The sequence below is a fragment of the Palaemon carinicauda genome, unplaced genomic scaffold (assembly GCF_036898095.1).
Source record: "Palaemon carinicauda isolate YSFRI2023 unplaced genomic scaffold, ASM3689809v2 scaffold493, whole genome shotgun sequence".
Taxonomy (NCBI): Eukaryota; Metazoa; Arthropoda; class Malacostraca; order Decapoda; family Palaemonidae; genus Palaemon; species Palaemon carinicauda.
In genome coordinates this window covers 59515-131603 of record NW_027171754.1, presented here as the reverse complement: position 1 = coordinate 131603, position 72089 = coordinate 59515, and the positions used below count along the sequence as shown (strand labels likewise).

The 72089-nt window shown below is 37.7% G+C and overlaps 2 protein-coding genes and 1 long non-coding RNA gene across 3 annotated transcripts; 1 reads left to right on the top strand and 2 right to left on the bottom strand.

Annotated features, from left to right (window-relative positions):
- Positions 1 to 26360: 26360 nt before the first annotated feature.
- LOC137637017 (otolin-1-like) lies at positions 26361 to 26783 on the bottom strand. Its single transcript, XM_068369331.1, has one exon. The coding sequence runs from the start codon at positions 26781 to 26783 to the stop codon at positions 26361 to 26363; it is 423 nt and encodes a 140-aa protein (XP_068225432.1).
- A 2932-nt stretch (positions 26784 to 29715) lies between these two features.
- LOC137637016 (uncharacterized) lies at positions 29716 to 31585 on the bottom strand. Its single transcript, XM_068369330.1, has 4 exons — positions 31389 to 31585; positions 30564 to 30691; positions 30180 to 30479; positions 29716 to 30089 (listed from the first exon to the last, which is right to left on the bottom strand). Exons 1-4 carry the CDS (start codon positions 31583 to 31585, stop codon positions 29716 to 29718), a joined length of 999 nt encoding a protein of 332 aa, XP_068225431.1.
- Positions 31586 to 32563: 978 nt separating this feature from the next.
- LOC137637018 (uncharacterized) lies at positions 32564 to 40268 on the top strand. The gene is made up of 3 exons (XR_011043354.1): positions 32564 to 32696; positions 36688 to 36770; positions 37482 to 40268. It is a non-coding gene; the product is annotated as an uncharacterized lncRNA (long non-coding RNA).
- Positions 40269 to 72089: the final 31821 nt, after the last annotated feature.

Below are 72089 nucleotides of genomic sequence, written 5' to 3'. Positions count from 1 at the left end.
ATCTATCAATATATAAGGTTATCAAACTTAATTGAATACACACCTATCTATCTATCTATCTATCTATCAATATATAAGGTTATCAAACTTAATTGAATACACACCAATCTATTTATCTATCTATCTATCTATCTATAAGGTTATCAAAATGAATTCAATACACACCTATCTATCTATCTATCTATCTATCAATATATAATATTATCAAACTTGATTAAATACACACTTATCTGTCTATCTATCTATCTATCTATCTATCTATCAACATATAAGATTATCAAATTTGATTAAATACACACTTATCTATCTATCTATCTATATATTTATCAATATATAAGGTTATCAAACTTAATTCAATACACACCAATCTATCTATCTGTCTGTCTATCTATCTATCTATCTATCTATAAGATTATTAAACTTGATTAAATACACACTTATCTATCTATCTATCTATCTATCAACATATAAGATTATCAAATTTGATTAAATACACACTTATCTATCTATCTATCTATATATTTATCAATATATAAGGTTATCAAACTTAATTCAATACACACCAATCTATCTATCTATCTATCTATCTATATATCTATCAATATATAAGGTTATCAAAATAAATTCAATACACACCTATCTATCTATCTGTCTGTCTATCTATCTATCTATCTATCTATCAATATATAAGATTATCAAACTTGATTAAATACACACTTATCTATCTATCTATGTATCTATCTATCTATCAATATATAAGGTTATCAAAATAAATTCAATACACACCTTCTCTTCTATGATAAGAATATTGAATTAATAGCTAAGAACTAACAGTAGTAGAAAACATAGTATAAATTCTAATATTACCATAGCTAAGGGGACATCTCTCTCTCTGTTCCTCCCAGCCTGACAAGGGACTCAACCGATTTCGGCTGGTACTGCTAGGGTGGCAGAGCCCACCCTCCCACATTATCCACGACCGATGAAGCTTCATAATGCTGACTCCCCTACTGCTGCTACCTCCGCGGTCATCCAAGGCACCGGAGGAAGCAATTGGGCCTATCGGAACTGCGTCACAATCACTCGCCATTCATTCCTATTTCTAGCACGCTCTCTTGCCTTTCTCACATCTATCCTCCTATCACCCAGAGCTTCCTTCACCCCATCCATCCACCCAAACCTTGGCCTTCCTCTTGTACTTCTCTCATCAACTCTTGCATTCATCACCTTCTTTAGCAGACAGCCATTTTCCATTCTCTCAACATGGCCAAACCACCTCAACACATTCATATCCACTCTAGCCGCTAACTCATTTCTTACACCCGTTCTCACTCTCACCACTTCATTCCTAACCCTATCTACTCGAGATACACCAGCCATACTCCTTAGACACTTCATCTCAAACACATTCAATTTCTGTCTCTCCGTCACTTTCATTCCCCACAACTCCGATCCATACATCACAGTTGGTACAATCACTTTCTCATACAGAACTCTCTTTACATTCATGCCCAACCCTCTATTTTTTACTACTCCCTTAACTGCCCCCAACACTTTGCATCCTTCATTCACTCTCTGACGTACATCTGCTTCCACTCCACCATTTGGTGCAACAACAGACCCCAAGTACTTAACCCTGGAACACTGATCCACCTTTTCAAGTAACTCCCCATTCAACATGACATTCAACCTCGCACCACCCTCCCTTCTCGTACATCTCATATCCTTACTCTTACCCACATTAACTCTCAACTTCCTTCTCTCACACACTCTTCCAAATTCTGTCACTAATCGTCCAAGCTTCTCTTCCGCGTCTGCATCCAGTACAGTATCATCCGCAAACAACAACTGATTTACCTCCCATTCATGGTCATTCTCGTCTACCAGTTTCAATCCTCGTCCAAGCACTCGAGCATTCATCTCTCTCACCACTCCATCAACATACAAGTTAAACAACCACGGCGACATCACACATCCCTGTCTCAGCCCCACTCTCACCGGAAACCAATCACTCACTTCATTTCCTATCCTAACACATGCTTTACTACCTTTGTAGAAACTTTTCACTGCTTGCAACAACCTTCCACCAACTCCATATAACCTCATCACACTCCACATTGCTTTCCTATCAACTCTATCATACGCTTTCTCCAGATCCATAAACGCAACATACACCTCCTTACCTTTTGCTAACTATTTCTTGCATATCTGCCTAACTGTAAAAATCTGATTCATACAACCCCTACCTCTTCTAAAACCACCCTGTACTTCTAAGATTGCATTCTCTGCTTTATCCTTAATCCTATTAATCAGTACTCTACCATACTCTTTAACAACTACACTCAACAAACTAATACCCCTTGAATTACAACACTCATGCACATCTCCTTTACCCTTGTATAGTGGTGCAATACACGCACAAACCCAATCCACTGGTACCATTGACAACACAAAACACATATTAAACAATCTCACCAACCATTCAAGTACAGTCACAACCCCTTCCTTCAACATCTCAGCTCTCACACCATCTAACACCATCCATACCTGATGCTTTTCCTACTCTCGTTTCATCTAGTGCTCTCCTCACTTCCTCTCTTGTAATCTCTCTCTCTCTCTCTCTCTCTCTCTCTCTCTCTCATCACCGGCACCTCAACACCTGCAACAGCAATTATATCTGCCTCCCTATTATCCTCAACATTCAGTAAACTTTCAAAATACTCCGCCCACCTTTTCCTTTCTATATATATATATATATATATATATATAGATAGATAGATAGATAGATAGATAGATAGATAATGATATACTGTATATGGATAGATATATAGATAAATAAATATATAAATAAAGAGAGAGAGAGAGAGAGAGAGAGAGATGCCATCCATTCTAAATCCAATTTTCGTTTTCTCAAGAAGTTTGTCGTCAGTCATGTGATTATCTCTCTCTCTCTCTCTCTCTCTCTCTCTCTCTCTCTCTCAAAAGGCCTCTTAAATTTTTTCTTTACGATTCTTCTTTTATTAAACTTATCTCCCATTGTCTTAAGAGAGACAGTTTCTCTCTCTCTCTCTCTCTCTCTCTCTCTCTCTCTCTCTCTCTGGCTAATATTTAGAACATGTTTTATTCCCTTCATTTTCCAACATTAATATAAACCCCTCTCTCTCTCTCTCTCTCTCTCTCTCTCTCTCTGGCTAATATTTATTTACAACATGTTTTATTCCCTTCATATTCCAATCTTATTATAATCTCTCTCTCTCTCTCTCTCTCTCTCTCTCTCTCTCTGGCTAATATTTATTTACAACATGTTTTATTCCCTTCATATTCCAATCTTATTATAATCTCTCTCTCTCTCTCTCTCTCTCTCTCTCTCTCTCTGGCTAATATTTATTTACAACATGTTTTATTCCCTTCATATTCCAATCTTATTATAATCTCTCTCTCTCTCTCTCTCTCTCTCTCTCTCTCTCTGGCTAATATTTATTTACAACATGTTTTATTCCCTTCATATTCCAATCTTATTATAATCTCTCTCTCTCTCTCTCTCTCTCTCTCTCTCTCTCTCTGGCTAATATTTAGAACATGTTTTATTCCCTTCATTCTCTCTCTCTCTCTCTCTCTCTCTCTCTGGCTAATATTTATTTAGAACATGTTTTATTCCCTTATCTCTCTCTCTCTCTCTCTCTCTCTCTCTCTGGCTAATATTTAGAACATGTTTTATTCCCTTATCTCTCTCTCTCTCTCTCTCTCTCTCTCTCTCTCTCTGGCTAATATTTATTTAGAACATGTTTTATTCCCTTATCTCTCTCTCTCTCTCTCTCTCTCTCTCTCTCTCTGGCTAATATTTAGAACATGTTTTATTCCCTTATCTCTCTCTCTCTCTCTCTCTCTCTCTCTCTGGCTAATATTTATTTAGAACATGTTTTATTCCCTTATCTCTCTCTCTCTCTCTCTCTCTCTCTCTCTCTCTCTCTGGCTAATATTTAGAACATGTTTTATTCCCTTATCTCTCTCTCTCTCTCTCTCTCTCTCTCTCTCTCTCACCTGGGGTCCCATTTCTCTCAACGAAAACTATTCCGAAGCGTAAAATGTCTCCTTTTTTATTTGATTAAAATCCCCCTGCACATTTGTCCGCCATATTGGAGAGAGACGCCCCACTCCGGTCAAAATTGAAGTCGTAGATTATACCAGATTTTTATCCCAGATATGGAAATGAAATTCCCTAAATTGAAATCAATATCTTCAACGTATATTTAATTATGTATTTTTTATTTTTATTTTTTTTTCATGTCAACAGAATATTATCCAACTAGAAAAACACTGAGAGTGCAGATCTCCGCCATGGCTGCTTATTTCTCGACCTTTTTGGAGTGATTTTGGACGTTTTGCTCGTACGTGACCTTGACCTTTGACCTTTCAAAATGCAATCCTTTACAGCTCTGTACATGATAGTTTAAAATCTATTACTTTACGATTAAAATTGTGTCCGTATGGTTGATGACCGGCATTTGACCTTTTGCTTGACCTTGACCTTGGACTCAACTTTGACCTTTAACCTTAACATGTATTGGAGTTGATTTTCATACACTCGAATATGAACTAAGTTTGAAGTCTCTGTGACAACTACGTCCAATTTTATGGCTAAATACATGAATTGGACGTTTTGCTCATCCGTGACCTTGACCTCTGACTTTGACCTTCCAAAATTAAATCACTCCCAGCTTTTAGCATAACAGTTAATCCCTGCAAGTTTCATCACTCTACGATCAAAATTGTGGCCAGGAAGCTGTTCACAAACAAACACACACGCATACACACAAACAGGGGATAAAACATAACCTCCTTCCAACTTTGTAGGCGACTCTTTCAAAGGTAGAATAACTAATTCTTGCTATAAATTGTTCTTCCCCATACAGAAAAAAAAAAAATCCCTGTTTTTCTCCCTACACAGTTCTTTTGCTTGAGAGTACTCTCAGGCACACTATTCTATCTGTTTCCATATTTCCTCACTGGGCTGTTTTCCATGTTGGAACCATTGGGCTTATAGCATCCTGCTTTTACAACTAGGTTGTATCTTAACTAGTAGTAGTAGTAGTAGTAGTAGTAGTAGTAGTAGTAGTAGTAGCATCCTTGAAAAACAGGATGCCATAAGCCCAAGGGCTGCAACATGGAAAACAGCCCAGTGAGGAAAGGAAATAAGGAAATAGATAAACTACAAGAGAAGTAATGGACAATTTAGATAAAATATATCAAGAAAAATAACAAAAAGAGAAATATACTTTGTACTTTTATCTTCATACTGAGAGAGAGAGAGAGAGAGAGAGAGAGAGAGAGAGAGAGGGGTCTCTCTCTCTCTCTCTCTCTCTCTCTCTCTCTCTCTCTCTCTTATTCTGATCTACTTTCTCTAACAATTAAAGACGTAAAATACAAAGAACTTAAAAGACTCCTCATTAGGAAAATTAAATTATAACCTTACATTTAGTTATCAATCCTTTTTATCAAAATTAAAATACATAAAAAATCCCCCAAGACTCGATAAACAAGCTATTTTATAAAGTATTTAGTCTGTTTAGGAGAAAGGACTTCCACAAGACGCTTAGACCTACAATAGGATCAAGGATATTAGGTTGTGGAGTGGCAAGATGGCCGGCCGAGTTTATAATAATTACGTGGCTGAAAAGGCAGTCTTTAGGAGCTTATAATTAGTGCTACTGAAGCTCTCTCTCTCTCTCTCTCTCTCTCTCTCTCTCTAGAGGTAGGTCAAGGCTGTACAATATATAGAGTAACTGAAGTCTTGGTAATGAAATAACTTAGAAATATTTTAAAGTTAGAAGGGGATTTTTATTTTAAAAGTCTTAGAAAACCTCGCTAATTAGAAATCTCTCTCTCTCTCTCTCTCTCTCTCTCTCTCTCTCTCTCTCTCTAGAGGTAGGTCAGGGCTGTTCCATATATAGTGTCACTGAAACCTTGGTAATGAAATAACTTGGAAATATTTTAAAGTCAGAAGGGGATTTTTATTTTAAAAGTCTTAGAAAACCTCGCCAATTAGAAAGCCAATATCTCTCTCTCTCTCTCTCTCTCTCTCTCTCTCTCTCTCTCTCTCTCTCTCATATACACCCCCTTGTCAAATTCTTGAAGTGCCCTTCACAACATATTGTTGGAATTTTGGAAATCTAGATTATTGCATTTTTATCCAGTGGAGTCTATGTTTCCTGTTTCAAATAGCTTTTTTTTAATTAAAACAATTTATTTTATTGCTAAGAAATCTTTATTGTATATTTTTGCAAGCGCGTAAGGTCCCTTACACAACTATTTTCTGACCTGGATATGTGTTTATTTGCATTTTCTTCAAAAGACATTTATACATAGTTATTTAGTTTAGGATCCCATATATATCAACATTGCCATTTTCTATAAAGAACTATAGTCCGTTTTCTTTAATGATCGTAAATAAACTTTAGTTGTATCAAATATTATTTCTTTGTCTACTAGCTTATATATTTTAAATTTTAATGTTATTATTATAATGAAAGATGAATAAAGTGTCATAGACGATAATTAAATAGTCTAAAAACGTAGAATTTACACAGAAAATACATAGACAAGAATATATTATGCTAGCCATGTCTTGCTTAACTTTACCGTTAAAAGTCCAAATTTAATTATTATTATTAATTGCTAAGCTACAACCCTATTTGGAAAAGCAGGATGCTATAAGCCCAGGGGCCTGAACAGGTAAAATATCCCAGTAAGGAAAGGAAACAACGTAAAATGAAATATTTTAAGAATAGCAACATACTAAAGTTTATTTAATCAAACTTTGAAGCCCGTTTTCTATAAACTCGAAACTTTTTGGTGAAAATGTCTATTTTTTCAATTTAAACACGAACAGATATAGGATTTCATTACTCATAATCTGGCTAGTCAAATTTTTGGAAAACTTAAAAACAATAAGAAAAATTTTCATTATTAAGTGTTTTCTATATATTGATAAAACAATACGTATGAAAAGAAATAGGAATTATATGCAAATTTTCCTTTCAAAATGTTATGTAGATAAAACGGTATTTTAAATACTTTATAAATTAAATAATTCGATCGAGAAAGAAAACAGAGAGAGAGGAGAGAGAGAGAGAGAGAGAGAGAGAGAGAGAGAGAGAGAGAGAGAGAGAGAGAGAGAGAGAGTGTTTGTGAAATCAAAAAGTTATAAAGCTTTGTAGTATAGTAATTTCCATTTTGGTATTTGAAACTACCACATTCTCTCTCTCTCTCTCTCTCTCTCTCTCTCTCTCTCTCTCTCTCTCTCTCTCTCTCTCTCTCTCAAGTAGCCATTTGAAGAGAGCACGCACTAAATACTGTACTTTGAATTATTCAATGTGTATTGATATTGTTGGAGCCCTTGGGCTTACAGCATCCTGCTTTTCAAACTTTGGCTGTAGCTTAGCAAGTAATAATAATAATAATAATAATAATAATAATAATAATAATAATAATAATAATAATAATAATGGTGACCAGACTTTGAAAATTGAATTAAGGAACACCTACTGTAAATTTGAAAGGGTGTTGAACAATATATTATTGTTATTATCACTTGCTAAGCTACAACCCTAGTTGGAAAAGCAGGATGTTATAGGCCTAGGGGCTCCAATAGGGAAAATAGCCCAGTGAGGAAAGGAAAAATAAGATAGAATAGTGTGCCCGAGTGTACCCTCAAGCTAGAGAACTCTAACCCAAGACAGTGGAAAGACCATGGTACAGAGGCTATGGCACTATCCAAGACTAGAGAACAATGGTTTGATTTTGGAGTGTCCTTCTCCTAGAAGAGCTGCAGACATACATACACACACACACACACACTATATATATATATATATATATATATATATATATATATATATATATATATATATATATATATATATATATATATATATATATGTGAAATTTATTATTAGATATTGCGCAAAATGCCAATGCAAAAAAAAATTACAAACAATGTTTTTCAGCTTTTTACGTTTGTAAATATATTTGAAAAATTAACGTTTTTTCAGCTTTTTATATTAATAAATATATTTGAGAAGATATTAAGGTTTCTCTAATTCAAATTATAGTTGGCTTAACTATCCTATAGCCATAGTTAAAAGCCGTTAACCACCTCTTTATGTGTGACGTAATTCACTGGTAAAGTTACCGTGACAGAGTTGCCATGTTTTCTAAAAGGCCAATTTATAATCAACCGCCTCTTGAAAAAGTCCAACTTATCATTAGTAAAAGGCTAAATATATACTATTTTTCATATTACTTAAGGCCTAATTTTTTTAAATGCCCAATTTGAGGTTTTTTGGCTTAAAAAAATGGAAAACTGGCAAGACTTGCCTTTTGTTTTCCAACCTTATGGGCAGGTGACTTCTACACAGTGTTGCCAGATATGGTAATTCATCCCTAGATTTAGGGATTTATACCTATATCTTGGGGTTTTGGTTATCAGATGGGGATATTTTTTACAAATTTCCATGAAGAAACAAAGACGAGTAAAGCTTTATATTGTTGCAATTAGTTTGCTTGATCTTAAATGAAGTATATCGAGTAATTTCTATATTAGTAAAGCCTACGTGATGAAGACAAGAGATTATATTGGTGGAAATTGGGATTTTTGTGTTGGTTTTGGGGATTTTTTAATCATGAGTTTTGAGGATTTTTACACTAACAGATCTGGCAACACTGCAGTTCGACAGCTCATTTGCCCGATGGTAAGAAGCCGGTTAACTTGATACTTCGTGGCTGGAAGAAAACTTTATTTAAAGCCTTATTTAGTGTTAATTTCTACATTAATCGTTTTGTTAAAAAGGTGAGAGTAAATAGTGTTTTTGCGTGAATTAATCTGTAATGTGCGAGTGATTTTAAGTCGATTTAGGTGTGAATCAAGACCAAAAAATGGCGTTTTAGTGGAGTGAATTTGGGTCAAAGTGATTGTGAGTACTTAAAGTTATTTAGAAGTGACCGTTGTTAATACTTATGTGGCGTTATTATTTCAGTAATAATTTGCGTTATTTTTAACATGAATTGTTGTAATTAATGTACTTATTGAACCTTATTTACATAAGTCAACGAAGTTGGAAGGAGCTTATGTTTTACCCCCTGTTTGTGTTTGTTTGTGAACAGCTTCCTGGCCACAATTTTAATCTTAGAGTAATGAAACTTCCAGGGATTAACTTTTAAGTAAAAAGCTGGAAATGATTAAATTTTGGAAGCTAAAGGTCAAAGGTCAAAGGTCAAGGTCAAGCAAAATGTCCAATTAACATAATCAGCAGCTTCCTGGCCACAATTTTAATCGTAGAGTAATGAAACTTGCAGGTATTAACTGTTAAGTAAAAATCTGGAAATGATTAAGTTATGGAAGCTAAAGGTCAAAGGTCAAAGGTCACGATCAAGCAAAATGTCCAATTGACTTAATCAGCCATAAGTTTTGACATCGTTGTCACAGAGAGACTTCAAACTTGGTTCATATTCGAGTGTAAGAAAATCCACGCCAATGAATACATATCAAGGTCAAAGGTCAAGGTCAAGGTCGAGAAATAAGTTGCCGTGGCGGAAGTCTGTGCTCTACTGAGAGCCCCCTCTAGTCTTTAATGGAATTAGTTCGCAATATATGCCCATATTATAACTGAAATGTCAATTGGATTTTAACCTCAATTTGGGAGATTATTATCTTATATTGTAGTAGATTTCTTCATTTTTTTTAGTAAATATAGAGAAGAATATATATATTTAATTTTAATCGTATCTACTATGAAATAGCACATTTTAATCATGATTTTAAGGCTAGAGGAAAATTTAAGATAAAACGACTTTTTTTTTTTTATTAGTGTTTCGATAATATGGATTTGAGAAATAACGCAAAATAGGCCTAAATACATATTGAATAGGCCTACGACAAACAGATCTTGTAGGTCTTGTTTGGGGGAAATGTTTGCTTTTTGTGATAGGAACAGGAAAACAGCTCTTCAAAGTGACATATGGCCTTTGTGTGTTAGGACAGAAATGTAAACAGTTGTGGAAAACCTGATTTTAAGACAAACAATTTGATTTCATAGTAATCATATTGATATAAGTCCACTTGGAATTCATTTTATGGTAACAGCTTCTGGCCGGGTGGGGATTCGAACCACCATCTGTACGGCTGGAAACCATGCTGGCAGGGACCCTACCGACTGAGCTATCAAGTCTCTACCGACTGAACTATCAAGTCTCTCTTGATAGCTCAGTCGGTAGGGTCCCTGCCAGCATGGTTTCCAGCCGTACAGGTGGTGGTTCGAATCCCCACCCGACCAGAAGCTGTTACCATAAGATGAATTCCAAGTGGATATATATTCCCAAGATAGAATTCGGTATTAAATGCCATTCGTGGGTGATATTTACATTAATTAAAATCACGTGTGCTTGTGATATATGTTCATATTGATATAACTATAGCCTTTACAACGGCGCCTTGCGAATCCCGTTTTCTATATTCTGAAAAAACCAGGCCTGTGAAAATCTATATTTAAATGTTATAAAATTGTAATACTGTTGTGAAAAGTGAAGTTTGTCTTGCTAATAGGTAATTAAGACAATTGGTAAAATTACAGTTTCAACCATTATGGGGAAACTGGAATAAAAATATATTTGTTGCATCAGAAATAGTGTAGTTCCAACGGATTTAACGTTTATTTTGACCGCAAACCATCCGATTTAGAGATTTACTATGTAATTGGAGTTAAAACAACAAGTTTTTCGGTAAAGTTTTGGATTCAACCAAATTGGGAAATGTATTATATTAATATATTTTCCTAGTAAAGCACGTGATAACAAAACACTTCTTCTCAATACATTATTGTCGCTAATGCATACTTACAGAGAAAATAAATATTTCAGGAATTGAAGGTCTTGACTTTTTCTAAGTTTAGTGTATATCTTTCCATGGGCACGCAAGGTAGCTCTTGTTCGTTTGTATATCTGTTTTCATCTTACTTGGCTCCTCCCCATTGCGCAATGTGACAATATTTACTTGAATGCGCATTTGCTCCACCCACTAATGTCGCTCCTCCAATCTAAATACTACTGGGTTCTTTTCAAGGGTTATTATTGAACGATTCATTGGTCTCTCAGTCTTGTTTCAAGGATCTGTTTTTCGTGCAATATAACATTGTAAACGATAGTATTTTGTTTTTTTCCCTATTTCATTATGGGAGAAACCCGTGATTGTCGTTTGTTTTCGGTTTTCAAAAGTTCCGGTTTCTATATTTTCATCACACGTCACTTGACTGTCATGGATCCTCCGGTACGGTTGTGTGAAATATGTCGTTATTCCTATTTTGATGTGATCGGCAGATTTCATGGGAATTATAATGGAACTCCTGAAGTAGTGAATCGTTTTCTAAGGGAGCATTCCGTATTAACTTTAAGTGTCCAGTGTGGTAAATGTGATTCGGCTTTACATTTTCGTGAGGATAGACATGTGTGGTATTGTACCAAATCTGTAAAGGAGGGTCAACCACAACCTTCCACATCTTCATCGTCATCTTCCGTTTAAGGTAAGAAGTGATTTAACAAAATATATATATTCAAATTTACCCCTGGTTAAAGGGGGGGTCGCAGGGGGGCGAAGCCCCCCCGGTAGGGGTACAGGGCCCCTAGGTTAGGTTAGGTGGGTTTGTTAGGTTCTGTGGTGCCTTGAAAATTACTGTGGCCATAAGGGGGGGTCGCAGGGGGGGCGAAGCCCCCCCCGGTAGGGGTACAGGGCCCCTAGGTTAGGTTAGGTGGGTTTGTTAGGTTCTGTGGTGCCTTGAAAATTACTGTGGCCATAAGGGGGGGGTCGCAGGGGGGGCGAAGCCCCCCCCCCCCCGGTAGGGGTACAGGGCCCCTAGGTTAGGTTAGGTGGGTTTGTTAGGTTCTGTGGTGCCCTGAAAATTACTGTGGCTTTAAGGGGGGTCGCTGGGGGGCCCTACCCCCCTCCCCCCGGTAGGCCTAGTTAGGGGTATGGGGGAGGGGTGCTGGAACATTAATTATTCATTTATTGCAAATATCATTCAATGCCCCAACACCCTCCCCCCCTTCCCCCACCCAAAACCCCGGTTCCCAAAGGGTGTCCCCCATAATTGGGATGAACTAGGGTATACATAGTAAATCTCTAAATCGGTTGGTTTGCAGTCAAAATAAACGTTAAATTCATTGAAACCACACTATTTCTGATGCAACAAATATATTTTTATTGCATTTTTCCAAATTTGGCTGAAACTAAAAATTTACCAGTTTTTCCAGAAAAATCAGTGTTTTTAAACGTGTTTTTTTTGTTTTTGTTTCATATTATGTTGTAATGCAGAAAGACCCTACTTCATCCCAACAATTATGGGGGACACCAGGGGGGGGGGACGTCAAATGATATTTTCATTAATTGAATACTTATCCTTCCACCACCCCTCCCCCTATACCCTTACCTAGCCCTCCGGGGGGGGGGGAGGCTCCGCCCCTCCTGCGACCCCCCCCCCCTTTAAGGCCACAGTAATTTTCAGGGCACTACCGAACTTAGTAAACTCACCTAACCTAGCCTAGGGGCCCTGTACCCCTACCTATGCCTACCAGAGGGGCGACCCCCCCTTAAGGCCACTGTGATTTTCGGGGCACTACCGAACCTAATACAACCACCTAACCTAGGGCCCTGTACCCCTACCTAGGCCTAGCCCCTTCGACCCCCCCCCCTTACGGCCACTACCTAACACATCCATCAAACCAAATCCAAAGTGATGGTACTGCTGTATACATCGTTATACTATCACCATTATAATATACTCTATAAGTTAATGAAGCTTACCTTAAACTGTTGGTTCATAAAGATGTGCTGGTGCTTTGAGGAAAACGTGAAGCCGTTGCAAAGGTTCCTTGACATGCAGGACAATTTTTATTTTGTAAAATTAAATTGTCTCTGGCATAAATCCACTAGTTTTTCAATATTCCCTGAATAAGTTACAACAAATTCATTGTAAGTTAGGAAACAGTCAGGACAAGAAGATGGAATTTCAACTTCTTGTGCAACATGAGATGACGTGCTTGCTATGGCCTCCATGTCTAAGAACGAAATGAAATGCCTGGGTAAGATAATGTATTGTCGCGCTGTTTGGCCAATCACAGCACCTATCCACTATGATGTCATAGTGGATAGGCGCTATGATTGGCCAAACGTGTAAGACTTCATAGTGGACTAGTTTGTCTGCGGATTATAGTGGTTACAGGGTGCATTTGAGCAAAAACAAGACACAGTCAACAATAACAACAGACTTAGAAAAAATCTGGGAGGAAGACATGAGTAGCGTGAGTTTGATCGTCGCTATATAAAGAACTAGGCATTTGCGACAGATAATATTATACAGAAATACTACAAAAGACTTGCTTTACTCAGGAAAAATATTAATATAATAGATTTCCCATAATGGTTGAAACTGTAATAATACCAGACAATTCTCTTGCTGCTAATCAATGTAATTGTCTTTCTAAAGAGGAATTGATATAATTAATTTCATTTCAGACAGCATCGTCTGGAGACTGACTGTACAAGTCATTTCAATGCATCCATAAGTCGATTCAGATAAGTTGGTTCAATACAATTCAAGTTAACTCGAAGAATCGGTCAAGTTTAGAGTTACGTCGCTGGAATAAAGTCCAAGTTTCGATTTACTTCACTAAAATAAAGTTAAAGTTTTGATTTACTTTGCTGAAATAAAGTCCAAGTTTGGAGTTACATCGCTGAAGTAAAGTCCAAGTTTCGATTTACTTCGCTAAAATAAAGTCCAAGTTTCAATAATTTACTTCGCTAAAATAAAGTCCAAGTTTCGATTTACTTCGCTAAAATAAAGTTCAAGTTTCCATTTACTTCGTTAAAATAAAGTCCAAGTTTCAATAATTTTCTTCGCTAAAATAAAGTCCAAGTTTCGATTTACTTCGCTAAACTAAAGTTCAAGTTTCCATTTACTTCGTTAAAATAAAGTCCAAGTTTCAATAATTTTCTTCGCTAAAATAAAGTCCAAGTTTCGATTTACTTCGCTAAAATAAAGTCCAAGTTTGGATTTACTTCGCTAAAATAAACTCCAAGTTTCGATTTACTTCGCTAAAATAAAGTCCAAGTTTCCATTTACTTCGCTAAAATAAAGTCCAAGTTTCGATTTACTTAGCTAAAATAAAGTCCAAGTTTCGATTTACTTCGCTAAAATAAAGTCCAAGTTTCCATTTACTTCGCTAAAATAAAGTCCAAGTTTCCATTTACTTCGCTAAAATAAAGTTCAAGTTTCGATTTACTTTGCTGAAATAAAGTCCAAGTTTCCATTTACTTCGCTAAAATAAAGTCCAAGTTTCGATTTACTTCGCTAAAATAAAGTCCAAGTTTCGATTTACTTCGCTAAAATAAAGTTCAAGTTTCGATTTACTTTGCTGCTGAAATAAAGTCCAAGTTTCCATTTACTTCGCTGAAATAAATTCCAAGTTTCGATTTACTTCGCTGAAATAAAGTCCAAGTTTCCATTTACTTCGCTAAAATAAAGTCCAAGTTTCCATTTACTTCGCTAAAATAAAGTCCAAGTTTCCATTTACTTCGCTGAAATAAAGTCCAAGTTTCGATTTACTTCGCTGAAATAAAGTCCAAGTTTCGATTTACTTCGCTGAAATAAAGTCCAAGTTTCGATTTACTTCGCTAAAATAAAGTCCAAGTTTCGATTTACTTCGCTGAAATAAAGTCCAAGTTTCGATTTACTTCGCTGAAATAAAGTCCAAGTTTCCATTTACTTCGCTGAAATAAAGTCCAAGTTTCGATTTACTTCGCTGAAATAAAGTCCAAGTTTCCATTTACTTCGCTGAAATAAAGTCCAAGTTTCGATTTACTTCGCTGAAATAAAGTCCAAGTTTCCATTTACTTCGCTGAAATAAAGTCCAAGTTTCGATTTACTTCGCTGAAATAAAGTCCAAGTTTCCATTTACTTCGCTGAAATAAAGTCCAAGTTTCGATTTACTTCGCTGAAATAAAGTCCAAGTTTCCATTTACTTCGCTGAAATAAAGTCCAAGTTTCGATTTACTTCGCTGAAATAAAGTCCAAGTTTCGATTTACTTCGCTGAAATAAAGTCCAAGTTTCGATTTACTTCGCTGAAATAAAGTCCAAGTTTCGATTTACTTCGCTGAAATAAAGTCCAAGTTTCGATTTACTTCGCTGAAATAAAGTCCAAGTTTCCATTTACTTCGCTGAAATAAAGTCCAAGTTTCGATTTACTTCGCTGAAATAAAGTCCAAGTTTCGATTTACTTCGCTGAAATAAAGTCCAAGTTTCGATTTACTTCGCTGAAATAAAGTCCAAGTTTCGATTTACTTCGCTGAAATAAAGTCCAAGTTTCGATTTACTTCGCTAAAATAAAGTCCAAGTTTCGATTTACTTCGCTGAAATAAAGTCCAAGTTTCGATTTACTTCGCTAAAATAAAGTCCAAGTTTCGATTTACTTCGCTGAAATAAAGTCCAAGTTTCGATTTACTTCGCTAAAATAAAGTCCAAGTTTCGATTTACTTCGCTGAAATAAAGTCCAAGTTTCGATTTACTTCGCTAAAATAAAGTCCAAGTTTCGATTTACTTCGCTGAAATAAAGTCCAAGTTTCGATTTACTTCGCTAAAATAAAGTCCAAGTTTCGATTTACTTCGCTGAAATAAAGTCCAAGTTTCGATTTACTTCGCTAAAATAAAGTCCAAGTTTCGATTTACTTCGCTGAAATAAAGTCCAAGTTTCGATTTACTTCGCTAAAATAAAGTCCAAGTTTCGATTTACTTCGCTGAAATAAAGTCCAAGTTTCGATTTACTTCGCTAAAATAAAGTCCAAGTTTCGATTTACTTCGCTGAAATAAAGTCCAAGTTTCGATTTACTTCGCTAAAATAAAGTCCAAGTTTCGATTTACTTCGCTGAAATAAAGTCCAAGTTTCGATTTACTTCGCTAAAATAAAGTCCAAGTTTCGATTTACTTCGCTGAAATAAAGTCCAAGTTTCGATTTACTTCGCTAAAATAAAGTCCAAGTTTCGATTTACTTCGCTGAAATAAAGTCCAAGTTTCGATTTACTTCGCTAAAATAAAGTCCAAGTTTCGATTTACTTCGCTGAAATAAAGTCCAAGTTTCGATTTACTTCGCTAAAATAAAGTCCAAGTTTCGATTTACTTCGCTGAAATAAAGTCCAAGTTTCGATTTACTTCGCTAAAATAAAGTCCAAGTTTCGATTTACTTCGCTGAAATAAAGTCCAAGTTTCGATTTACTTCGCTAAAATAAAGTCCAAGTTTCGATTTACTTCGCTGAAATAAAGTCCAAGTTTCGATTTACTTCGCTAAAATAAAGTCCAAGTTTCGATTTACTTCGCTGAAATAAAGTCCAAGTTTCGATTTACTTCGCTAAAATAAAGTCCAAGTTTCGATTTACTTCGCTGAAATAAAGTCCAAGTTTCCATTTACTTCGCTGAAATAAAGTCCAAGTTTCGATTTACTTCGCTAAAATAAAGTCCAAGTTTCCATTTACTTCGCTAAAATAAAGTCCAAGTTTCAGTAATTTACTTCGCTAAAATAATGTCCAAGTTTCGATTTACTTCGCTAAAATAAAGTCCAAGTTTCAGTAATTTACTTCGCTAAAATAATGTCCAAGTTTCGATTTACTTCGCTAAAATAAAGTCCAAGTTTCAGTAATTTACTTCGCTAAAATAAAGTCCAAGTTTCGATTTACTTCGCTAAAATAAAGTCCAAGTTTCAGTAATTTACTTCGCTAAAATAAAGTCCAAGTTTCGATTTACTTCGCTAAAATAAAGTCCAAGTTTCAGTAATTTACTTCGCTAAAATAAAGTCCAAGTTTCGATTTACTTCGCTAAAATAAAGTCCAAGTTTCAGTAATTTACTTCGCTAAAATAAAGTCCAAGTTTCGATTTACTTCGCTAAAATAAAGTCCAAGTTTCAGTAATTTACTTCGCTAAAATAAAGTCCAAGTTTCAGTAATTTACTTCGCTAAAATAAAGTCCAAGTTTCAGTAATTTACTTCGCTAAAATAAAGTCCAAGTTTCAGTAATTTACTTCGCTAAAATAAAGTCCAAGTTTCAGTAATTTACTTCGCTAAAATAAAGTCCAAGTTTCAGTAATTTACTTCGCTAAAATAAAGTCCAAGTTTCAGTAATTTACTTCGCTAAAATAAAGTCCAAGTTTCAGTAATTTACTTCGCTAAAATAAAGTCCAAGTTTCAGTAATTTACTTCGCTAAAATAAAGTCCAAGTTTCAGTAATTTACTTCGCTAAAATAAAGTCCAAGTTTCAGTAATTTACTTCGCTAAAATAAAGTCCAAGTTTCAGTAATTTACTTCGCTAAAATAAAGTCCAAGTTTCAGTAATTTACTTCGCTAAAATAAAGTCCAAGTTTCAGTAATTTACTTCGCTAAAATAAAGTCCAAGTTTCGATTTACTTCGCTAAAATAAAGTCCAAGTTTCAGTAATTTACTTCGCTAAAATAAAGTCCAAGTTTCAGTAATTTACTTCGCTAAAATAAAGTCCAAGTTTCAGTAATTTACTTCGCTAAAATAAAGTCCAAGTTTCAGTAATTTACTTCGCTAAAATAAAGTCCAAGTTTCGATTTACTTCGCTAAAATAAAGTCCAAGTTTCAGTAATTTACTTCGCTAAAATAAAGTCCAAGTTTCAGTAATTTACTTCGCTAAAATAAAGTCCAAGTTTCAGTAATTTACTTCGCTAAAATAAAGTCCAAGTTTCAGTAATTTACTTCGCTAAAATAAAGTCCAAGTTTCAGTAATTTACTTCGCTAAAATAAAGTCCAAGTTTCAGTAATTTACTTCGCTAAAATAAAGTCCAAGTTTCGATTTACTTCGCTAAAATAAAGTCCAAGTTTCAGTAATTTACTTCGCTAAAATAAAGTCCAAGTTTCGATTTACTTCGCTAAAATAAAGTCCAAGTTTCAGTAATTTACTTCGCTAAAATAAAGTCCAAGTTTCAGTAATTTACTTCGCTAAAATAAAGTCCAAGTTTCAGTAATTTACTTCGCTAAAATAAAGTCCAAGTTTCAGTAATTTACTTCGCTAAAATAAAGTCCAAGTTTCGATTTACTTCGCTAAAATAAAGTCCAAGTTTCAGTAATTTACTTCGCTAAAATAAAGTCCAAGTTTCAGTAATTTACTTCGCTAAAATAAAGTCCAAGTTTCAGTAATTTACTTCGCTAAAATAAAGTCCAAGTTTCGATTTACTTCGCTAAAATAAAGTCCAAGTTTCAGTAATTTACTTCGCTAAAATAAAGTCCAAGTTTCAGTAATTTACTTCGCTAAAATAAAGTCCAAGTTTCAGTAATTTACTTCGCTAAAATAAAGTCCAAGTTTCAGTAATTTACTTCGCTAAAATAAAGTCCAAGTTTCAGTAATTTACTTCGCTAAAATAAAGTCCAAGTTTCAGTAATTTACTTCGCTAAAATAAAGTCCAAGTTTCAGTAATTTACTTCGCTAAAATAAAGTCCAAGTTTCAGTAATTTACTTCGCTAAAATAAAGTCCAAGTTTCAGTAATTTACTTCGCTAAAATAAAGTCCAAGTTTCAGTAATTTACTTCGCTAAAATAAAGTCCAAGTTTCAGTAATTTACTTCGCTAAAATAAAGTCCAAGTTTCAGTAATTTACTTCGCTAAAATAAAGTCCAAGTTTCAGTAATTTACTTCGCTAAAATAAAGTCCAAGTTTCAGTAATTTACTTCGCTAAAATAAAGTCCAAGTTTCAGTAATTTACTTCGCTAAAATAAAGTCCAAGTTTCAGTAATTTACTTCGCTAAAATAAAGTCCAAGTTTCAGTAATTTACTTCGCTAAAATAAAGTCCAAGTTTCAGTAATTTACTTCGCTAAAATAAAGTCCAAGTTTCAGTAATTTACTTCGCTAAAATAAAGTCCAAGTTTCAGTAATTTACTTCGCTAAAATAAAGTCCAAGTTTCAGTAATTTACTTCGCTAAAATAAAGTCCAAGTTTCAGTAATTTACTTCGCTAAAATAAAGTCCAAGTTTCAGTAATTTACTTCGCTAAAATAAAGTCCAAGTTTCAGTAATTTACTTCGCTAAAATAAAGTCCAAGTTTCAGTAATTTACTTCGCTAAAATAAAGTCCAAGTTTCAGTAATTTACTTCGCTAAAATAAAGTCCAAGTTTCAGTAATTTACTTCGCTAAAATAAAGTCCAAGTTTCAGTAATTTACTTCGCTAAAATAAAGTCCAAGTTTCAGTAATTTACTTCGCTAAAATAAAGTCCAAGTTTCAGTAATTTACTTCGCTAAAATAAAGTCCAAGTTTCAGTAATTTACTTCGCTAAAATAAAGTCCAAGTTTCAGTAATTTACTTCGCTAAAATAAAGTCCAAGTTTCGATTTACTTCGCTAAAATAAAGTCCAAGTTTCAGTAATTTACTTCGCTAAAATAAAGTCCAAGTTTCAGTAATTTACTTCGCTAAAATAAAGTCCAAGTTTCGATTTACTTCGCTAAAATAAAGTCCAAGTTTCAGTAATTTACTTCGCTAAAATAAAGTCCAAGTTTCAGTAATTTACTTCGCTAAAATAAAGTCCAAGTTTCAGTAATTTACTTCGCTAAAATAAAGTCCAAGTTTCGATTTACTTCGCTAAAATAAAGTCCAAGTTTCAGTAATTTACTTCGCTAAAATAAAGTCCAAGTTTCAGTAATTTACTTCGCTAAAATAAAGTCCAAGTTTCAGTAATTTACTTCGCTAAAATAAAGTCCAAGTTTCAGTAATTTACTTCGCTAAAATAAAGTCCAAGTTTCAGTAATTTACTTCGCTAAAATAAAGTCCAAGTTTCGATTTACTTCGCTAAAATAAAGTCCAAGTTTCAGTAATTTACTTCGCTAAAATAAAGTCCAAGTTTCAGTAATTTACTTCGCTAAAATAAAGTCCAAGTTTCAGTAATTTACTTCGCTAAAATAAAGTCCAAGTTTCAGTAATTTACTTCGCTAAAATAAAGTCCAAGTTTCGATTTACTTCGCTAAAATAAAGTCCAAGTTTCAGTAATTTACTTCGCTAAAATAAAGTCCAAGTTTCAGTAATTTACTTCGCTAAAATAAAGTCCAAGTTTCAGTAATTTACTTCGCTAAAATAAAGTCCAAGTTTCGATTTACTTCGCTAAAATAAAGTCCAAGTTTCAGTAATTTACTTCGCTAAAATAAAGTCCAAGTTTCAGTAATTTACTTCGCTAAAATAAAGTCCAAGTTTCAGTAATTTACTTCGCTAAAATAAAGTCCAAGTTTCAGTAATTTACTTCGCTAAAATAAAGTCCAAGTTTCAGTAATTTACTTCGCTAAAATAAAGTCCAAGTTTCAGTAATTTACTTCGCTAAAATAAAGTCCAAGTTTCAGTAATTTACTTCGCTAAAATAAAGTCCAAGTTTCAGTAATTTACTTCGCTAAAATAAAGTCCAAGTTTCAGTAATTTACTTCGCTAAAATAAAGTCCAAGTTTCAGTAATTTACTTCGCTAAAATAAAGTCCAAGTTTCAGTAATTTACTTCGCTAAAATAAAGTCCAAGTTTCAGTAATTTACTTCGCTAAAATAAAGTCCAAGTTTCGATTTACTTCGCTAAAATAAAGTCCAAGTTTCGATTTACTTCGCTAAAATAAAGTCCAAGTTTCGATTTACTTCGCTGAAATAAAGTCCAAGTTTCGATTTACTTCGCTGAAATAAAGTCCAAGTTTCCATTTACTTCGCTGAAATAAAGTCCAAGTTTCAGTAATTTACTTCGCTAAAATAATGTCCAAGTTTCGATTTACTTCGCTAAAATAAAGTCCAAGTTTCAGTAATTTACTTCGCTAAAATAAAGTCCAAGTTTCGATTTACTTCGCTAAAATAAAGTCCAAGTTTCAGTAATTTACTTCGCTAAAATAAAGTCCAAGTTTCAGTAATTTACTTCGCTAAAATAAAGTCCAAGTTTCGATTTACTTCGCTGAAATAAAGTCCAAGTTTCAGTAATTTACTTCGCTAAAATAAAGTCCAAGTTTCGATTTACTTCGCTGAAATAAAGTCCAAGTTTCAGTAATTTACTTCGCTAAAATAAAGTCCAAGTTTCGATTTACTTCGCTAAAATAAAGTCCAAGTTTCAGTAATTTACTTCGCTAAAATAATGTCCAAGTTTCGATTTACTTCGCTAAAATAAAGTCCAAGTTTCAGTAATTTACTTCGCTAAAATAATGTCCAAGTTTCGATTTACTTCGCTAAAATAAAGTCCAAGTTTCAGTAATTTACTTCGCTAAAATAATGTCCAAGTTTCCATTTACTTCGCTAAAATAAAGTCCAAGTTTCAGTAATTTACTTCGCTAAAATAATGTCCAAGTTTCCATTTACTTCGCTAAAATAAAGTCCAAGTTTCAGTAATTTACTTCGCTAAAATAATGTCCAAGTTTCGATTTACTTCGCTAAAATAAAGTCCAAGTTTCAGTAATTTACTTCGCTAAAATAAAGTCCAAGTTTCGATTTACTTCGCTAAAATAAAGTCCAAGTTTCAGTAATTTACTTCGCTAAAATAAAGTCCAAGTTTCAGTAATTTACTTCGCTAAAATAAAGTCCAAGTTTCGATTTACTTCGCTGAAATAAAGTCCAAGTTTCAGTAATTTACTTCGCTAAAATAATGTCCAAGTTTCGATTTACTTCGCTAAAATAAAGTCCAAGTTTCAGTAATTTACTTCGCTAAAATAAAGTCCAAGTTTCGATTTACTTCGCTAAAATAAAGTCCAAGTTTCAGTGATTTACTTCGCTGAAATAAAGTCCAAGTTTCCATTTACTTCGCTGAAATAAAGTCCAAGTTTCGATTTACTTCGCTGAAATAAAGTCCAAGTTTCCATTTACTTCGCTAAAATAAAGTCCAAGTTTCAGTAATTTACTTCGCTAAAATAATGTCCAAGTTTCGATTTACTTCGCTAAAATAAAGTCCAAGTTTCAGTAATTTACTTCGCTAAAATAATGTCCAAGTTTCGATTTACTTCGCTAAAATAAAGTCCAAGTTTCAGTAATTTACTTCGCTAAAATAATGTCCAAGTTTCGATTTACTTCGCTAAAATAAAGTCCAAGTTTCAGTAATTTACTTCGCTAAAATAAAGTCCAAGTTTCGATTTACTTCGCTAAAATAAAGTCCAAGTTTCAGTAATTTACTTCGCTAAAATAAAGTCCAAGTTTCGATTTACTTCGCTAAAATAAAGTCCAAGTTTCAGTAATTTACTTCGCTAAAATAAAGTCCAAGTTTCGATTTACTTCGCTAAAATAAAGTCCAAGTTTCAGTAATTTACTTCGCTAAAATAATGTCCAAGTTTCGATTTACTTCGCTAAAATAAAGTCCAAGTTTCAGTAATTTACTTCGCTAAAATAATGTCCAAGTTTCGATTTACTTCGCTAAAATAAAGTCCAAGTTTCAGTAATTTACTTCGCTAAAATAAAGTCCAAGTTTCGATTTACTTCGCTGAAATAAAGTCCAAGTTTCGATTTACTTCGCTGAAATAAAGTCCAAGTTTCGATTTACTTCGCTGAAATAAAGTCCAAGTTTCCATTTACTTCGCTGAAATAAAGTCCAAGTTTCAGTAATTTACTTCGCTAAAATAAAGTCCAAGTTTCGATTTACTTCGCTAAAATAAAGTCCAAGTTTCAGTAATTTACTTCGCTAAAATAAAGTCCAAGTTTCGATTTACTTCGCTAAAATAAAGTCCAAGTTTCGATTTACTTCGCTAAAATAAAGTCCAAGTTTCAGTAATTTACTTCGCTAAAATAAAGTCCAAGTTTCGATTTACTTCGCTAAAATAAAGTCCAAGTTTCAGTAATTTACTTCGCTAAAATAAAGTCCAAGTTTCGATTTACTTCGCTAAAATAAAGTCCAAGTTTCAGTAATTTACTTCGCTAAAATAAAGTCCAAGTTTCGATTTACTTCGCTAAAATAAAGTCCAAGTTTCAGTAATTTACTTCGCTAAAATAAAGTCCAAGTTTCGATTTACTTCGCTAAAATAAAGTCCAAGTTTCAGTAATTTACTTCGCTAAAATAAAGTCCAAGTTTCGATTTACTTCGCTAAAATAAAGTCCAAGTTTCAGTAATTTACTTCGCTAAAATAAAGTCCAAGTTTCGATTTACTTCGCTAAAATAAAGTCCAAGTTTCAGTAATTTACTTCGCTAAAATAATGTCCAAGTTTCGATTTACTTCGCTAAAATAAAGTCCAAGTTTCAGTAATTTACTTCGCTAAAATAATGTCCAAGTTTCGATTTACTTCGCTAAAATAAAGTCCAAGTTTCAGTAATTTACTTCGCTGAAATAAAGTCCAAGTTTCGATTTACTTCGCTGAAATAAAGTCCAAGTTTCCATTTACTTCGCTGAAATAAAGTCCAAGTTTCGATTTACTTCGCTGAAATAAAGTCCAAGTTTCCATTTACTTCGCTGAAATAAAGTCCAAGTTTCAGTAATTTACTTCGCTAAAATAAAGTCCAAGTTTCGATTTACTTCGCTAAAATAAAGTCCAAGTTTCAGTAATTTACTTCGCTAAAATAATGTCCAAGTTTCGATTTACTTCGCTAAAATAAAGTCCAAGTTTCAGTAATTTACTTCGCTAAAATAATGTCCAAGTTTCGATTTACTTCGCTAAAATAAAGTCCAAGTTTCCATTTACTTCGCTAAAATAAAGTCCAAGTTTCAGTAATTTACTTCGCTAAAATAATGTCCAAGTTTCCATTTACTTCGCTGAAATAAAGTCCAAGTTTCGATTTACTTCGCTAAAATAAAGTCCAAGTTTCCATTTACTTCGCTGAAATAAAGTCCAAGTTTCGATTTACTTCGCTAAAATAAAGTCCAAGTTTCAGTAATTTACTTCGCTAAAATAAAGTCCAAGTTTCGATTTACTTCGCTAAAATAAAGTCCAAGTTTCAGTAATTTACTTCGCTAAAATAATGTCCAAGTTTCGATTTACTTCGCTAAAATAAAGTCCAAGTTTCAGTAATTTACTTCGCTAAAATAATGTCCAAGTTTCGATTTACTTCGCTAAAATAAAGTCCAAGTTTCAGTAATTTACTTCGCTAAAATAAAGTCCAAGTTTCGATTTACTTCGCTAAAATAAAGTCCAAGTTTCAGTAATTTACTTCGCTAAAATAAAGTCCAAGTTTCGATTTACTTCGCTAAAATAAAGTCCAAGTTTCAGTAATTTACTTCGCTAAAATAAAGTCCAAGTTTCGATTTACTTCGCTAAAATAAAGTCCAAGTTTCAGTAATTTACTTCGCTAAAATAAAGTCCAAGTTTCGATTTACTTCGCTAAAATAAAGTCCAAGTTTCAGTAATTTACTTCGCTAAAATAATGTCCAAGTTTCGATTTACTTCGCTAAAATAAAGTCCAAGTTTCAGTAATTTACTTCGCTAAAATAATGTCCAAGTTTCGATTTACTTCGCTAAAATAAAGTCCAAGTTTCAGTAATTTACTTCGCTAAAATAAAGTCCAAGTTTCGATTTACTTCGCTAAAATAAAGTCCAAGTTTCAGTAATTTACTTCGCTAAAATAAAGTCCAAGTTTCGATTTACTTCGCTGAAATAAAGTCCAAGTTTCCATTTACTTCGCTGAAATAAAGTCCAAGTTTCAGTAATTTACTTCGCTAAAATAAAGTCCAAGTTTCGATTTACTTCGCTAAAATAAAGTCCAAGTTTCAGTAATTTACTTCGCTAAAATAAAGTCCAAGTTTCGATTTACTTCGCTAAAATAAAGTCCAAGTTTCGATTTACTTCGCTGAAATAAAGTCCAAGTTTCCATTTACTTCGCTGAAATAAAGTCCAAGTTTCGATTTACTTCGCTAAAATAAAGTCCAAGTTTCCATTTACTTCGCTAAAATAAAGTCCAAGTTTCAGTAATTTACTTCGCTAAAATAATGTCCAAGTTTCGATTTACTTCGCTAAAATAAAGTCCAAGTTTCAGTAATTTACTTCGCTAAAATAATGTCCAAGTTTCGATTTACTTCGCTAAAATAAAGTCCAAGTTTCAGTAATTTACTTCGCTAAAATAAAGTCCAAGTTTCGATTTACTTCGCTAAAATAAAGTCCAAGTTTCAGTAATTTACTTCGCTAAAATAAAGTCCAAGTTTCAGTAATTTACTTCGCTATAATAAAGTCCAAGTTTCCATTTACTTCGCTAAAATAATGTCTAAGTTTCGATTTCGCTAAAATAAAGTTCAAGTTTCCATTTACTTCGCTAAAATAAAGTCCAAGTGTCGATTTCGCTAAAATAAAGTCCCAAGTTTTGAGTCACATCGCTAAAATAAAGTCCCAAGTTTTGAGTTAATCGCTAAAATAAAAACCCAAGTTTTGAGTTACATCGCTAAAATAAAGTCCACCAAAGAGTTTTCTTTCAGAACGCCATAATCAGTTTATTTATTTAAGCCAGAGAATATGAAAAGAAAAAAAAATAACATGGTTTTGAATAAATGGTATATTGGCATTATTTTTGTTTTGAAACAATCTTTTTGCACCATTTAAATTTACAGTAGTTATTTTACTATATATACAAGGTTTGTTAATCTTGTCATTGCTATTTTATTTTAATCAATCAAAATATAATTAAAAATCATAGATTAAAATTCTGGAAATAAATAAAATATAGGCCTGGGTGTGTAATTCGATCTAGATATTAAAAAATTATATTAAAATTAAAATTAATAACTAACAAGCTATTTGTTAAGTATAAATCAGTCAGTTGAAAATTTCGAATTTCAAGAAAGCTTATAAATGCAACTATGATAAATATATCGAAATATATAAACGTGATTCAAGAAAAAAAATATATTTGAAATTTTTCTCTTCAAATTATTGGTATAATTTTGCTTTGATTTTTTTTTCTTCAAATTATTGGTAACAGTTTGCTTTGAAAAATAGGGTTATAGCTTGCCTTTAACAACAACAACAACATCATCATCATAAATAAACTTGGGTTGTATCGAATCAACTTTGTTTGGATGTATAGAAATGGCTTCAGTTTGTAAACAACTTCTTCCTGTTGATGTGAACTCATCTGCCACATCAACATCAGCATGGAAACCTCAGGTCAGTTGACGAAGTTTGATGTTTTAATTTATCTTTCATTAGGGGATAAGACGTCATTTTCACTCTCCTTCATTTGCACTCATTTTCACCTCCCCGTTTGCACTCATTTTCACTCCTCCCTCATTTGCACTCATTTTCACTCCTCCCTCATTTTAACATTCATTTTCACTCTCCTTTCCCTCCTTTTTACACTCCTTTTCACTCCCTAATTTTTACTTTTTCACTCCCTCATTTTGAGTCCCCTCATTTGCACTCTCCCTCACTCATTTTCACCCCAAACTCATTTTCACACTCCAACTCATTTTCACACCCCAACTCATTTTCACACCCCAACTCATTTTCACACCCCAACTCATTTTCACTCCCCAGCTCATTTTCACACCCCAACTCATTTTCACTCCCCAACTCATTTTCACTCCCCAGCTCATTTTCACACCCCAACTCATTTTCACACCCCAACTCATTTTCACTCCCCAACTCATTTTCACACTCCAACTCATTTTCACACCCCAACTCATTTTCACTCCCCAGCTCATTTTCACACCCCAGCTCATTTTCACACCCCAACTCATTTTCACACCCCAACTCATTTTCACTCCCCAGCTCATTTTCACTCCCCAACTCATTTTCACTCTCCCTCTTCCTCATTTTCACTCCCTCGCTCATGTTTACTCTCCATCACTCATTTTCACTCCCCTGGCCCTCATTTTTGCACTCATTTCACTCCCTCGTTCACTTTCACACGCCTCACTCCCTCACTTTCACACGCCTCACTCCCTCACTTTCACACGCCTCACTCCCTCACTTTCACACGCCTCACTCCCTCACTTTCACACTCCTTTTCACTCTCACTCCTTTTCACACACTCCTTTTCACTCTCCTTTTCACTCTCAATTTTACACTCCTTTTCACTCTCCCTCATTTGCACACTACTTTTCACTCTCCCTCATTTTCAGTCCCCCTCATGTTCACTCAACCTAATGGTCACTCCCTCGTTTTCACTCCCCCCTCATTTGATTTCACACTCCTTTTCATACACCCTCATTTTCACACTCCTTTTCATACACCCTCATTTTCACACTCCTTTTCATACACCCTCATTTTCACTCACCCTCATTTTCACTCTCCCTCATTTTCACTCTCCCTCATTTTCACACTCCTTTATTTTCACACTCCTTTTCATTCACCCTCATTTTCACACTCCTTTCTACTCGCCCTCATTCTCACACTCCTTTCTACTCGCCCTCATTCTCATTCTCCATCATTTTCACAACCTTGTTTTCACTCCCCCTCACTTTACTCCCTCCTTTTCACTCCTTCCTTTTCACTCCTTCCTTTTCACTCCCTCCTTTTCACTTCCTCCTTTTCACTTCCTCGGTTTTACTCGCCGTCATTTACACTCATCCTCATCTACACTTGCCCTCATTTACACTTGCCCTCATTTACACTCACCCTCATGTTCACTTGTAGGTCCTGCAGGGCACAGTGTTTCTTATGTCTAAGTTAAAACTATCCTACGTGTAAGTTAGAACTATCACTTCGCTGTCCAAGACCAGCCTGATGTGGGCTGACCTGTGAGGGGATAGCTTCTTCAACGTCAGGAGGACTGCCATGGCCTCCAGTATATTGATGTGAAAGGTCTTGAAAAGTAAGTTAAAGTAAGTATTGCTGTCGAAGGTTGATGTACAGTAGCTCGTGTGAAATATATGGTTATTCTATTCAAGTTTTAAGTACAAAGGAAGTGCCAAGTTACGTGATTTTAAACATCCCTTTACAAGAATTTTCTCTTTGTAATTGTGTATATTATAAAACAATGTTTTGAAAAGATAATTGAGGAAAGTCTTATAAAAAATATTCTTTAAGTCAATATTCATACTTAAACTATTGGTAGGAAATATGGAAATATGTCCAGTTGAGTAATTTATTGTAAATATTTGTACTGAGTGATTTTTTTCAAAAAAGTATCCATGAAAATAAAGTTAATGTACCTTACATATGTAATTAACATGCTATTCAAGTTATCCAGTTTTAGAAAATACCCATAATTAATTCTATAACTTTTATAGGTACAGGATCTGGAAAATTATGTTATTTATGCCTGTAACTTCTATCAACTGAACCCCCACATCTGGATTGCCCCACAAGTGGAACTTCTATCAACTGGACCCCAACACCTAGGTGTCCCACTTCTGGAATCTCTATCAACTGGACCCCCACACCTAGGTGTCCCACTTCTGGAATCTCTATCAACTGGACCCCCACACCTAGGTGTCCCACAAGTGGAATCTCTATCAACTGGACCCCCACATCTGGATTGCCCCACAAGTGGAACTTCTATCAACTGGACCCCCACACCTAGGTGTCCCACTTCTGGAATCTCTATCAACTGGACCCCCACACCTAGGTGTCCCACTTCTGGAATCTCTATCAACTGGACCCCCACATCTGGATTGCCCCACAAGTGGAACTTCTATCAACTGGACCCCCACATCTGGATTGTCCCACAAGTGGAACTTCTATCAACTGGACCCCCACATCTGGAATCTCTATCAACTGGACCCCCACATCTGGAATCTCTATCAACTGGACCCCCACATCTGGATTGCCCCACAAGTGGAACTTCTATCAACTGGACCCCCACATCTGGATTGCCCCACAAGTGGAACTTCTATCAACTGGACCCCCCACATCTGGATTGCCCCACAAGTGGAACTTCTATCAACTGGACCCCCACACCTAGGTGTCCCACAAGTGGAATCTCTATCAACTGGACCCCCACATCTGGATTGCCCCACAAGTGGAACTTCTATCAACTGGACCCCCACACCTAGGTGTCCCACTTCTGGAATCTCTATCAACTGGACCCCCACACCTAGGTGTCCCACTTCTGGAATCTCTATCAACTGGACCCCCACATCTGGATTGCCCCACAAGTGGAACTTCTATCAACTGGACCCCCACATCTGGATTGCCCCACAAGTGGAACTTCTATCAACTGGACCCCCACATCTGGAATCTCTATCAACTGGACCCCCACATCTGGAATCTCTATCAACTGGACCCCCACATCTGGATTGCCCCACAAGTGGAACTTCTATCAACTGGACCCCCACATCTGGATTGCCCCACAAGTGGAACTTCTATCAACTGGACCCCCACATCTGGATTGCCCCACAAGTGGAACTTCTATCAACTGGACCCCCCACATCTGGATTGCCCCACAAGTGGAACTTCTATCAACTGGACCCCCACATCTGGAATCTCTATCAACTGGACCCCCACATCTGGAATCTCTATCAACTGGACCCCCACATCTGGATTGCCCCACAAGTGGAACTTCTATCAACAGGACCCCCACATCTGGAATCTCTATCAACTGGACCCCCACATCTGGAATCTCTATCAACTGGACCCCCACATCTGTATTGCCCCACAAGTGGAACTTCTATCAACAGAACCCCCACATCTGGAATCTCTATCAACTGGACCCCCACATCTGGAATCTCTATCAACTGGACCCCCACATCTGGAATCTCTATCAACTGGACCCCCACATCTGGAATCTCTATCAACTGGACCCCCACATCTGGAATCTCTATCAACTGGACCCCCACATCTGGAATCTATCAACTGGACCTCCACATCTGGAATCTCTATCAACTGGACCTCCACATCTGGAATCTCTATCAACTGGACCCCCACATCTGGAATCTCTATCAACTGGACCCCCACATCTGGAATCTCTATCAACTGGACCCCCACATCTGGAATCTCTATCAACTGGACCCCCACATCTGGAATCTATCAACTGGACCTCCACATCTGGAATCTCTATCAACTGGACCTCCACATCTGGAATCTCTATCAACTGGACCCCCACATCTGGAATCTCTATCAACTGGACCCCCACATCTGGAATCTCTATCAACTGGACCCCCACATCTGGAATCTCTATCAACTGGACCCCCACATCTGGATTGCCCCACAAGTGGAACTTCTATCAACTGGACCCCCACATCTGGATTGCCCCACAAGTGGAACTTCTATCAACTGGACCTCCACATCTGGAATCTCTATCAACTGGACCCCCACATCTGGAATCTCTATCAACTGGACCCCCACATCTGGAATCTCTATCAACTGGACCCCCACATCTGGAATCTCTATCAACTGGACCCCCACATCTGGAATCTATCAACTGGACCTCCACATCTGGAATCTCTATCAACTGGACCTCCACATCTGGAATCTCTATCAACTGGACCCCCACATCTGGAATCTCTATCAACTGGACCCCCACATCTGGAATCTCTATCAACTGGACCCCCACATCTGGAATCTCTATCAACTGGACCCCCACATCTGGATTGCCCCACAAGTGGAACTTCTATCAACTGGACCCCCACATCTGGATTGCCCCACAAGTGGAACTTCTATCAACTGGACCTCCACATCTGGAATCTCTATCAACTGGACCCCCACATCTGGAATCTCTATCAACTGGACCCCCACATCTGGAATCTCTATCAACTGGACCCCCACATCTGGAATCTCTATCAACTGGACCCCCACATCTGGATTGCCCCACAAGTGGAACTTCTATCAACTGGACCCCCACATCTGGATTGCCCCACAAGTGGAACTTCTATCAACTGGACCCCCACATCTGGAATCTCTATCAACTGGACCCCCACATCTGGAATCTCTATCAACTGGACCCCCACATCTGGATTGCCCCACAAGTGGAACTTCTATCAACTGGACCCCCACATCTGGATTGCCCCACAAGTGGAACTTCTATCAACTGGACCCCCACATCTGGATTGCCCCACAAGTGGAACTTCTATCAACTGGACCCCCCACATCTGGATTGCCCCACAAGTGGAACTTCTATCAACTGGACCCCCACATCTGGAATCTCTATCAACTGGACCCCCACATCTGGAATCTCTATCAACTGGACCCCCACATCTGGATTGCCCCACAAGTGGAACTTCTATCAACAGGACCCCCACATCTGGAATCTCTATCAACTGGACCCCCACATCTGGAATCTCTATCAACTGGACCCCCACATCTGTATTGCCCCACAAGTGGAACTTCTATCAACAGAACCCCCACATCTGGAATCTCTATCAACTGGACCCCCACATCTGGAATCTCTATCAACTGGACCCCCACATCTGGAATCTCTATCAACTGGACCCCCACATCTGGAATCTCTATCAACTGGACCCCCACATCTGGAATCTCTATCAACTGGACCCCCACATCTGGAATCTATCAACTGGACCTCCACATCTGGAATCTCTATCAACTGGACCCCCACATCTGGATTGCCCCACAAGTGGAACTTCTATCAACTGGACCCCCACATTGGGAATCTCTATCAACTGGACCCCCACATCTGGAATCTCTATCAACTGGACCCCCACATCTGGAATCTTTATCAACTGGACCCCCCACATCTGGAATCCATCAACTGGACCCCCACATCTGGAATCTCTATCAACTGGACCCCCACATCTGGATTGCCCCACAAGTGGAACTTCTATCAACTGGACCCCCACATCTGGAATCTCTATCAACAGGACCCCCACATCTGGAATCTCTATCAACAGGACCCCCACATCTGGAATCTCTATCAACTGGACCCCCACATCTGGAATCTTTATCAACTGGACCCCCACATCTGGAATCTCTATCAACTGGACCCCCACATCTGGAATCTCTATCAACTGGACCCTCACATCTGGATTGCCCTACAAGTGGTACTTCTGTCAACTGGACCCCCACATCTGGAATCTCTATCAACTGGACCCCCACATCTGGAAAATCTATCAACTGGACCCCCACATCTGGAAAATCTATCAACTGGACCCCCACATCTGGAATCTCTATCAACTGGACCCCCACATCTGGAATCTTTATCAACTGGACCCCCACATCTGGAATCTCTATCAACTGGACCCCCACATCTGGAATCTCTATCAACTGGACCCCCACATCTGGAATCTCTATCAACTGGACCCCCACATCTGGAATCTCTTATCAGCTGGACAACCACATCTGGAATCTCTATCAACTGGACCCTCACATCTGGATTGCCCTACAAGTGGTACTTCTGTCAACTGGACCCCCACATCTGGAATCTCTATCAACTGGACCCCCACATCTGGAAAATCTATCAACTGGACCCCCACATCTGGAAAATCTATCAACTGGACCCCCACATCTGGAATCTCTATCAACTGGACCCCCACATCTGGAATCTTTATCAACTGGACCCCCACATCTGGAATCTCTATCAACTGGACCCCCACATCTGGAATCTCTATCAACTGGACCCCCACATCTGGAATCTCTATCAACTGGACCCCCACATCTGGAATCTCTTATCAGCTGGACAACCACATCTGGAATCTCTTTCAACTGGACCCCCACATCTGGAATCTCTTTCAACTGGACCCCCACATCTGGAATCTCTATCAACTGGACCCCCACATCTGGAATCTTTATCAACTGGACCCCCACAATTGGATCACCCTACAAAAGGACATTACCCCAAAGCTATATGAGGTAAGCCAGACATCAATGAAGTGTCTTGTGTTGGTTGCTAGATTTGTCAGTACAGCAGTTAAAGTTTACTGCAATGAAAAATTTTATATAGACCTTTTGATTGTTTATAAATGGAGTATGTCAATGCTTCATGATTTTAGAAGGATTAAATTAAAATATAAACTCAGTGTATGAATAAGTAACTTTTCTAAAAAAAATGTTTATGGGTTTTCAATCAGAATTTTTTGTATTTATGGTCAATTGAAATTGGTCATCTTGAAGTGTAGCTGCTACTTGATAAAAACATAAATCAAAATATAGATTTATAATTTAAGTTTTTTAAACTAGCATTTTATGTAAAGGTTCAATATTGAAGTGTTGACTTAATGAAATTATGGGTACAATGATCAACCTGTATTACTTTTTGCTTATCTTAACAGCAATGTTCATGAAATTTATGAATCATTTAACACACCCTACTGATAATGGTCTCAGGATAAGCCCTTTGTAATACTCTTAAGTAGTTTCTGGTTCTACATTATGATGTCATTTGAGAAAAACCACAGACCCATTTATATTAACATACATACATATACCAAGGCACTTCCCCCAATTTTGGGGGGTAGCCGACATCAACAAATGAAAAAAAAAAAAGGGGGGGGACCTCTACTCTCTACGTTCCTCCCAGCCTGACAAGGGACTCAATCGATTTCAGCTGGTACTGCTAAAAGTTGGAGAAATATTTGATGTGTAACCACTTCAATTTATCAATGGATCAGTTATTTCGGATGAAAGGTATACATTATGTATCAAATTATTGTTGATGAAATACTCTATCAATACATTTGTATGAATTTCGTCTTCTACCTCGCTTGTTATCAGGAGGCTATCTCGAATGCAAGAAGTGGAAAAAATGCTTGTTTTCCATTTTGATGTAATTGTTTAATACCTTTCATATAAAATGAAATGTTTTAAGACAACCAAGAACTAACCCTATTCTATTGTCGTCTTAAAAAATTAGCATCGTATATAGATGATTATTATCAAAGGAGGTGGATTAGTATCTAGAATCCATTGATGCTCCTCACCTAAAAGTTAATCTGGTAATTAACACTGTTATTGACACTGTTATTGACATAACATACACACATACATATACCAAGGCACTTCCCCCAATTTTGGGGGGTAGCCGACATCAACAAATGAAACAAAAAAAAAAAAAAAAAGGGGGACCTCTACTCTCTACGTTCCTCCCAGCATGACAAAGGGACTCAACTGAGTTCAGCTGGTACTGCTAGGGTGCCACAGCCCACCCTCCCCCGTTATGTCCCCTGTGGCCACGGGGGCATAAAAACAATTAGAATAGCGCCAACGTTATCCCTGCGTGTCGTAAGAGGCGACTAAAAGGGACGGGACGAGGGGGCTGGGAACCCCCTCTCCTGTATCTATAATCCTGCGAGACATTGACATAACATTTATTGAATTAATTATTAACATAGTCTTCCTCTATGGTCTCATTAACAATAGTTCTTTGATTTTCACACCCCTTTTGGGCCATGCATAAACGCAATCTCTGTGCATGACACGTTTGCTCGGCATGCACAGTCCGCTTGTATGCATGCAGGCTTCCGGTAGCGGCAGACTTTAAGCTCAAGGTTGCCTCGGGTTGCTGGGTAACATCATCAGCAGGTAGTGGCAAAATCTGCATTGCTTCCAGTGCTTTCTTCCACACATGGGACTGATGGTTGGCTCTCTTCATGTGGTGTATCACTAGTTGGTGTAGGCTTTCATTTTTGTCCCTTTTGGCAAAACCACTAGCATCTAATATCACTGAATTTCTCCCCGCCTTCTTTGGTGTGGTGTAGACAGAACAAACAAACTTCTCCAGTAGTTGGTATGATTATTTTCAATAAGGTGAAGATAAACAAAGATGAAAAGAAGTTGATTCAACATAATCTTGATTGCCTATTTTCATACGTTCAGTGAAAGTGAAAAGTTTGATTATAAAGTTTTTGGTAATATGCAACACTGAATATCTTTGATTGGGGATATCATACAGTGGTAATTGCCCTGGTTGACACCAAGGGAGCTATTTTTTCAGAAATTGAATGGATTCTTCAGGTTATAGTTAACAAATACCAAATAAATGGAAGCGTTGAAAGTTTTGACTTAACGATCATCATCTTTGATAGAGTAAAACTTGCAATACTTCCTTCCCCTTGGCCAAGAATATCTGTGATATTTTGTAGTAAAAATTAGTTGAAATGTCAAAGTAGCTACCGTAACTATTTAGTTATGACCATATTGATGTGGATATATATCCATTATCTCACTGCACAAGGGATTCTCCATAATACAAAATAGTATAGTCAACCCTGTTTCCCCACTTTTCTGAATGAGGTGCCTAAGGGTAAATTGCATTGTGACGGGAACAAATGAGGACTCTCAGTAATTGTAGTGATGATATACTCAACACCAGGCATAAAATAATACAAACAGAATGAATTGCTTGCATATAGTACAAACATGGATTCAGTTAATAACCAAGAGATTAACAGAAAACAGTTTACATTTGTAGCTAGAATTGAATTGATCCTTTGAATTGAGGGACATCGCCTGCTGTACATAGCTGATACATAAATACAATTTGAGATTTGTTTGAAATAGTTAGTCTATCAGATACTCTCTTGGGCAATGTGAGTGAGACAGGCTTCTATGGCTCTATTACAAACTGAAGATTCATAAATACAATTTGAGATTTGTTTGAAATAGTTAGTCTATCAGATACTCTCTTGGGCAATGTGAGTGAGACAGGCTTCTATGGCTCTATTACAAACTGAAGATTCATAAATACAATTTGAGATTTGTTTGAAATAGTTAGTCTATCAGATACTCTCTTGGGCAATGTGAGTGAGACAGGCTTCTATGGCTCTATTACAAACTGAAGATTCATAGTACTTCCTTAAGATGACAACGCACACACTTTTGATAAAAGGTACCTTTCTTCAACTGAACTATTGCTAACGTATCCCGGAACTTAATCCATTGTGGCACTCATTCTTTCTTACTGAAATCTATGCCTCCTTCTCTTTACAATAGGCAGTAAATTTCTCAATCCTAAAATATTTATTATCAGCACAACTTCTAGCTCAGATTTTAGGCTTACCGAATTACCAGATATATATGAAAGGTTTATAAAATGTTCTTTTATAGTTGAGAATTTTAGTTTCCAAGTACTAATCTAGGTGTAATGCCCCTATCAAAATAAGGGACAATTAAATCTAATGTTGAGATTCTGAAGAAGTGTTTTAATTCTTTCATTCTTCCTTGTTTTGAGTATTGTTCTCCTGTCTGGTGTTCAGTCGCTGATTCTCCTCTTAATTTGTTGGACAGAAACTTATGGTCTATTAAATTTCTTATTCCTGATCTAGATATTAATCTTTGGCACCGTCGTTCAATTAGTTCATTATGCATGTTGCATAAGATTTTTCATAACTCTGACCATCCTTTACATTCAGATCTCCCTGGACAATTCTATCCTGTTCGTAATACTAGGCAGGCAGTTCATTCTAATAGCCAGGCCTTCTCCATCATGAGGCTCAATACTACACAGTATTTTAGAAGTTTTATTCCAGCTGTTACCAAGTTGTGGAATGATCTTCCAAATCGGGTAGTTGAATCAGTAGAACTTCAAAAGTTCAGAGTTGGAGCAAATGTTTTTATGTTGACCAGGCTGACATGAGTCTTTTTATAGTTTACATATGACATATCTGTTTTTGACGTTAATAGTTTATATAGGACATATCTGCTTTGACGCTGTTACTGTTTTAGAATGATTTATTGTTAACTTGTTCTCATCATTTATTTATTTCCTTATTTCCTTTCCTTACTGGGCTATTTTTCCCTGGTGGAGCTCTTGGGCTTATAGCATCTTGCTTTTCCAACTAGGGTTGTAGCTTGGTTAGTAATAATAATAATGATGATGATGATGATAATAAAACTTTTTTTTCAGATCTGGTTTCTATGAACATTCAAGTAAAATCTTGGGTTATCTGCCACGGTATCAAAATGGGATCTGCTACTGCAGAATGAATGGTAAGGAAAGGAGTTTAAACTGAATATCACTTATTCAATAGTTTAATGACTATATCAAAGATTGAGGGAAACTGTAGGGTAATGCAAACTAATAAAATTATAGTTCACCAACACAGTTTTTATAAAATGAAAAACTGACATTTTTATTGAATGACCCCTTGCTTTGGCATTTCATGGATTTAATAGGAATAATTTTGTTCATTATTTTATCCTAATGTAGGCTTTCTCAAAAGATTCACCGAGCAAAAATTATCAACAGCCGATGTATGGTCAAACTAGGAACATTCAATAGTATTAATCTTATGATTTCTGGTTCTCAATATTCAAGTTACTGGGGAAATGCAATAACCACTTTTCTCTATAAATTCAATGGCTTTTTTACAAAGCTTAGTGTTAGCAACTCACACTTCTGTAACAAATTTATGCATTGGTTAAAAATGCTCGATAAGTGTGGCGGGTTTGACAATACTTATTCAAAATGTCTATTGTTGTAATATCATAGTTGTTACAGTGCTTGTTGAATTTGCTTCACAGTAAAATAGAACATTCTGGGCTGCCCTGTCCAGGTATATTTACTATAGAATTTGTGATTTTTCATAATTTATGACGCAAGATCAGGAAGAACGCTGTTCTACCTTGATTGACAAACACTATAAAGTGCAACCTCTAATAATCCATTAATTTTGTTCCTAAATAGATATTCTTTTACAGGTTCATAGTATCGCTACTGAGAAAAAGCATCTGCCAACCAAGAAAGTCCAAGATGCAAAGAACAAGTGAAATTCGGTTACTTACTCTTGGCTGCAGAAAACCTTTTCTGCACTGAAAATAACTTCATTTTACAGTACTGTGACACCAAGAGGATGAATCACTGACTATACCTAGAAAAGCTCTAATTTCCACCTGAATTAAGCCTATTAAAACTGGAAATTACAGAAATTTGGATATGAACAAGACGAACATGCAAGGAAATTCAGTCAAAATTAGTGATAAACCACAACTTACAGCCCAGGACATAACACTTGTCCAAATTGATACGAAAACATACAACTGATTATGCAGACAACTTTAAATCAAAGTGGAGTTTTCTAAGCATGAAATCAGTAGAGCACAACATTATTTCAACTCGAGGACAGGCTAGAAATACTTTGAAGTGATCTATAACAAGTCTATGTAAAACATGTTTGGAAGGATATATGTTTATATGAAAAAAGTTTTCATGAAGTGCCAATTCCAGGAAAAAAAATATTACACGATTGAACTAGGTTTACAAGAAATAATTGCCAACCAAATCTGACTGGCACAAAACTCCTACTGATTGTAGAGCTAAACCGTTGGCGATTGTAGGGTCAGATGAGGGCCAATTTTAGGCCCAAATTAAGCCCAATTGCATGACCAGATGAGATCCAATTGTAGTGCCAGATTAAGACTGATTGTAGGGCCGAATGGAAGCAGATTGTAGGGTCAGATTAAGGCCAATTGTAGGACCAGATAAGCCTTTCCTTACCTTATTGCCTTATTTCATGTTTGGGTTCCCCCAGGTCCCTCAGTGTGAGGCAGTTCGTATATCCACCAGAGAGTTGCTAATGCATCTTCCGGTGTATTTTGCATCTTCCAGTCTTGGATGGTCTGGGATGGCCAATTGAAGTGCTAAATTAAGCACAATTATAGAGCCAGATGAAGATTGATTGTGGGGCCCTGTGAGAGCCAGTTTGGAGGGCTATATAAAGACCAATTCTTGGGCCATATGAAGACCGATTGTCGGGCCGTATGAGGGCCATATGAAGTCCAATTATAAAACCAAATAAGTGATCGTATGGCCAGATAAAGGCCAATTGTAATGCCATGTAAAGCCTGATTATAGGGCTAGATAAAGCCCAATCTTAAGGTCAGATGAAGACTGATTGTAGTGTCAGGTGAAGACAGACTTTAGGGCGAGATGAGGACCAGATAAGCCAAGATAATAAGGCCAGAGGATGGTTAATTGCAAGGCCAGAGGATGGTTAATTGCAAGGCCAGAGGAGGGTCAATTGCAAGACCAGAGGGGATCAATTGCAAGGCCAGAGGAGGGTCAATTGCAAGGCAAGAGAGGGATCAATTGCAAGGCCAGAGGAGGGCCAATTGCAAGGCAAGAGAGGGATCAATTGTAAGGCCAGAGGGGGATCAATTGCAAGGCTAGAGGAGGGTCAATTGCAAGGCTAGAGGAGGGTCAATTGCAAGGCCAGAGGAGGGTCAATTGCAAGGCCAGAGGGGGATCGATTGCAAGGCTAGACGAGGGTCAATTGCAAGGCCAGAGGAGGATCAATTGCATGGCCAGAGGAGGATCAATTGCATGGCCAGAGGAGGATCAATTGCATGGCCAGAGAAGGGTCAATTGCAAGGCCAGAGGAGGGCCAATTGCATGGCCAGATGAAGTCCAATTACAGGACCAGGTAAAGACTAATTGTAGAACCAGATGAAGGCCAATTATAGGGCCAGATGTAGATGGGTTGTAAAGCCAGAGAAGAGCTGATCGCTGAGTGAACTGTAAAGTCGGAGGGTTGCTGATATTACGACCATTACGAAGGCTGATTTTAGAACCACATGAGGCCAATATTAGTGCCAGAGGAGGATTTACTGCAGGGTTATGCGAGCCCCCATGGTAAGGCTAGTTTGGGACCAGATGAGGGCTAATATGGGGAGTTCAGCTGCAAACCCTGAAAGATTCAATAGATTTACCCTAAAGAAGAAATGGAACTTGAAAAATAAAGGGATTATTTTCATCACGACTGTCGAGCAAACTCTCACATCGCTTTAGAAAGTGAAGTTAGAAAAGGTTGGTTAGATTAAGTAATCGTCAAGCAGTTATCAGTGTGGAAGAGATGTGAATCATGGGTCATGTCAAGATAATGAACACAGTCCAAGGTTACCCTCATTTACAGGGAACAGGCACTTTGGTTTGTAAATGCCATGAAATTGATTGAAGGGTTATGAAAAGTAACAGGAATCACCATAGCTGAGATTATATTCAAACTGAATAACATAGGGGGGAAAAATATGATTAGGTCATTCATCTTTCAGTTGTCTCAAAATGGAAAGCAGAGAAAGTTCAGTAATAAGGAACAGAAGAAGCTTTGTAACACAAATTTGTCAAGTATATGTACCCATATGAAACTACAATATAAAAAAATGAAATATGGAGGAAATAAAAAGGAGATAATACAAGCATCCGAGAGAATAGTGCTAATCAAGGGAGCCTGTTTTGTAGAAGATCTATCAAGTAGAATTTTCCACCTCTAAACATTTCTGGTATGAAATTCTTGGCCGGGGAGACAAACACTGATTTTGTAATCTTTATTCTATGACATACCAAGAAGAGGGAGACCAAGAAAAAGATGGAGGGACTGTGTGAGAGGAGACTTACAGGAGAAGGGGATTGATGAGGCAGAAGCGCAGAATAGAAAAAGATGGAAACGGCTCATCCGCAACGGCGACCCCATATAAAAATGGGAACCAGCTGGGAAGAAGAATTTTATGACATACCTAGGCGCCTCTATACAAGATTCATCTAGGTGAATCATAACACAAAAAAAGTAATGATTCTGGATGATGGGGCATAGAAGGAATAACGAAAATCTACAGACTAAAATATTCCAAGCAGAGACCTGGCCATGAAACTGAAAATGAGTCGACAAGACTACAGAAGGTTACCAAAGCTGGCAAAAACATATTGCTGTAACTATGTTGTACGGTAAAGCAGCAAGAGTAAAATGATCTTTATTATTACTATATATGTCACTTGCATTTAGAACTAGTGTTATACCTACAATGTATTGCAGAAAGCTGTAAAAGTAAAATATAGGATGCATATTAGTATATGTCACTTACTAATCTATCAGTGCCTCCAGACTTGTTTTCTGGAGTGACTTTTATGGAAACAGATACAAATGATAAAAAAAGGAAATGTTGGCATCTTAATTTAAGACGACGAAAGCAGGTACTCTACTTTGAAAATGGAACTCATTTCAATGCAAAGAGATCAATTGAACTTCTCTTTAATTTCAAGAGATAAGATAGTCTAGCAGGAATCAATGATGAAAAGACAGAGACCTAGAGATAAGATAGTCTAGCAGGAATCAATGATGAAAAGACAGAGACCTAGAGATAAGATAGTCTAGCAGGAATCAATTATGAAAAGACAGAGACCAAGAGATAAGATAGTCTAGCAGGAATCAATGATGAAAAGACAGAGACCAAGAGATAAGATAGTCTGGCAGGAATCAATGATGAAAAGACAGAGACATACAGGATATAATGAAGAGAAACAGATCGATTATAGTGAGAATAGTTGTAAGACAAGTAGTAGTCAGTGCCTCTTGGCCTACGTGCTCTACATGATCCGCATTATGTGTATGGAAAGGCAAGTGGGAGAGAGGCACTAAAAACCAAGAGGAAACTAAAATTATGCTGTTGAGGTATATGGAGCATGTTCCACAGAAAGCAGTATCACCAAGAAACCAGAAGGAACTTGTCTTGTAGACCATTGCAACCTGTTTCTCTATTGGCAAGTTTGAAGCATTTAGCTATGTTTTAGTTTCTTAGTAGACTATAGCTAAATAAGCTGTCCCGTCCTTTTCTCTTTAGTTTACGGTACAGTAATTGCAAGACAAAGGCATCAGGATTTTCAAGACAATATTTATTACCAGATGATTGGTCTTTTTCCTGATAGTGTAAAGGTAGAGTCACACATGCATGTTCTCACCCGGTATGTCCTCCCGTATGCCCATACGCGGCCAAACGTGCGTTTTTAACCACGCCCACACAGGTATTGAATTGTGCCGCACAACGTTGCACCTACGTTGCACCTACGCACGTCAGTATGACGTTAGTACTGCGTTAGTGTGACGTAGTGCGTGAGTGGCAGCCGTTGTGCGTTGTACTTACGTTGTGCATACGTTATGTGGACCTACTGTATGGACATACTTCCAGGTAGTACGTGAAGGGTCACGCAAGCATAACGTCTTTACTAGGTGTGGTGACGTAGGTGGTACGTCAAGTGCCGTCAGAGCTACGTCAGAGCTACGTCAGACTTTCGTCAGAGGTATATCAGCGCGAGGTTGGTGCCAGGCATGCCTCCTCTATACTCCCAGGTATAAAAAGGGTGCTGGGCGGTACCTGACAGTCATTCACCATCCAACTACTATTTTTAAAATATTTTATTTTTCCTTATTTCCTTTCCGCACTGGGCTATTTTCCCTGTTGGGGCCCCTGGGCTTATAGCATCCTGCTTTTCCAACTAGGGTTGTAGCTTAGCATTTAATAATAATAATAATAATAATAATAATAATAATAATAATAACCGAAATCGAATGGTTATTATCGGGATGAAGTTTCACACTTGCTCTGGTTTTACTATATTTGGTAGCTCCTTTGTTTCTTCGTGTTTTAGGGTTTTTTTTTTTTTATGCATGTTTAGGCCAGCCGTACGGCTCTCTCTGTCACACTGAAGCCACGTTGCCGCGCCGCTGCCTTAACGCTACCTGGCGGTGGCGTGGGTTGGCGTGTTTGGCGGGGAAACAGCCACAATACGTGAAGATGGCGTTGGGCTTCCTTAGCACTGACGTTATACATTACGTATGTTCACGTATGTTCCGGTTGCCACTAGGTTGGCCTCCCGTGCGCCCAACGTATAGTCAAGTACAATCACGGATACGTGACGACCCACGTATATTGTGAGCTGCCCACAATATACGTGGCCCTCGCCGTACCGCCAGGTATCCACGAGGTACCGTTCATACGGCAAGGTACGTCCTAGGTTGCTGGGACGTTTCCACAATTACTGCGTTGCACGAACCAGCGAACTGCGTTGTACTGACGTTATACGTGCACTTTTTGATACGTGATAATACGGCTGGCCTAAACATGCATGTGTGACTGGACCTTAAGTGACTTGATTAAATTGTACATTACAGAAACTATGAAATGTTAATTTAACATTATTTCTGTGCATATTACAAGTCATTGCCAGTTTAGGATATGTTTAAACTTATATCCGAGAACCCAGATTTGAAAATTGTACATTACAGAAACTATGAAATGTTCATTTAGTGTTATTTCTGTGCATATTACAAGTCATTGCCAGTTTAGGATATGTTTAAACTTATATCCGAGAACCCAGATTTGAAAATTGTACATTACAGAAACTATGAAATGTTAATTTAACGTTATTTATGTGCATATTACAAGTAATTGCCAGTTTAGGATATGTTTCAACTTATATCTGAGAACCCAGATTCAAATATTGCACATTACAGAAACTATGAAATGTTAATTTAATGTTATTTCTGTGCATATTAAAAAGTAATTGCCAGTTTAGGATATGTTTAAACTTATATCCGAGAACCCAAATTTAAAAATTGTACATCACAGAAACTATGAAATGTTAATTTAATGTTATTTCTGTGCATATTACAAGTAATTGCCAGTTTAGGATAGGTTTAAACTTATATCCGAGAACCCAGATTTAAAGGCTCATTGGAAAAATAGGCTACTCTGTCTGCATTGTACATATCGCCAGTGTGAATGGGAGTAAGAACTTTGTTTCAAATTGTACAAAATCCCTTTGATAAAGTTTCTAGAGTAATAAGCATTTAAGTTCTAATTCTCTCCTTTGTTGGTGCTGTGAAAGAGTTAGTTGAACAGCCAAATTATTTCACTTTTCTCAAGTTGATGTTTTTGGAAGAGTTTAAACAAAGTTAAAAGGTGTATTAGGAATTAACCCTTTTACCCCCAAAGGACGTACTGGTACGTTTCACAAAACTCATCCCTTTACCCCCATGGACGTACCGGTACGTCCTTGCAAAGAAATGCTATTTAAAATTTTTTTTGCAAATTTTTGATGATTTTTTTTGAGAGAATTCAGGCATTTTCCAAGAGATTGAGACCAACTTGACCTCTCTATGACAAAAATTAAGGCTGTTAGAGCAATTTTTAAAAAATATACTGCAAAATGTGCTAAAAAAAAAATAACCCCTGGGGGTTAAGGGTTGGAAATTTCCAGATACCCTGGGGGTAAAAGGGTTATTATGCAAGTTATATGATATTTCAGGTACCTATAACTTTCCAGTTACTAACGACATTTTTATTTCAGCTCTTGACGTTGACAACTAATACAAGCAACCGGTAATGACTGTTAAGGCCTATTCATCATGTAGGAAACTTTCCCTAGGCCTCAGACGGCATATTCGTCAGGATGTACAACTTTTAGAGGTAAGGATGTTTCACTGAGGTTGTATGAATAGGAAAATGAGGTAAGGATGTTTCACTGAGGTTGTATAAATAGGAAAATGAGGTAAGGATGTTTCACTGAGGTTGTATGAATAGGAAAATGAGGTAAGGATGTTTCACTGAGGTTGTATGAATAGGAAAATGAGGTAAGGATGTTTCACTGAGGTTGTATGAATAGGAAAATGAGGTAAGGATGTTTCACTGAGGTTGTATGAATAGGAAAATGAGGTAAGGATGTTTCACTGAGGTTGTATGAATAGGAAAATGAGGTAAGGATGTTTCACTGAGGTTGTATGAATAGGAAAATGAGGTAAGGATGTTTCACTGAGGTTGTATGAATAGGAAAATGAGGTAAGGATGTTTCACTGAGGTTGTATAAATAGGAAAATGAGGTAAGGATGTTTCACTGAGGTTGTATAAATAGGAAAATGAGGTAAGGATGTTTCACTGAGGTTGTATAAATAGGAAAATGAGGTAAGGATGTTTCACTGAGGTTGTATAAATAGGAAAATGCCTTTGATTTATAATGAAAACAGTCTGGTGCATCAATGAATAACCTTTTCTTCAAATGAACGGGGTTATAGAATATTACTGGACATCTAAAGACAGTTATGAGGCGTAAAGTACTGTACAGTAATAGATCTATAGTGAAGGGTTTGTGAAATAGTCTTTGGCGAACATTTTGAGGGAAGTTAAGTAGCTACTCATGATATTTTACCAAAGCTTTTTTTTTTAATTATATTATTTGATGCAAAAGAGTTCAGTTTTGTCTTTTGAAGATATGTAGCTTATAGATCTTGCAATAGTCTTGTTTATTTGTTTTTAATCTAAATATAGATAATACTTTAATTTCATTTGAATGAAATTTATTTAAGTGGCATAATATTTTTTTGTATGGGTTAAATGTCAAAGTAAACGGATTTTGAAGCAAAGCGAAAAATCTATTTTTGGGTGAGATAGCCATGTCGTCCTGATAGAAGGTTCCTTTAGGCAGCTTTCTATGGGATATTTGGCTACAGTGATACTCCCAGAGAATTGACCATAGGTCTCCAGAGTCCTAACTCGTGGCGCGAGTATCCTTAAAATTTTTCTTAAGAATATTGCATAATATCAGGGGACGTATTTCTTGATATGACACATGGCAATCTTCACCCCGAATAGAGTTTTCGCTCTGCGGGGGAAGAGTGGCGAAATTGAAGGGGAGCCGTCATCAAGGTTACCCAGTGGATCCCCTTCCCGTACTACTACAGGGTCCAATATGGCTACTCATTCCTTCTAGCAAGTAAGCATGGTGGCTACAGATTGAGTAGTTTCGGGTGGGTCCATCAGGACGACATGGCCATCTTACCCAAAAATAGATTTTTCGCTTTGCTTCAAAATCCGTTTTTTGGGCTCAAGCCACGTCGTCCAGATGGAAGCTTACCAGGGAATTACTTGAAAGTACTGTATCTGTGGGTTTGTATAAGTGCCTTAACCTTGGGTCAGCTTCTATATGGCCATGCAGACCACATAAATATATGACGGTACCGTTATACGTCATATCCACTAAGCATGGAACAATCTTAGGGGTTCCTGCCCCCCTGCAGGGAAATGTCATCCTTGACTGTAGAAGCAACAAGGTTTGTATATATATTGGAACAAATGCAATTATCATTCAGTAATTATGTTCATATGTATATGCACCTTCAAGTGTATACTTTATTTTAGGAAATTAAGTAAAAACTCTTCTAATTGTATTCAGCTACTTTGGGGCGAATAAGACGCAAATACACCTTTAACATTTATTTGAATAGACAACATAAATGTAAAAACTAGTGTATTAAATTAGAATCAGTATTGTACATCCAACATATAAAAGGTATATATATTTATCACCTGAATGGGAAGAAATATCATTAGCCACTCAAAATCAGTTGAAAAATTAAGATAATTTCACTGTAAATGTTGGATAAGTATCAACACTGCGTACACGTGTACACATGACACTGGTGTCATTGGTATGATTCTGCACCTATAAAGAACAGTCCTAGTGTCACCAGGGTGACACTTAATAAAAGGTATTACACTGCAAGGTGTTCACACCTTTCCACCCAAACTGAAACAGTCCCAAACAGTTCACTGTTCATCGCAGCACTAGACGACAGGTTTCACAACACTACTTACCGCCACCACAAAATGTTTTAAGTCGTGCACTTGCTTCGCATAATGTTTATAGAAGATACTAGAGGATTTCCAACCAGTGTATGAGCGGAGTCTCTCAAAGTCCATATGCTGAAAAAAGTTCAGCGAAGAAGCAATCTTTCTCAGATCATGGCCTGCGGGTGTACTATCAGGATCCGCTCTGCGAATGAAGTAGGTGAGCTTCGCCCCCAGTTGTTTCAGGGATAAGTTTGATCCTGAGGTTACGCCTTTGAAGAGCTGTCCTCCCTTGAAGTCTGAAGTTCTTCGAAGATAGACCTTTAGAGACACTACTGGACATAGAGAGACATCTTCCTTCAGAGGGCAGATTCTCCAGGGACCCCACCTTTTGGTGGGTAGCTCGTTTTTGGCGAGAAGGGTAGTATCAGGAATGAGATTCAGTTTTCCCACTTCTGTGAACTGAATATGGCCCTTGTCTCTTGATAGGGCTACTGTTTCACTAACTCTAGCCCCTGAGGCTATAGCGAACAAAAATATCACTTTTTGTGTTAGATCCTTTAGAGAGCAATCTTCATTGTTCTAGGTCGAAGCATAGTGTAAGACTTTGTCCAGAGACCATGAAATGGGCTTCGGAGGGGCTGCTGGTTTAAGTCTAGCGCATGCCTTCGGAATCTTGTTATAGATTTCGTTCGCCAGGTCCACTTGGAAGGCGTATAGAAGAGGTCTAGTCAAAGCTGACTTACACGTAGTTATCGTGGTGGCAGCCAAGCCTTGCTCGTGAAGGTTGGATGAAGAAGGACAGGCAGAAGTCTGAGATTTCCGTTGGCTTTTTTGCTTTTACAAAAGCAACCCACTTCTTCCAAGAGGATTCATATTGTCTTATGGTTGACTTTGACTTGTATTCTTCTAGAAAGTCTATACTGTCTTTCGAGATCCCAAACCTTTTCTTGACTGCTAAGGCGAGGAAATCATGAGATGAAGGTTATGGGTTCTCTGTGATGAAGCAAAGAGAGTCGACTTCTGAACTAATTTGGATAGAGCTGGGTTCGGTAGAGGGAACAGCCTCAACTTCAGTTCTATCACCAGAGGGAACCAATTGTTCTTGGACCACTTGGGGGCCACTACTGCTGCAGTTCCCTTGAAGGATCTCAGCTTGTTGAGGACCTTCAGCAGGAGATTTTTTGGAGGGAACAGGTAGATGTGGGTCCATCTGTTCCAATCGAGGGATATGGCGTTCGTTCCCTTTGCCAGAGGGTCCTATTATGGGGTTACGTATCGAGGTATTTTCTTGTTGTCGCTCGTTGCAAAGAGGTCGATCTGCAGTTCTGGGACTTTTTCCAAGATGAAGGAGAATGAGTCTGCATCTAGGAACCATTCTGCCTCTATCGGCTTTAGCCTGGATAGAGCATCCGCAGTCACATTGCGGAACCCTTGTAGGTGAACTGCCGATAAGTGCCATCTCTTATCATGTGATTGATGTAGGGCGATCTCGAGCCTTGTCGGTTCAAACGTCTCACTATCACTTCGCTGTCCAAGACCAGCCTGATATGGGCTGATCTGTGAGGGGATAGCTTCTTCAATGTCAGGAGGACTGCCATGGCCTCCAGAATATTGATGTGAAAGGTTTTGAACAGGGATGACCAGGTCCCTTGAGCTTTCCTTTGATGAGAGTGACCTCTACATCCTTCCGTCGAGGCATCCGTGTGGATGGTCACCGATGGGGGAGGTGGTTGTAAGGGAACAGTCGTTGCTAGGCTTTTGACCTTCAACCACGGCTTGAGAAGCGATCTTAGTAAGGTCGGTACCGGTCTCTGTAGATCTCTTTGAGCGTTTGATGCGTATCTTCTCCAGACTCCTGACGCATCTTCCAGCTGTGCTCTTAGCACTGGGTTTGTTACTGCTGCAAACTGGAGAGAGCCCAGTACTCTTTCCTGTTGGCGTCTTGAGATCCTGTCGGATTTCAGTAGTCTCTTGACAGAACCCGCGATCTCTGTCCTCTTTGGTGGAATGGAGAGACAGTGTGACTGCAAGTTCCAATGGATTCCCAGCCATTGAAACTCCTGAGCTGGAGAGAGGCGAGACTTCTTTTGGTTGATCTTGAATCCAAGATGTTCCAGGAACTGGATCTCTTTCTTGGATGCCTGCAGACAAGCAGTCTTGGATGCTGCCCACACCATCCAGTCGTCCAGGTATGCGGCTATCTGAACGCCTTTTAGGCGTAGTTGTTGTACGACTGCATCCGCAAGTTTCGTGAAGATCCTTGGGGCTGTGTTTTGTTCGAAGGGCATGGCTCTGAAGACATACTTTGTCTTCTGTAACTTGAATCCTAGGTAGGAGGAGAGGGGCGACTGACTGGAAGGTGCCAGTAAGCATCTGCCAGGTCTATTGAGACTGTACGCCCCTTTCGGTAACAGGGTCCTTATGTGTTGAAGGGTTAGCATCCTGAACTTCTTGTTCTCGATGAATTTGTTGAATGGCGACAAGTCTAGAATGACTCTGAGTTTGTCCGAGTCCTTCTTGAGAATACAGAACAGCCTTCCCTGGAATTTGATGGACTTCGCTTTCCTTATAAACTTAGAAACTTTTTGTTCAAGAGTTCTAAGGTATATTCTTCCAGTAAGGGTGTGGAGTGTTGGAAGAACTGAGGAAATGAAGGTGGAGATCTGTTCCATTTCTGTTCTAGTCCATTCTTGATCAGGTTGTGGGCCCAGGGATCGAAGGTCCAACGATCCTGAAAGTGGTGGAGTCTCCATCCTACCTGGAGCATCTCATTTCTTAGATGGTCCTGAGGGTTTGCCACTCTGACCATGTCCTCCCCTGCCTCGTGAGGGGTTTTTTTGAGGAGCCCCATCGAGATCCTCTTCCTTTCGGGCGAAAGGTAGTATAGTAGTTTGCCTCTCAAAACCTGGGTTGGAGGCTGGTGACTGGGTTATCAGCTGTTGAGGCACCACTTGGAAGGTGGTCTGTGGTTGAGCGACCACTTGGGGCATCATGGTCATGGTGACCGTGGGATGTTGCTGTACAGGCCTAGAAGGTAGTCTTAGCTTCTTCGTCTTCCTCTTAGGTTGGGGACCAGCATCAGGGGAAGATTTTCTCTTTGAAGAAATGCCCCACTTTTGGAAAACGTTCCTTTTCTCCATGGCGGCTTTCTCGACTCTTTCTTGGACCACTTCCTTTGGGAAGAGGTCCTTGCCCCAGATACAGGAAGTAATCAGCTTCCTGGGTTCGTGTTTGACCGTTGCATTGGCAAAAATAAACTCCCTACAGGCCCTCCTGGCCTTCACGAAAGCGTACAGGTCCTTGACGAGGGTGGCCATGTGCATCTTGGCCAGGACTGTTTACATATCTGGGGTGCTGGCAATGCCTGCACACATCTCCATGCAGTTCTGGAGGGTAAGAGAAGCGGCTAGCCTCTCCTTTGTCTCCTGTTCTCTCCGCAGGAGAAAGTCCGATAACTTTGGTAGGTTCTCGTTGAACTGCTGTCCTGCGATGTCTGCATCAAGTTTCGAAACGGTGGTGGTTAGGTGGACCTCCTTCCATTCCTTCTCATCTGTGGGCAAGGCCAGAGACAATGGCCTACACTCCTCTAGTGTAGGGCATGGTTTGCCTTCATCAATATCCTTTAGCACACTTTGAAGAGCCTTCGACGAGAAGGGGAAGGCTCTTGAAGAAGGAGCAAGAAAAGTAGGGTGTTTCTTGCTCAGTGCAGAAACTCTCGAGTTAGTATACCCTGCCTTCTTCAGGCTACTCGTCAAGAGAGCTTGTGCTTTGTCATGGTCAAAGACCATGACCTCCTTTGGTTCCGTCTCTTCTTTAGACGCTGGCTCACTCTTCAGCCGGATGAAACACTCCGGGTAAGCGGCAAAGTTTGACCTAAATTCGATGTCGTCCAGGTGGACGGCTCCCATCTTCTCCGAAATGTAGAGTTTGCCGTTGGTAATTGGCATGAACTCTGCATACCTCCAGGGATTGGTCTCGGAGCAGGGTGGCAGGTCCTTCACTCTGGGTCGCTTGTAAGACCCTCGGGAGGTGACAATCCGAGTTGCTTCACGGAACTCCTTCGTCATCTCCTTCTTCATGCCTACGTTTTCTTTATGTAGAGCTTCCATTAGCATAGTAAAGTGGGCCATAACTGCTTGACCCAGCGAGTCTAATGGAGGGGTAGGAGCCGAAGACGTAGACGGTGTCGGCTGGCATGCCGACGCAGGCTGAGCAGGGTCCTCCGCTTCTGTAGAGTCGAGATCCTCGTCTCCTCCGGGTGGTAGGGCCACCTCTTCCTCAGGATCCTCTTGAAGGAGATCCTTTTCTGTCTCCGTGGACACTTCAGACATCCTCTCCTGGTGGATGTCCATGCCTTGCAAAGCTTCACTGACGTCGGCCTCAACTGCAATCTGGACGCAAGGAGGCCCGGGTCGTGCCTGGGGTACGACGGCATCAGCTGTTGCCTTCGGGAACAGCATGCTTCTCATCATGTCGTTGGAAAGGTACAGTCCGGGAGAGTTCTTCTGGAACCCTCGTACCCATTTCCGAAGCTTTTCCCTCGCAGCGTCCCTCAACTCCATCGACTTGGGATCGCTAAAACCCTCGGTCACCAAGGCCGAGCAGACGTTGCAGACCTTGGGGTCCCAATACCTCAAGGTTTCGGTTGCGACTGAGCAGGAGGCATGAGACCTGCACATGGTGTGACCACAAAAGTTCCTACTTTTGTGGTTACAGTACATCACCTCGCATTTCACCTTTAGCTCCTCCTGTAAAGAAAGGAAAATGAAATGAGTATGCGGAAATTTATCACACTTGATAAATTTTTATATATATATATATATATATATATATATATACAGTGATACCTCGGTAGTCGAACGACTCTATACTCGAACAATTCGGAGTTCGACCAAAATTTTCGAGAAATTTTTGCTGCGGTGCTCGACCAAAAATTCGGTACTCGACCAGCCGAACACGTGACGACCGCATGGGCTTTGTGATGATCGCGCCATCTCGGCCACTCTCGCTTGTTCGGGAAGCATCAGTTCTCTCGAGAGCGTCACTCAGACAACGCGCGATCAGCATTCGTTGTGATTTAGTGATTTTCAGTGCTTTTAATTGCTTTTTTAGCTTTCATAATGAGTCCCAAGAAAGTAATGAGTGTTAAGGGGAAGGAGAAGAGGAAAACAGTGCGAACAACGATCGAGTTGAAGAAGGAAATTATAGCGAAATATGAGAATGGTGTACGAGTGTCCGATTTAGCGGTAGAATACGGAATGGCGAAGTCGACCATTTCTACGTTTTTAAAGCATAAAGAAATGATTAAGAAGGCGAATGTTGCAACGGGAGTTACGGCGGTAACTAAGCAAAGGCCACAAGTGATTGAGGAGATGGAAAAGTTGCTTTTAATATTTATTAAAGAAAAACAGTTGGCCGGGGAAAGTGTTAGTGAAGCGTTCATTTGTGAAAAAGCGTTGCATATCTATGAAGAATTAGTGAAGAAAAGTCCGAGTACCAGTGAAAGTGATTCATTTACATTTAAAGCGAGCAGGGGTTGGTTTGAAAAGTTTCGTAATAGAACAGGTATTCATCGTGTTACTAGGCATGGGGAGGCAGCTAGTTCGGATCAAATTGCAGCCGATAAATACGTGGGGGAATTCGATCGGTACATAAATGAACAAAATTTGATCGCACAACAAGTCTTTAATTGTGATGAGACTGGGTTATTTTGGAAGAAAATGCCAGCCAATACGTACATTACCAAGGACGAGACGAAGATGCCAGGTCACAAGCCAATGAAAGATAGGCTAACATTGTTGCTGTGTGCAAATGCAAGTGGCGATTGCAAGATCAAACCCTTGTTAGTGTACCACTCGGACAACCCCCGGGTGTTCAAACGAAATAATATTTGTAAAAGTGCACTACCAGTTATGTGGCGCTCGAACACTAAATCTTGGGTCACAAGACAATTCTTTACTGAGTGGATAAACGAAGTGTTTGCCCCCCAGGTTAAGGCTTACCTCATTGAAAAGAGCTTGCCAATGAAATGTCTTCTGGTTATGGACAATGCTCCTGCACATCCTCCAGGTCTCGAGGATGATTTGAAAGAAGAATACAGCTTTATCAAAATCAAATTCTTGCCCCCCAATACTACTCCCATACTCCAGCCCATGGACCAACAGGTCATTTCAAACTTCAAAAAACTCTATACCAAGGCCCTTTTCAGAAAGTGTTTTGAAGTGACCAGTGACACGAAGTTGACCCTAAAGGAATTCTGGAAGGAACACTTCAGCATCCTCAACTCTGTTAACATGATTGACCAAGCTTGGCGAGGTGTGACCTATAGGACATTGAACTCTGCCTGGCGTAAGCTGTGGCCATCATGTGTCACAGAGAGGGAGTTTGAAGGTTTCCAACCAGAGGCGGGTCCAAGCACTGCTACCCCTGTAATTTCTGATGACACTGATGTCGTTGAGGAAATTGTTGTCATGGGCAGGAGTTTGGGGCTTGAGGTCGACAAGGATGATATTGATGAGCTTGTAGAAAGCCATTCTACCGAGTTGACTGTGGAGGAATTGTTGCACCTGCAACAACAACAGCAGCAGGATCTGATTGTGGAGCAGGAATCTTCAGAAGAGGATGAGGTAAGGGAGGATGTTCCAAGTTCTCTCATCAATGAAATTTGTTCCAAGTGGGCAGATGTGCAGGCTTTTGCTGAAAAATACCACCCAGAAATTGCAGTAGCAAACCGGGCAGTGCATATGTTTAATGATAGTGTCATGTATCATTTTCGAAGAATACTGCAGAGGAGGAAGAAACAATTAACAATAGACCAGTTTTTCACAAAAGAAAAGAAAGCTGCTACATCAAAGCCTGTTTCTCCTCCAAAGAAGAGACAAAGAAGAGAAGAAACCCCTGAAATAGATCTGCCCACCCTTTCATTGGAGAGAGAAACAACTCCTGAAGGAGAACTACCCCGCCACATCATGGAAGGGGACTCTCCTTCCAAGCAGTAACCTCCCCCTTCCATCCTCTCCACATCCATCCCTGTATGCCATCGAACCGCTGCTCAAAGGTATGTTCACTACAGTACAGAAAATGGTTTAAAATTGTTTTATTTTAGTACAGTAAATGGTTTAAAATTGTTTTATAGGATTTTCTGACCAATTTCATACACATTTAGATAATTATTGTTGTTTAGGTACACGTTTTATTAATATTTTGGGCCTGTTCGAGTGCTTGGGAACGGAATAGAATATATACCATTATTTCTTATGGGGAAAAAAAATTCGGTACTCGAACAAATCGGAGGTCGAACACGGATCTCGAACGGATTATGGTCGAGTACCGAGGTATCACTGTATATATATATATATATATATATATATATATATATATATATATATATATATATATATACACACACGTATATATATATATATATATGTACATGCATAAAATGGTATTACCATTACCATTATAGCTTAGGATAGTAAGCTAAAAAGAAAATAGGAAAGACACATACTTGTGCCTCCTGTCCAGCCAATTGCTGTGACCTCCCTCAATATCAATATTTAGAATTTCCTTATTTAAGGAAAACTAGAGTGGAAGGGCTGTAATCTCTAGAGTTAAAATTAGTGTATACTAGCACTAACCCTTCCATAAAGGAATATTAGTATTATAGGGTAAAAATATAAGTTCTGATGACCTATGGTTTATCAGGGTATTGAAGGAATACTTTACTTCAATATTATAATTGGTCTCAACAATGGACTGTGAGAGGACACACAGAATATGTTGGAAAATATAAACTACTGTATAATATATACTATAGTTTTCTGCCTGCAGTATGTACTATACTGCAGAAATACTGGCTACTGTATAAACTTATACTGTAGTTCTGCCGGTATGCTGCCGGCTAGGATAGTACCTGGGGGCACTAGCCGACAGAGAGAGAGAGCATGGAGAGAAGGGCTACCGTATTAATATAGTTTAGTATAATAAATAAGGGTGTAGGTACTACTGTCCCTACTGCCTTCTTCCAGAATGAGGGTTCAAATGGAAGGAGGGAATGAATCATTCTAGCTTCCACCCAGCCACAGGATCTGTTGCCGGCTATTCTGCCGGTTCGAGGAATGTGGATGGCAGTTAAAGAGAGGACTGAAGAACACTCAAAGACATCAGGGTCTCCCACCGGCAGCCGTCATGGCCGGCACAATTTTTCCGGGAGCCTTGCGTCTGTAGGGGGAAGGTCAGAGCGGCAATCAAGCCACCTATGTAGGAGCCCGGCTGGCACCACAACCCACCCGGAAAGCGGGGAGATTGCAGGACACCGGCCAAAGACATTACGATGGCTAGGCTATCGCTAAAGGACAGAGAGGAGCAGGGAAAGGGTCTTGTGTGTTGTGTCGGGAGAAGGCGGCACGATTGCCGGCCACTTCCGGTCACAACTCAGAAGCATCGTTTAAATATCGGCGCCGTCTTGGGCGGCAGAAGAATATCGATTCTTCAGCCCAGGACTTTGCTGAAACAAGACTTGTCTTCTAGACAGCAAGGGAGGTGGCGGCGGCAGTGTACTACCACTTTGAATGCCGGCTTCCTATGTCTGCAACTGTAAGCAGGCAGGGGAGTGACTACTCCCCCGGCAGCCGAGTTGCCGGCATAAAGATTGAATACTCTGAGTTACTGTCGTAGATCAAAGCGGGGATACTCACCAGCAAAGAGGGAAGACAGAAACACTAGCCTAGTCAAGCTGGAGTACACTACTCAATGGCAAGACGAAGATAGGGTTGTCGCCTAATGGCGACACTCAGAGCAAAGGAAGGGTTCACCCTTAAATCTCTAAAAGAGACGAGTATCGAATTATATAATTAATTCTAGGAGATATACTATCTCCTGTTGAATTGATAAAACGATACACGAGGGAAAATGGGGATAATGTACGAAAGTATACTAAAGCGCATAGGCTAGGCTAGCCTAGCGCGGGTTGAGATCTCGGCTACGCTATATCACCTAGAGACTAACGTACACGATCGGTACATCTAAGGAAGAGGAAATATACGTGCATGATCTTATCTTCACTAGTATAATTTTACCTAAATAGCTATAATTCATTAAAGCTAAATACCAGGAACGTCGTTCTACTGACTAAATAAGGCATATATGGCAAACGACAGCGTACAAAATGGCGCCTCCGGTTACCGGCTAAGCTCCAATAAACACATCTAAATTATGCTAATTTAACTGTGAGAAGGGAGCTAAAAATTATACACAGGAAAGATTAAATACTCAACTTTCCAGAGGCAGAAGATGCTGGAGAATGCATGATAAATCCTCGTATTAGCGACAGAAAACACTGAGAGCAAGCGGGAGTACACCGTGCGCAATTCACTACTAAACAAGGAAAGGGTAGCCATATTGGACCCTGTAGTAGTACGGGAAGGGGATCCACTGGGTAACCTTGATGACGGCTCCCCTTCAATTTCGCCACTCTTCCCCCTCAGAGCGAAAACTCTATTCGGGGTGAAGATTGCCATGTGTCGTATCAAGAAATACGTCCCGATATTATGGGATATCCTTAAGAAAGATTTTAAGGATACGCGCGCCAGGAGTTAGAATTCTGGAGCCCTATGGTCAATTCTCTGGGAGTATCACTGTAGCCAAATATCCCATAGAAAGCTGCCTAAAGGAACCTTCCATCAGGACAACATGGTTTGAGCCCAAAAATGCATGTGATCATCATCACCTCCTCCTACGCCTATTGATGCAAAGGACCTCAGCTAGATTTCGCTAGTCGTTCATCTTTAGCTTTTAATTCGATGCTTCTGCATCTATCATCATCTACTTCACGCTTCATAATCCTCAGCCATGTAGACCTGGATCTAACAACTCTTCCTGTGCCATGTGGGGTCCAGTTAAGTGTTTGGCGAGTGTAAAGAGCATGCCCAAACCATCTCCATCTACCCCTCGCTATGATCTCATCCACATATGGCACTCAAAGTTATCTCTTACTGTTTCATTTCTACTAATGTTCTGCCATTTAACTTCTATTATTCTTCTGAATGCATATGATATCTGACGTTAGTAAAACTAACAGCAACTTTTGTGAAAGTAAATACTAATTTTTAAAAGATTGTGTGTAAGATTTTTTAAGCGAGTGAGAAAACCTCCCTATAAACAGGCAGCAAAGATATACTTCGGGGGGATATGAGCACTAACCCTCTAGCGCACCATTAGTGTAATTGTAATTGTGCTGTAGACCATAAACCTTCAGTCTAATATTAGATCTGTTGAGGAATTTACTTCCACATAAAATCCTTAAAAAAACTACTCTCACCCTTAGGCTCTATTTTGAATATGGCCTACGAATCTGTCCTAGCAACCCTAGTGAGATGCTGGACAGAAAATTTCACTTAGCGTAGTAAATGGGAGCAGCAGCGTAAAATTCTGCATGCTGGTTTTAATTCAGAAATGAGGATCTTCACTTCATACATAAGACTAACCCATACTACTTAACATACAGAAAATTAAGCTATTAGAAAAGTATTTAGCAAAGGGCTGGTGCGGTGGACAAATATATCATAAACAAATAAGATCTGAGAGATCAAATGAAATATATATTGATTCTTATTGTTGGTTTCAAACAAATATCAAATTAAGAAATAAGATTTTACAGAAAGTTTGTATTGATATGAACTAATCTCTAGGGAAAGTTTGGTCTAAGACGAAGTATTTGAATGAAAATAATAATTTTTTTTATAGTTCTTGAAGAGATACGACATCATATTGGAATATTCATATAAATGCTTGTGTTTAAGTATTATATTTTCTGATTTAAAAGATTGAGATAGAGTAATAAAAGAACTTTCAGCTGGGCTCCACAAGGCACGAGAAGAGTTGAGTAATAAAAGAACTTTCTGCTGGGCTCCACAAGGCACGAGAAGAGTTGAGTAATAAAAGAACTTTCTGCTGGGCTCCACAAGGCACGAGAAGAGTTGAGAGTAATAAAAGAACTTTCAGCTGGGCTCTACAAGGCACAAGAAGAGTTGGGAGACCCAGGACTACAAAGCTGAGGACTATGAAGCGAGAAGTAGGAGATGATAAATGGAGTAGTATTGAATTAAAATCTCAAGATAGAGACGACTGGGGAAATCTAACCGAGGCCCTTTGCGTCAATAAGCGTAGGAGGAGATGATGATGAGGTAGAAAGAGTAATTCGAGAAACTATAATAAAAATAGCATAGGGGATAATCACATTGTCCTTATTGCTGATTTGAAAAAATATCAGGTTTTCAAAATAGATGAAATGCTCTTTAAAAGGATTCAGCCATCCTCAAGTAATAATGATAAGTGATGATATTCATAATAATGTAATAACTAGCAATGATGATAGTTCCATCCATATACCAAGGCACTTCCCCCAATTTTGGGGGTTAGCCGACATCAACAAATGAAAAAAAAAAAAATAAAATAAAATAAAAGGGGACCTCTCCTCTCTACGTGGCCTAACATTATATAGTGTGTATTCAGTTGCAACAATATTTACCTTTCAATCTGTTTCTATCAAATAGGTATTGAAAAATTGAATGAATGGAACAAATGATGTGAGGCCAAAGACCTCGTAGTAACGGGGGATTTTGAGGAGGGAGAAGTCTAATTGGAGAGGGATCTCTGGTAGTGGTATCACTCGCCCCAGTTTTAATACAGACGCCATTTAGGGGTGAGCGAGCTGGATATATTCCCAGCATTCCATGCAACTTTATTCTCTGGTATATTTAGCAGTATTTATACCTTTGAAATGGTGCTTTAAGGAGCATTTCACTGGGCGACACAGGCTCCTCGCCCAGAAATAGATTTTTCCTTCATCAAAATCCCTTTTCTTGGGTACAATATGCTTGAGGCTTGGTTAACCTTTTCACTGCCATAGGTAACTTAGAGTTTCAAAAAGGGGAGCATCTTTTAAAATCATCCAAACTATAACAACTTAGTATTTATTGGGAAGGTCTTGAGTATCAACGAGCTAGGGTTTGTGAGGTCTTGAAAGAGTTAGCTACATAAGAAGTTTTGTTGAGTTCACCATTGGCCGTGAAAGGGCTAAATATAGCTCCTTGTTCACAGCATATTCTAAACTCAGAATAATATAAGCTGATGGATTCTCAAGTAGTATAGGAAGTGATTAACAGTTTTACCTTATTCCAGAAAAGAGGCTGTTGTTTCGCGGCAAAATCTTGGAGTTATGAGATAAGAGGGACTGTAAATGGTCTACGACTTGAATGGTCTGGAAGAGAGGATCTACAAATTTTGAAGTATACTATATGTCTGCAGCATTGTGATGAGGTATGTGTTTAATAAACATTTGTTTTATATTTAGTTTAGCTTAAATTATAATCAACTCCATTTTCTGGTATTGTAGTGATGTTTACATTACGTCATGCCTACGGCGGTTGGGGTGTTGAATTTCAAATGAGTGTCTCTTGTCTAGCACTCTTCTTTCCATAATTCTTTATACATACATACATATACCAAGGCACTTTCCCCAATTTTGCGGGGTAGCCGACATCAACAAATAAAACAAAACAAAAGGGGACCTCTACTCTCTACATTCCTCCCAGCCTGACAAGGGACTCTACAGAGTTCAGCTGGTACTGCTAGGGTGCCACAGCCCACCCTCCCCCGTTATCCACCACAGATGAAGCTTCATAATGCTGAATCCCCTACTGCTGCTACCTCCGCGGTCATCTAAGGCAAAATAAACAAAGTCCTGCATTCATCCTTACAGAGAATAACTGAAATAATTAAAAAGTTTTAAGATTTATTACATGAAATGTGATATATTAGCGAGATGTTTAACATATGTTGGATCGGGATTCTTGTTAAAATCGAGTCAGAACTATAAACTTTTGAGCTGATTTTGCAGAGTCAAATTAACCATAGTAAAATTTTGGGCGGTGCAGAGAGGAAACTGATACTGTATAAAGAAATTAAATGAGAATTGAGAAAGTTAAAGTTTGCATAAAGTTCCCGACAATAGATCGATAAATATTCTTACATTTTTATAAAAGATATTAATTACAGGAATATTATGAGTTTAAGAAATACGATCTTTTCATATCTTAGAGATTTTATTAAAGAAAAACTTAAACTTCTATGAAAACATCTTGCATTCCGTCATTTTACCAATAACTGCGGATCAGTTCTATGAATTACAGTGAACCCTCGCTACTTCGCGGTTCGACCATCGCGGATTCACCACTTCGCGGATTTTTTCCATAACCCATATATATACAGTAATATATTGATATATATATATATATATATATATATATATATATATATATATATATATATATATATATATATATGTATGCATGTATTTATGTATAAATGTAGGTATGTATGTGTATACATATAAATATATATATATATATACACACACACACACACACATATATATATATATATATATATATATATATATATATATATATATATATATATATATATCTAAATTAGGAAGATGTGATGTAGGTCTAAGGGAAAAGTATGGGAAATATGTCTGGGTAATAAGCAAAGCTCTACCTCCAGTTTGTTTCTTCATTATGATCAGAGATAAATGTAAACAAAACATTGGTTGCCATTTTTTATCGTGCTTTTTAGCGTGTTTAGGAAATGCATGATATAAAATCACCTTTAATATTTATGCCTGTTTTAGTTTAGGGTACTGTAGTACATGCATTAAGTGTTCTGTACATTAAAGGGTAGTTTGTTAACAGAACTACGTACAAGGGAAGGTTTTAAAAGTCTGAATATACATGTTGAATAAATAGGTAAATATGGTGTCACTACTTCGCGGATTTTCACCTATCGCGGCCGCGACTGGAACCTATCTACCGCGATAAACGAGGGTTCACTGTATATAAATGGTCAGACATTTAATAAGTAACTTGAGAAAGCAAATTAGTTGGAGTGGTAAGTAGCTCTATCTGAACGTGAGATACCAGATTGAAATTGAAATCAAATCCGGGAGGAGCGTAGTAAGTAGCTCTATCTGAACGTGAGATACCAGATTGAAATTTGAATCAAATCAGGGAAGAGCGTAGTGAGGAGCTCTATCTGAACGTGAGATACCAGATTGAAATTGAAATCAAATCAGGGAAGAGCGTAGTGAGGAGCTCTATCTGAACGTGAGATACCAGATTGAAATTGAAATCAAATCAGGGAAGAGCGTAGTAGGTAGCTCTATCTGAACGTGAGATACCAGATTGAAATTGAAATCCAATCAGGGAGGAGCGCAGTAAGTAGCTCCATCTGAACGTGAGATACCAGATTGAAATTGAAATCCAATCAGGGAGGAGCGCAGTAAGTAGCTCCATCTGAACGTGAGATACCAGATTGAAATTGAAATCCAATCAGGGAGGAGCGCAGTAAGTAGCTCCATCTGAACGTGAGATACCAGATTGAAATTGAAATCCAATCAGGGAGGAGCGCAGTAAGTAGCTCCATCTGAACGTGAGATACCAGATTGAAATTGAAATCCAATCAGGGAGGAGCGCAGTAAGTAGCTCCATCTGAACGTGAGATACCAGATTGAAATCCAATCAGGGAGGAGCGCAGTAAGTAGCTCCATCTGAACGTGAGATACCCGATTGCAATTGAAATCAAATCAGGGAAGAGCGTAGTAAGTAGCTCTATCTGAACGTGAGATACCCGATTGAAATTTAAATCAAATCAGGGAGGAGTGTAACAATGTTCTCATAATGTTTTACCAAATATATAAAAATGTTGAAAGGATCCTATACAGGCTACTGAAGTTCCTCAATTTAAAACAATTGGTTTAGAAATATTCAAACACAACTCTAACTTGAAATAACAAAGATAAGATATAGACACACTGATAAAACAATATTATATCATTTAATACAGTAAGCAAAAAGGGATCTTGACGAAGGAAAAATTTATTTCTGGGCGAGGGACCTGTGTCGCTCCGTGAAATGCTCCTTAAAGCACCATTTCAAAGGTATAAATACTGCTAAATATACCAGAGAAAAAAAGTTGTATGGAATGCTTGGAATATATCCAGCTCGCTCACCCCTAAAGGGTGTCGGTATTAAAACTGGGGCGAGTGATACCACTACCAGAGATACCTTTCCAATTTAAAACCTGATATCTTCTTCATATGAAACATGACTTATTTTTTTTACTTTTGTAGCTAGAAATCATGGGCATGGAATTTATGTTAGGACTACCATAGGCGAAAATTTAACAAAGTTGGACTTATAAATAATTCAACTCGCAAGCAATTCGACTTTCAAACAATTCGACTTACAGTTTTTTGGAACCAATTAAGTTTGGAAGTTCAGGACCTTCTGTGCAGTATAACTAAGATAAGGTAGTACTATCTACTCCCTTTTTTTTTTTAGTAAATTTTGCAATACTATCCCATCAGTAATTTAATTTTCTGTAATTGCAAGTAAATAAAACTTGTGACAGTTGTTAATAAATCTCTCTTAAACGTCCAACACAAGTGAAAAATCTTTCATAACTTTGCCTTTGTAAAAGAGGCCTAGGTACTCATATTTTTGGGAACTGGATGTAGCTCATTGTTTTTAAAAGAGGCCTAGGTACTCATATTTTTACGAACTGGTTGTAGCTCATTGTTTTTAAAAGAGGCCTAGGTACTCATATTTTTTGGGAACTGTCTGTAGCTCATTGTTTTTAAAAGAGGCCTAGGTACTCATATGTTTGGGAACTGTCTGTAGCTCATTGTTTTTAAAAGAGGCCTAGGTACTCATATGTTTGGGAACTGTCTGTAGCTCATTGTTTTTAAAAGAGGCCTAGGTACTCATATTTTTGGGAACTGTCTGTAGCTCATTGTTTTTAAAAGAGGCCTAGGTACTCATATTTTTGGGAACTGTCTGTAGCTCATTGTTTTTAAAAGAGGCCTAGGTACTCATATTTTTTGGGAACTGTCTGTAGCTCATTGTTTTTAAAAGAGGCCTAGGTACTCATATGTTTGGGAACTGTCTGTAGCTCATTGTTTTTAAAAGAGGCCTAGGTACTCATATTTTTGGGAACTGTCTGTAGCTCATTGTTTTTAAAAGAGGCCTAGGTACTCATATTTTTGGGAACTGTCTGTAGCTCATTGTTTTTAAAAGAGGCCTAGGTACTCATATTTTTTGGGAACTCTGTAGCTCATTGTTTTTAAAAGAGGCCTAGGTACTCATATGTTTGGGAACTGTCTGTAGCTCATTGTTTTTAAAAGAGGCCTAGGTACTCATATTTTTGGGAACTGTCTGTAGCTCATTGTTTTTAAAAGAGGCCTAGGTACTCATATTTTTTGGGAACTGTCTGTAGCTCATTGTTTTTAAAAGAGGCCTAGGTACTCATATTTTTTGGGAACTGTCTGTAGCTCATTGCTTTTAAAAGAGGCCTAGGTACTCATATTTTTGGGAACTGGCTATAGCTCATTGTTTTTAAAAGAGGCCTAGGTACTCATATTTTTTGGGAACTGTCTGTAGCTCATTGTTTTTAAAAGAGGCCTAGGTACTCATATTTTTGGGAACTGGCTATAGCTCATTGTTTTTAAAAGAGGCCTAGGTACTCATATTTTTTGGGAACTGTCTGTAGCTCATTGTTTTTAAAAGAGGCCTAGGTACTCATATTTTTGGGAACTGGCTGTAGCTCATTGTTTTCATCATGATACTTTGTAACCTGGCATAATTAATTTGCTTCTCGACTTCTCAGATATCCCTCTCGGAAAGTGATGGTCGAGAAAAGTTCAAATTCGTACGTCAAGATCTCAACGAAATCGAGATGCTGCTGCTTCAAGTGATAGAAAATTACGCCAAAAGCATGACTTATCGAAGAAACCAACGACATATTTATTGGAGTTAGGATTGAATAGTTATAATTACCATAATTTTTTTATGGCCTGCCTTTGCAAGAGCGTGTACCATTCTAAAACGAACAAACGATACCATAATATTAGGTATCCAGCTGATTCAAGTATCAAGGATACATTTATCTACTTGTAGTTGATCAGGTATTAGGGAAAATTTACCTTTTCAAGATATACTATATAATCTGCCATGAATATGTTAATATCAATTGGCACATACTGCAGCTTATTATGTTATTTCAACACCAGATTTAAGCTGTCAGAATTCAATGATTTAGATACAACTAGCATTATCAAAAGTTTTAAATCTTTAAGGGGATTCACATGATATACATTAGTTTTACTAAAGTTTGCGTATTTAGTTCTGAAGAAAATCTATTGGCAAGTACACTCTGTGTCAGTTTTGTAGGGGGTCTAGTTTAAGATGTTAATACTGTACTCATTTGAAGGAATCTTAATACTGTACTCAAATTGGTAGATATTGCCCTATTAGTTACAGTTGTAGTATGTGAATGACTAAATAATTGCATTTTAAGAGTGCTACTTCAAGGGAAGTTTATATAGTGGTATTTTGAATTTAGATAAACCAATATTTAAAAGTGCTATTATATAGCAGTTTGGTGTTGTAGATGTAAGAATTGATAAGTTAACTCAATTCATGATTGAGAATTAAATAGTTCCATTACTGATGATAGTTATAGATATTTTTATTAGTAAGTAAACTCAAAATGAAAGTTTAAGGGCAGCGTTACAGATTGCTAAGTAGCATAGAAAATGTCAGGGTTTATTTTGATTGATTCAATATTGATAGCTTAAAATCTTTCCCCCTGATCTCTTGATTTTAGACTCAAAAGGGAAATTTAATAGCTGTAGATATACCAAGCTATTTTGGCTTGTTGCTCAGTTACCTGAGCTATGATTTTGAAAAAAAAATGGCTGTTTAAGTAGCCGCTCGAAGGTTAGGTAATCTCAGGACACCTGTGATTTTTCATTTAGTTATGAGAAGTAAGATCCCCTACGAAGAGTTATTTCATCTTAGGAATATAAACTTTATCTCGGCCAGTGTTTGGAGTTCGATATTAGAAAGGAAATATTTATTGGCTTGAGACATTAATCTAATTCCCATCGCTACTGTGTACTGACATAAGTTTTTTTTTAGATTAAGGCATAAAACTTTTAATTTAATAAATGTTCAAGTGCTTCACACTATTCCCATCAAACTTAAGCATTTTAGTTTGTCAAAGATTTTAACTTTTGAAATCAAACAATGGGAATATTTTTATCAATTTGTATATCAATTTTAATGTACAAGAACTTCTGAATTTCAACCAACATTCCAAGTTCTCAGTAGTCATTTAAAACCTTGTGGGATTATACCCTGTTCAGTTCTCATCAAGGATCTAGATATTGTGGGATTAATTGTATCGACAGTAGCGTCCTCATACGGTATGACCCTACAATCTAGGGTTTGAGATATTTGAAATAACTATAATCCTTTTCTTGACAGCCATAAAAAGCAGATGGGAGACTATTCTAGATATTGATATTACAATTGAAGTCTTTGCATGCTTTTCTGAAGCATCATTTTTTACCGAAAGATGCTCTACGCTCTGCATTCTGCAAAGGCATTTAAGCTTGAGGACTCTCCTTCCTAATACATATTACACTTTCGGGTTTTGTACCCTTTACGTTCTGATCTTAACTTTGCAGAATAGTAAACTATTGTAAAACATTGGGAGTTAATATATTTAGGATCAACCGATGTTGTAATGGATTTTAAAGTTTATGATCAATATTTCAATTAGTTAATAATTTGCTTTAGTGTTTAGTTTAAACAATTTTTAATTGTCTTGATTTTTAAGAAAGCAAACTTCTAATAGAGAGTTAGGGACAGACTGAGAACTTGGGCAATTTCTTTGAACATTGTTATAGAGAAATGGGTAATGATTATCCCTCATCAAATACAAGACAAAGTTGAAGTTCAGATGTTGATTCATATGAAATGTGTATTTAGAAAAACTCCGAAAGATTGTAGTAGTTAGAAAAAAACTTGGAAAGATTTAAAAATAAAGAGAGCTCCTTGGAGTCAGCATTGCAATGCCCCAAGAGAGGTTCTCGGCAGGGAGTCACCAGCCAGTTATCAGCTTCGAAGCAGATCCAGAGACCCTTTTTCTAAGCTGACAGCTCAGTTGCTGAGATGGGAAAAGTCCCTCTCTTCCCTTGTGCTCTTCCGGGTGCATATCCGTTTTCTATGTCGCTGTCGAAGACTGTTTAGTCCCTTTTGGATGGAAGAGAAAACTGTTATGCACAGAAGTTCAATGGGGGTGGTAAGGTTATTTCTGGGACGAGCCATCTGCTTACTTTATCTCTCACCAATGTCTGTGTTTTTTGTATGTAGGCGAATAATTGTCTTACCTGTAAATTGTCTTTTGAAACAGGATGTAGAAATGTGTAGAGTTTTTATAATCTAATTTCATTGTAGCAGTGTCGAAGAGTAATTGCCATTGGAAATTCAAAATTATAATTCCTCTATGAATAACGTGTGAGGAACTCTATTGGGTTTAAGCATACTTTTCGGCATTCTACTTTCAGATTTTCTTGAAATTTTCCCCAGGTTGTTTTGTTAAAGAAAATATTTTGTTTCTTGCAACAACTCATAGAAAACTTAGGAAGGGAACATTTAGATTTTTGCATTTAATTTTTAGAAACTAATGTTGGTAAATAGTTTTTATTTTTAATTGTTACATTTTCATTTAAAACTTTGAGCTACTGTTTCATGGGGAATTTCGTGTCAGTTTGGTGATTTGATGTAGAGAAATTTCACAACTATGTTCAACTCGCATTTTGTTAGATCAGAACTTGTCATTTTAACGTAATGTGAATCTGATCAACCGTATCACATGCTGATTTTTTTTACGGCAATTTACATGAAACCTTTTTCAAACCTGTTTGATAAGTATCAATACATTTTATATCCTGTCAGATGTCTTATGAGGTTAAAAATAAGTTATAATGAAAAACAAGGTAAGTCAAAAGTTATTCCTTTGGTTGATGAGATAACAATACTAGTTATACATTTTGGACACAGGCTGTCGTTTCAAAAGGTGGTGCCAGGCTGGGGCAAATAGTCTTTCATCTCAGGCCTTGTTTGTATCAAATGTACTTAAAATAAAGGGGCGATAAATACAAAGACGAGCACTTTTAGAAGTCTGTGGGATAAGCTGTGGTAATTACATAAAATAGGTTTCTGGGTCGACCTATGACGCCCGGTGAAAAGGGTCCTTCTTATCTCTTTTCTGATATAAATACTTCCAAATATACCAGAGAAAGTTAAACATGGAATCCAGAGGTTACTACCCTCGCGCGAGCACCCTAAGGGCATAGTGTATAAAGATAGTGCGTGTGAAAACCACTATTCACAGGTCATTTATCTCTATGCAAGGGAGTGTATATTAGCCTCATATACTTGAGAAGGTCCTACGATCACCAACCACCTTATGAAAATCTTTTTGGCTTTATGAAATGTACAGATTTGACTTGAATGCAAAAGCTGATATATAGAACAAATGTTTACCCTGTCATGAAGTGGTTGTATCGAACCTGGTCGTATTTTCAGGCTATCTTCCTCTTTAAAGGTTTAGGCAATATTTGAAACTTTGATAAAAGAAACTCTGACATGTTTTTTGCTATTTCTTTAATGAAGTTTTATAAATCTATAATGGTCAGTTTGTTTATATTCAATTTGGTTTACGATCGTTGAAATAGTTCCTGCTCTTATATAGTTTCCTTAGAGGGGATCTGTTTGCATATAGCTTTCAAAATGATTGAAAGAATCTGGTGTTGGCACTTGTTCTCTGTGCGTCCGAAATGTGATGTGGTTTAAGAACCCCTGAATATATATGATTCATGATTCATCACATCTTTCCTTGATGTTTGCATACTTTTAGGACTAGTGTTTGTTGTTAATGCGTCTGTTTTTTTTTTTTTTTACCTGGCATTGGATCGCTACATCTTTGATTGTTATTCTAATATCCATTAAAGATTAATAGTTTTGCCTTACGCACCGGTGAGATACTGTATTCAACTTTACCCCTTGACAGTGACCCAATTGTTAACATCCCTATCATATACAGTAGTTGATAACTAAGTTTCCTGTTACTGATCAGAATTTTCCTTTTAAGGTTGATCCGATTAGTTTAATACATATCCTCTTTTAGCTGTCAGGTACTGGGTGGCCTCAAGTTAGTTGTCCATACCGTGTAAACTTGCATTTTAAGAGCCGTTTTTAGGCATACAGTTCATGTGAACAAGTAGATGTTGTTGGTCTTTCATGAGAATGGCATCAATTCCTGTGTATTCACTTTGTTCCGGAATCTATGGGGAAATCCAATCTTTTCTAGTGAGGCCCATAATTTTCTATAAATGGGAAAACTGACAGTATTACAGTTCCTTGAGATAATGTTCATGTAGAATTTAGGCCTCTGTACTGTAGAGAAGTGTAGGAATACATACTGCGTTATATACTTGAATCTTCTGGGTTCGTTTGAGATGTTTGTTCTGGAGAACCAAAGTCCTCGGCTTATTAAATGCATGCAAAGCCCTTTTTATTTTCTCCAGTGCATCATCAACCTCAGTTGTGGATAAAACTGTTCTACCTAGGGATTTAAGAAAATGGAATCTTCCACAGTTGTGTATCAATAGTGAAAAATTCCACATTCGAATTTGTTTTAGTTCACTGTGCTATGACTTCTATTTTTCTTGTATTTATCTAAGTGCCGTGTATACTGGCGATAGTGTGCCTTTGGGTGTGTTACATTGACTCTGGCGTATGGGCCAAAGAGGCAGTTCCGTCAGCATATTGTAGGGTAACTGAATATCAATTATGCTTTGGATGATCTAATAAATGTCTGATATTGAACAAGCAACTGTCCATTCAGGATTCTTATTTGGGCCCTGTCTTCTTTTTAGGTTTATCCTGAAAGTCAATATTGATGACATTCATTGATTAAAAGGGACAGGTGATATAGCATCAATCTGCTTTACTCCCATTTCTGCAGGAAATGATAAGAATTCTTTGCTGTCAAATAGATTTTTATTTCTATGTTGTAATGAAAGACAAGTATTTCAAGAAATCTGCCAGGAATTCATATTTTGTTAACATCTTCCATAGAAGCGTGATGTCGAAGATCTTAGTAAGGTCATTAAATTGTGTGTGTCTTTATTGTGTTCTCAAGATTTCTCGAGAACACAAGTTATTTTATTCCAGAGAATTATTTTTGCTAAAATGTTAGAACTTTTCCAAAAGTTATAGTTAAAGGTTTTGTTCTGCTTTGGATATCTTTTTTTTTATTATTTTGTTAAGAGACAGATTTTTCTATTGAAAGTGTTGATTTGCAAGACTTTTCTACTTGGATGTCTATTATAGCAAAAATTTTTAAAGTTTGCTGGATTTAGGAGAGTATTTTTGCTGAAAATTTGAGAGGTTTCCTGTCGAGAAAGGGAAGAAGCTTTTATATATAAAATTAGATTCTTTCCTGTAAAATGGAGGCAATTTAAAGAACTTTAGAAGTTGGAGGTATTCTTTGGAAAGTGGGGAGATTTTTGCCTATTAAGAAAGAATTATTTAGCCTTGGATTTAAGACTTTAGCTATTGTAAGCAGCTCTTCTAGCAGGACACTCCAAAATCAAACAATTGTTATCTAGTCTTGGGTAGTGCCTTAGCCTCTGTACCATGGTCTTCCACTGTCTTGGGGTAGAGTTCTCCTGCTTGAGGGCGCACCCTGGCACACTATTATATCTTATTTCTCTTCTTGTTTTGTTAAAGTTTTTATAGTTTCTATAGGAGATAACATTTTGATGTTTTTACTCTTAAAACATTTTATTTTCCTTGTTTCCTTTCCTCACTGGGCTATTTTCCCTGTTGCAGCCCTTGGGCTTATAGTATCCTGCTTTTCTAACAAGGGTTGTACCTTTGCAAGTAATAATAATAATAATTTTTCTTGGAAAGTGCAGAGGTTTCCCCCAAGAAAAGGGAAAAGATCTATGCCTACAAAAATAGTTTGCTAAGATATTGGAGTGATTTTTACTTAGTAAAAAGGAGAGATTTCTTTCTGATACTTGACATTTTCTACTTTAAAGGTGGGGAGCTTTGTTGATATAAAATGGGAAGATTTTTGTCTAGTACGTTGGAATGTTTTTCCCCGGGAAGTAGAGAGATTTACTTCAAAATGGAGGTTACTGCCTAGTAAGTGACAAGGTTTTTATCGATGGAGTGGCATGTTTTATTCAGAAAGGGAACTCTTAAACTGTTTTTCAAAGTTTCTTCTTTTCTTACTATGTAATTTTTGGGAGGTTGGGTTTATATAGTTTGTTTTTCGAAGAATATATTGGAAGGTTGTTTGATCCTGTGTGTTGGTTTGGGTGCTTTTTACTTGGCAAACTTCTTTGGAAATTATTTGGTTTTTCTTCCAAGAAGATTCCAGTTCATGAATGCTTTTGCTAAGAAAGTGTTAGTCCGAGATCAGCTTTCACTAAAAATGTGTTGGATAAAAAAAAAAATGCCTAGAAAATCTGATAGCTTTTTCTTCAAGTATGTTTCACCAAGAAAGTAAATTCAAAAGTTGCTGCTTAGAAATTCTTCTATTTTGCGAGATTTTCTTCTATTTTGCGAGATTTTCATTTCTTTGAAAGTGTTTCGTTTTAGTTGCTGTAGAAAGTATAAAAGTTGAAGGGAATTTTTTTACTGAGGACTAAGGTCAGCTCAAGAGCTTTTGCTTAGGAGGAGTTCCTTCCCAGAGGATTTTCTGTTGCCTCGCATGGCTGTTGGTACACAATTTTTTTTTTTTTTTTTTTTTTTTTTTTTTTTTTTTGTAGAAACCTGCAAGTTCAAGAGTTTTTGCCAAGGAAGTTTTGGGAGTTTTTACTTGGGATTTCTGTCAGTTTGACAGAAGTTTTGCTGTGTAATGAAGAGCCCGTTCATAATTGTTTTCTTAAGAAGGCCGAGTCCTAGCATGGTTTTACAAAGGAAGGATGTTAGTTTGAAAGCTTTTACTTATTGAGTTTTAGGGTGTAGCCTATCTCTCGGTGAATATTCATAAAATAATAAAAGTTAGTTTTTTGGTGGTAAATTAGTTTTTACATAGTTTTAGGTTGTCTCAGTGAATTTTTCATAAAACTATTAAGTTTTTTTTATTCTATGGTGGTGAATTGAAAAATCTAAATTGTTTTACAAAGACAGTTCAATTTTGTTTTCGCTTTTGAAGTTTTGTTTGAATCGTCCAATATTTTGAATTTTTCTTTCCTGTTTTAATCGTAATTTAGTATTTCTAAGGAGATTTCGGATATAGAAAGTGGTAAAGTTGTCACAGGTTGGTTTGATAACAAACATGTATAATAAGGTGGTAGAATGGAGGCAAGAATAGGAAATTACTCAAGTAACAGATAGGAATATATGTAATATTCTAACTATGCCTCACAGCATCATTTGAAACTTGGTTTCAGGACTGATAAGGTTTATTAAGTGCAGATTTTCTCTGGGAAAAAAGTTAGGAAATGTCAGTCACTTCTTTGAAGGTTTGAGACTGGATTTTATTTCAATAATTGGTAGCATTTCTTCTTATACTGTATATTCTAAGTTAACTAACTTTCCAAAAAGTGTTTCTCACTGGTAGCAGTGACAGGTGTGTCTAAGACGGTGGGCGTATTTCCCGGTATTATGTTCTAATGATGATACGTAACAATGTTTTTAAAAGTAGTAAGCTTTTAATAGTAAACAATATTGATTTTCAATTTTTGTTTATTGGCTGTGTTACTAGTGATCTATAGAAAACTTTAAATTCTTTGTCATGTGCAGGCTCTCTTCAAATGGTCTATAGTCTATACTATGTTTGTAGGCCTATTCCTGTGACCCCACCACATTTCTGGCTGTATTGTGGTAAGCATGATATATATTTGTAAGCTAATTTGGTGATTAAATATACGATAAGCAGCTAGTCAGCTCTTCTAGGAGAAGGACACTCCAAAATTAAACCATTGTTTTCGAGTCTTGGGTAGTGCCATAGCCTCTGTACCATGGTCTTCCACTGTCTTGGGTTAGAGTTCTCTTGCTTGAGGGTACACTCGGGCACACACTTCTGTCGTATTTCTCTTCCACTCGTTTTGTTAGAGTTTTTATAGTTTATACAGAAAATATTTATTTTAATGCTAATTTTCTTAGAATATTTTTTTTTCCTGTTTCCTTTCCACATGGGAGATACCGCGTGCAATCTCCTGGGATGCATTCGTAACTGACAATTCCTCAGGAACCTCGGACTGAGGTACAGGATCCCCAGCATCTGTACTTTCTCGGTTGTCACTAGCCATAGGAGCAAGATGTCTTAATGAAACCGTAGTCGCCCTACCATCTGAAAGCTTCACATGAGCATACTCGGGGTTCGCCTCTACGATTTCAACCTCATCTACCAAGGGGTCTTTCTTGCTGTGTCTTACATGGCGTCTCAGGAGAGCACGTCCTCCTTGGATGAGCCAAGTAGGTAACGATTGGCCGGTGGTGGACCTTCTACTATGCAGGAAAAGGCGCTCGTAAGGAGTGCTGTTCGTGGAAATGCACAACAAGGAGCGTATAGAATGGAGAGCGTCTGGGAGAACAGTTTCCCACTGAGACACATCAAGGTTTCTTGTCTTAAGGGACAATGTTAGAGTTTCCATATAATTCCGTGTCAGCCTGACCATTCCCTTTAGGGTTATAAGATGTAGTGCAACTGGTAGCTACACCTTTCTTCATCAGGAAATCTTTCAGCTCTTCAGACATGAAAGATGCACCCCTGTCAGTGTGGATGTATGCTGGCATACCAAACAAAGCAAATAGTTGCACCAAACAACTGATGACAGTTCTCTTGGTCATATCAGCACAAGGGAAAACAAAAGGGAACCTTGAAAATTCATCCACAACCGTGAGGAAGTACTTGTTTCTAGATTGAGAGGGAACTGGGCCTTGGAAATTTAAGTTCAGCCTCTCGAAAGGCTGGGTTGCTTTG

Coding starts and splice junctions, on each gene's coding strand:
- LOC137637016 (XM_068369330.1), bottom strand. CDS start 31,585: ATGTGGGGGGTCCAGTTGATAAAGATTCCAGATGTGGGGGTCCAGTTG. Junction 30,692..31,388: donor CCAGTTGATAGATTCCAGAT/GTGGGGGTCCAG, acceptor GGGGCAATCCAG/ATGTGGGGGTCCAGTTGATA. Junction 30,090..30,179: donor AGTTGATAGAGATTCCAGAT/GTGGAGGTCCAG, acceptor GGGGCAATCCAG/ATGTGGGGGTCCAGTTGATA.
- LOC137637017 (XM_068369331.1), bottom strand. CDS start 26,783: ATGAGCGAGGGAGTGAAAATGAGGAAGAGGGAGAGTGAAAATGAGTTG.